Source organism: Phascolarctos cinereus, unplaced genomic scaffold (genome assembly GCF_003287225.1).
Source record: "Phascolarctos cinereus isolate Bilbo 61053 unplaced genomic scaffold, phaCin_HiC Scaffold_3;HRSCAF=262, whole genome shotgun sequence".
NCBI lineage: Eukaryota > Metazoa > Chordata > Mammalia > Diprotodontia > Phascolarctidae > Phascolarctos > Phascolarctos cinereus.
In genome coordinates, this window is record NW_027555736.1 from 161,808,779 (window position 1) to 161,869,726 (window position 60,948).

The window sequence follows — 60,948 nt, forward strand, 5'->3', positions numbered from 1 at the left end:
AAATGATGTTAAAAAGCATCAGTAAAACTTTTTGTAAGAAGAAAAAATATACCAGAAGAGATAAAATAATGTTTCTCCACAGACTTGGATTAATAGCTGCTAGTAATTTTTTACTGTGTTCAAAGTAGATTTGGAAAAATAAATGTATTCTTCAAAAATATCATCAGAGATATGGCTGTAAAATATTGTAAAGTAGATAGTTAGCCCTACTAAAAATATAGTCTCTATTTCCTTACTTGCTCTACCATTAACTAGCTATGGGATATTGAGCAAGTCGTGGTGTCTGAGGTATTCAAGGAGGGCTAGTACTTCTGGTGTGAGGGTTTGCTGAGCCCTTTTCAGGGCTGCTCAAGACTTGGCTCATGAGTTAATCCAATTTAAGTGAGGCAGAGTTACACATCTCCAAAAATAGAGAACAAAGAATAACAACCTTGAGCAAGTCACTTAATTTAGACAGGAGTATGCTGGAACCAGCTCTAACCAGCTATTAAATTTTCAGTATCAGCATGTACACCTCAGAAAGAGAAAATGCTACAAATCAGGGTTTGATTTATTGCTTTATTGTTTATCTGATAAAGTGGTGAACAAACTCAAATAGGAACTGGACCACTAATCTATGCAAAAAGATCCCTGCAGATCACATTTTGACTTAGTTTTAAAATGCAATGTTATCTACATTCTATTATATTTTTATTTATTTTGTTAACTATTTCCCGATTACATTTTAGTCTGGTTCAAGTTGGACTCTCATAGTGTCTAGACTTAAGATCGTGATGTAGAACATGATCATTTCACAGCTTAAACTTAGTAGTGTGTCCTGCTTAAAAAAAAAAATTCTGGAGAGCCAGTTACTAAACATTTATTAGCACACCCTTGCTTAGAGACCACTTATTACTCATCTTTACAGTAAGGCAAGATTAAATTAGATTAAATCTCTTCTAACTTTAACATTCTTTGAGGTTTTATAATCAGTTAGTTGTCAAGGGTGTGTCTTTTCAGTCGTTCTATAGGAAACTAACCATGAGTTCCTTCCTCTTGGTTCCCTGTTTCTAGAGTTTACTATGGAGGTGAGGATGGGAGTGGCTTTCTCAGTTTCTAGGGACACCATCCCCACCACTCCCCTCAGTTGCTATAGTCATCACTACAGCTCTTGCTACTTTCTTCATTTCCCCTCTACCAATTCCATGCAGGAAGAAGAAATTGTTCCCATCTACTGGTAATCTGGTCACCCTGTCCTCTAAGGCTCCCCTGTGACCCTCTTCCAGACTCTGGGAATCTGTCTTGTCTGCTCTGGGGATACTTCTGCTTAGTGAAGATCAATACCTGCTAGCGTCAGATGAATTCTGTGCACTCCTTCTTTCTACCCCTAGGAGGTTCCTGCTTCTGCCTGGGGACTCCAGCCAGCTATAGCCAGGTCAGAAAAAAAAAATCAACATTTTCTTTCTCTTTGACTCTTCTGACCACTTTGTTTTTCATGGTTCTGCTTGTAATATATGGTCCTAGTGCTCTGGCTGGTATGGAAAAGAAAGGCAAAAAAGTTAAAATTTTAAGTTGTTAAAGGATGTCATCAGTCCTTAAATTCTACCATTAGGCCTTAATAACAAACAACAGGATTGGGGAAAATGGTCTTGTTGGAAAGATGCTTTTTCAGTCAAGAAGATAAGACTGAAAATATTGTTTTGTACTTTTGCATTAAAGGAAGAATTTGATTTAAAGGAGCCCTTTGCAAGGTTTGCATTTTTTTAATTGTAATGGAGTTTGCATGGTTGTGGTAAGAGACTCCTGACACATATGATGGGCCAGCATTTCCTTTAAAAATTATTGAAACTATCCTCAAGACTTAATTAGCTCAGGAAACTAAGATTTTGGCCCTTGGTATAGCTTCCTGGTAGACCAAATACAAAAAAAGCCAGGGCATGAAGAGTATCCTGCTCTAGCCTCAGGCTTCTTGACTGGAAAATCAGCATGACTAACACAAAGTCAGGGAAACTATCTCCAACCCAATCAATGTGGTATCCTCTCTGAATATCCTATCTCTGCTCTGGCTAAGTAAATATCCTTTTGTAAACTTTATGTAAACTCATTTCATTCCAATTTTGACCGTGAACTATCAAACTGGTTTGAGTCAGCCCTGATCTTCTACAGTGGTAACCAGCCTGTGGTGGCTATTCCAGTGAACATGTACTTGAGCTTCCCCCTGGGAACTCGCAGAGACTCATGGACAAGTGTGGCACAATGCCAGAAAACTCATGTTTTCAAATGACCAACCAATCCTCTTGTGTCCATTTTACAGGAAGAGCCACTGACTTAGTGAATCTTTAAAAGGGAGTGACTCACCCTCTTCCACTTTCTTCTCTTCCTATCTATCTGAATCTTTCACTGGAGCATTTTAGGAGGGTTCTTGTGCCCTTACCCCATCCTGGCCACATGGCAGCTCTGAAGTTGTGGCTGCCAAAGCACATGTTCTGCCTGGGCAAGCCTGAGACTGGATCTCAGAGCCCTAGTTGCCTCTTCTGCTTTATGGTTTGGGTTTCTTTGCTTGCTCATCAGTGACCAAGCACCAATCCTGAGATGGCTTTTTTCTAACCTTAGAGGCCATCTTGTGAGTTGAAGAGGTCTGGAGATCCTGGGTCCTCAGTCTATAGGAGGTACCCTCTCTACATCTACTCTAGAACTTGGAGGAAAAGATAGCTTCTGACAGGAGGATGAGCACAAGCCCTGGCCATGTCAGAAGACATGGACATAGAGGGAACTGTTTAGACAGTGCAGAGTTGAGGTGAAATGTAAAATGCCTATTCAGCAGTCTCACAAACTGTATCATGTCTCATAATTTAAGTGCCATCCTCCTAGGAGAGTACAACAATAGTTATAAATTATTATTGCTGTTGCTTTTTTGTCAGTCTAGGGTTGTGAGTATTTTGCGTTTAGCATTTTTTGGTATAAAGGAAACAAATAGCTGTCCTACGAGTGATCTACATTGTACACTGAATACCTTTCCATTTCCACTCTGCCCTTTTTGGGAAAGACAATAAACATGGACCAAAATTAGCCTTCTAATAATTTTCCCAGGACTTTAGGGTAAGTGTAAAGAGCCCAACACAGCAAAACTAAAGAGCTGACCATCTTGTTAAGTTGGTTAGGCTCCTTTAGGCCATCACTTAATCTACAAGTTCTTGAGTCCAGAGCAGAGGGGCATCTTAGCGGAGAAGAAAGGGAAGGGCAGGCACTTGCGTGCGCGCATGCCCACACACACACACAACACACACACACACACACACACACACCAGCCAACAGTTGTCATCATTGTTACATAAGTAAATGTTGCTAAGTTTTTCAAATTAAGTTTTATCTTTTAGCATGGTGAATAAAGATAATATCCTTTAGGATAAAATATTCAATAAATGTTTATCTTTCAAAAAATAAAATTTCCTGGGCTCAGCCTCTAACGAAATTTTCCCTGAATACCTACAGTCAGAGCGAGGCTATGGGTCACCTCCTTCCTCACTGGGCACTCCCAAGGGCGAGAAGGAAGCAGACAGCTCAAGAAATCACTAATGTCTGACTTAGGACATTCATTAACTTTCTGTAGATGAAAGAATTCAATTTCCTAATCTGGAATACTAGTGCCTTTTTTCCAGACTGTAAGCCTTGCCTACCCCCTTATCCCTCCCACAACCAGGATTACAATAGCAACTTAAAACTGATAATGACCCCAGGAGCAGCCTCCTCAGCCTGAAGAAGTCCCTGGGAAGTTAAAAATGTTCCCATCTATAGGGAGTTTGAATATCAACTAGCTGCCAATTCTCTATGAATGTTTCACTCCTTCCCCCACCAATAGCATGAATCCTCAATCTTCAAGTCCACAAGTCCAGGCTCCTCACTCCCTTCCTCTATTGCCTGGTCCTGCTAGATCCACATAAGAAATGTGTAGACACATCACACCTATCAGATTGGCCAACATTACAAAACAGGAAAATGATAAATGTTGGAGAAGATGTGGGAAAACTGGAACACGAATGCATTGTTGGTGGAGTTGTGAAATGATCCAAACATTTTGGAGAGCAATTTGGAATTATGCTCAAAGGGCTGTAAAAATGTGCATACCCTTTGACCCAGCAATAGCACTTCTAGGGCTGTATCCCAAAAAGATCATACAACTGGGAAAAGGACTGACATGTACAAAAATATTTATAGCAGTTCTTTTTGTGGTGGCAAAGAATTGGAAATTGAGAGGATGCCCATCAACTGGGGAATGGCTGAACAAGTTGTTGTATATGAACGTAATGGAATAGTGTTGTGCTATAAGAAATGATGAACAGGCTGACTTCAGAAAAACCTGGAAAGACTTGTATGGTCTGATGCTGAGTGAAGTGAGCAGAACCAGGAGAATGTAACACAGTAACAGCCACATTGTACGATGACTAATACTGATAAACTTAACCCTTCTCAGCAATACAAGGATTTAAGACATCTCCAAAGGCCCCATGATTGAAAATGCTATCCATAAAGAAGAAAGAACTATGGAGTTTGAATGCAGATCCAAACATACTATTTGCAATTTTTTTTCTTCTGTTGTGTTTTGTTTCCTCTTTCTGGTGGTTCCTCCTATTGGTTCTAATTCTTACTTACAACATCACTAATGTGAAAATATGTCTAATAGGAATGTATATGTATAGCCTATATTGTGTGCCATCTTGGGGACGGCTGTGGGGAGGAAGGGGAGAAAAATTTTCAACTCAAAAGCATATGGAAGTGACTGTTGATATATCAAAATAAATTAATTTTAAAAAAAAAGAAATATGTAGAAACCCACAGGACTTTACAGGTTCAGAGTGCCCCATTGCCTCTGGGGCCCCAGTGGAGTGTACCCAACTCCACTTTGGAAGCCCAACGAGCCTAACCTGTTTCCATCATTCTCACTGATTGCCCTTCATATTGTAAAGGTGTCCCCTCGTATTCTAAGTACATCCTCTCAAAGCTATTTTTACTGTCTTGTATGCTCCATGTTTCTTAGTACTTGGCCCTAGATTTTCTAAACCTTCCTGAATCTGCATTAATGCAAAAGTGCTACGGAAATGTACACATACAAAACAATTTTTTCATAACAGTCTTGTAAAGTAGATAGTTTAAATATTATGCCTCCATTTTATAGATGAGAAAGCTGGCTCACAAGTTAAGTGACTTGGCCATGGCTAGTAAGAATTGAAGGGAGAACTCAGATCAGGTTTCCTGACCCGAATTCCAAGATTCTTTCCACCATACCTGGCTAGCCGCCCCTTAGCCCAGCCAAGTATTCTAGCCTGTCCTCCAGCTTGGTAGGACTGACTAGAGCTTACATTCTTTTGGTATGGCTTTTGAAAAACTCAGCTCATTTATTTCCATGCTAGGGTGAGGCATTGGTTAGGACATCGTCATCATGCTTTGAAATTTGCAAACTGCTTCCCAAATGTTCTCTCGACAGATCTTCAGAACAACCCTGTGAGGTAGGTGCCTTTATTACCACTGCATTCAATCTCAAGTCCTACAGGAAATTCATTCTGTTTTTTAAAAGGAGCCCTCAGGGAACGTGAACTATTTTGTGTATAGTCCCAAACCAGTTACTAATTGGAGAGTTAGAGTGGAAACAAGAATTCCCATAGAGGGATGAGCTGGCATCAATAAGATCTTTACTGGGTCATATAACAAAGGGGTCATCTGATTGTTTTCTTCTATGGTTCTTTTTCTTAACTAGGCTCAAGTGGCCTGGGCTAATTCCTTTCAAACTGTTTCTTTGTAGATCTCTCAATGTCCTTTTTACAAAAGTGGAGTCATCCTCAGCTTTGGTGAGAAGGTTGGAAGTTGGATCCTTTGAAGCTGGGGATGAATTGCAGACCAGAATGTAGGATTTTTACTACTGAATTGGAATCAACCCACTGTGGCCTCATCAAAAAGAGAATTCACATTAATTCTGGGGAGGTTTAGGCTACAAGGAGTAATTTGCTTTCTGGATCGTTTGTTCTTGCCAAAATGGGCCACTGATTGAAAAAGTTGGAAAATCCCTTTGCTTCTATGACCTTTGTAGGGCTAACAGAAAATTCTCTGAGTGTCACCAAAGTATGGTTTTTAAAGGAATTAGGGGTCATTCCTTGAACAAGACCATTTAAGTACAATGAGATAATTTAGAAACCTTCAGTTAAATCACCATGTATTTAGACCTGGAAGTACTTCAGAGGCCAACTCCTTCCTTGAGAAAACTGAGACTGAGTGAGGTTAAGTGACTTACCTCAAAGTCACACAGGTAATAATTGTTAGAGGCAGGTAGGAATCTATAATTCATCAGGGTCTTCAGATTTAAAAGTCAATTTTCTTTGCACTGTACCAAAGACTTGTCCTGTTGGGCTGCTCACTTAGTAATTAATTGCATTTTAACATTTCAGTTGTTGAAACAAACAGCAAAGAGAATATGGGATGCTAGAGATATGTAATCTGAAATAGGAAGAAAAAAAAAGAAGGAAGAGACATTGAGGGGAGATTTTTGACTGCAGAGATGTCAAAGGAATGTCTCAGAAACATTTTACAAAATGGCCAACATTTGGCTATTCCACAAGGGGGCAGCCTCTCCTCAAGGTCTGATGAGAACAATGCTATACAATTTAAGATGAAGTTATAATTCTTCGTTTGTCCTACAGAATCTCTCTGGCCATCCTAAAAATTCTTCTCCACACTACAAAGTTCACCCCAACAATGCAGGCTAAGAATTCTTTGCAAACAAAGTATTTAGAATGTGTTACTCTTTCTATCAATAAGTAAAGCTGGATGTAACTAACAGCACAAGATTCTCAGAGAGTCTACAGCTTGTGTGAGCATTTCCTGGGATGTCTAGAAGGATAAGATGTATGTAGTCCCTCACCACTGGGACCCTAAAATCTATTTGGAGAGAAAGACACATGAGACAATTATAGAACAGTAGGCTAGGGACAGAGTTGGGACTTAGGGTTTTATTAGTGGAAGAAACTCCTAGATGAAAAAACTATACTAATGCAGATTGGCACCTTCTCTGCAACTTTTAACAACTCAGTGAGCTTTCTATAGCACTATGAGGTTAAATGACTTTTCCAAGATCATACAGCAAGTATCTGTCAAAGGTAGGACTTCAACCCAGGTCCTTCTGGTTCCGAGCCTGGTTTTCTATTCACTACCCACACTGCCTCTCTACAGAACTATACCCTATTACTCACCCACCCCTAAATGCTATATTTTTAGCCACAGGGCAGAGTCTTTCTGGAATTTAGAGAAAGGAAAAATCAGTGTATGTTGGGCCAGATAGGGTAGACAAACTGGTCTTTGAAGGGTAGATAGAATACTGTTAAAAAGAGAGGAGGTGAGAAGAGGGGGAAATAGCATACTGTGGTTTTTTAAAAAAGGCCACTGTATTTAGAATTTTGCCAAGTATTAACTGTGTAACCTTGACTCAGTCAGTTAATTTGACATGCTATGAAAGACTGGGGTACATAGGGTAGAATGTGGATTTCTCATTTTACTAATTTGTTACTTCTATCCAGAAAAATCTGGGAACTTCATTATATGTATGACTATCAGATCCCCTTGCAAACACACAGTTCAATTTAACAAGTTGTAGAGAGATTAAAAAAAAAGTTGTTAGTAAAGTAAAAAAAAAACAACTCATGATGAACTTTTAGAAGATATCAACCTGACAATGAGCAGCCTTGAGTAAATCACTTAACCTCTCTTGGTCTCAGTTTCCTTATCTGTTAAAAAAAAATTGGGGGGGGTGGAGGGTTGGACAAGATTTCCTCTAAATTACCTTCCAGCCCTAGGGAATAGTCCTTAATCCTTATGAACCCTTCTTCTGAGATCTATATAGCTTCAGTCACTTACAATCATGAGCTAGGCAGGAATCCCAGAAGGCAATGAGTAGAAATACCAGACATGATCTGACACGCACCCTAGATTCTGGGAGAGAATATTTCAGGATAGGCAGTATCCCATGACCCACAATTCCACAAAAAGAGTAAGTCCAGGAGGCACAGAAGACTTATGTGAATAAAATTCTGATGACAGAGAAATAACACTGACGAGAAAAAAAGATGGAATTGTCTAAAGATCAAGATGAAACCACAGAGAACTTACAAGTTTAAAAATATATAGGAAAGATAGAGACGAGAGGATGGATGTAAAAGCATGGCACTGAGGCCTATAAAAATGGTGCCGGGAGGAAGTTCCAAATGAGGAGAGGCTAGTGAGGAAAGCTAAGGATAACAAAAAAGGCTTTTCTTTTAGCTATGTTAAATACAATAGCTAACATTTCTATATAACTTTAAAGTTTGCAAACTACTTCACATATTTAATCCTCACAAAAAACCTTGTGTAGTAAGTGCTGTTCTTACCTCCATCATTTTACAGTTGAGGAAACTGAGACAGAGGTAAGTGACTTGCCCAAGATCACGTGGCTAGTAAATGTCTGAGGTAGGATTTGGACTCATCTTTCCAACATCAAGTCTAATGTTCTATCCACTATGCCAAGGCAAAGTACCATTGTTCACGGTGAATATTCTAGTGATGGAGAGAAGACACAATTCTTTTTTTCTTTTGATTTTCTATTCCAAGGAGAATAATTTGCTACCTGAAAATAATGCGACAAATGTGCTTAATGGGGAATTCATAGAAATGGGAAAAAATTACCACAAAAAAAAAAAGAAACTAAATGCTTTAAGATGAGAACAAGCAAACCTGACCCCAAAGACCTCACCTCTGGCAGAGGTAAGGGGTTGTTATGTAAAGAACAGAGAAAGAGAATTGTTTATGAATGCATGAACTTTACATGTAGCTTGGGGTTTACTTCATGTATGTTAAATTTTATGCCATTGTACCAACATTGCCCAGCTTTTCTCTTTCCCCTTCCAAACTTCCTTCTGCTCCTTTATGTGTGTGTGCCTTCACTTAGATTTTTTATTTTCTTCTTTTTTTCAGCATTACCTTCCAACTTTCCCCACCAAAGTAAAAAACTCTCCCTGGCAGAACAACTGCCCATCTGAGGTTCACATATTTTCTCCTCACCAAGCAAATTACCTCTCTGAGGTTCTTCAGATGAACTACAGGCCATTCTCCCAAAAAGCTATTCACTGTGAGAGATATTATAGGTGGAACAGAGCAACAGTGAAGCAGATGTGACTAATGGATGGAGTAATTTAGATTTCAAATTCAGCATCACATCTATGATTCAGCCCAAACACTGTTACATAATGTAGTTGGTTCATTAACAAATTGATAGACATGAAAGCCTAACAGCACAGATCATCCCAGGATGGGCAATGGCTTATTCATATAACTTAGAATTAGTCATTCCCATCTCCCTCTCAAAAAATATTTTAAAGCAATATCTTTTTTTAATTTTATTTATTTTTAGTTTTTAACATTCACTTCCACAAGATTTCGAGTTTAAATTTTCTCCCCCTCCCTCTCCTCCCCCCTCCCAAAGATGATGTGCAATCTGATATAGGCTATACAAATCACCTTAAACATATTTCCACATTAGTCATGTTGTAAAGAAGAACTAGAACCAATGGGAAGAATCATAAAGCAATATTTCTTAGAAAATTGAATTTGTTCCTTAAGCATTGGCAGCTCATTGTACATCACTAGTACTAATGTGTTTTGTTAGTGTTGTTATTCTAGTTCTAATCTTAGCTCACCTTGGTGACACTCAAGCATGCTAAAAGAACTGTATTTATAATCTAGCAAAGAAGCATTTGGGCAAAAAGTATAAAAGTAAGAAAAATGAGAATTCTCATTGAAGTTGATTATAAAAGGAACTGCAGCCACCACTAGGAGAGAAATCATGGAGAAAGGGCCCACCTTCCTCATCACCAGCACCGACCAACTGCCAGTAACCGGCAGAGAGCTTGGGAAACCAATGGAAGTCATGGGAGAGGGAGCATGCCCCAAAACACAGGTCCTGCTTCCAGCCAACCTTCTCAGCCATCATTTGAGGGAGCAGCTCTGTAGAGATGGGCCAGCCGTCTCCCCCAGCTGCGGATCAATTGCCACCCGGCAGGTGGTCAAATCAGTCTAGCTGAAGCAGCAAAGCATCCTAAAGGAGAGACATGTGGCAGGCAACATGCAAATCAAACCACCGCCATCTCCCTTCAGACCCTGATGGAGACATCCTAGGACCCTGAATCTAAGAGCCATTGAAATAGCTATGCTTCCAGACCAGTGGGCACAATTATTATTCCGGGAGGTAACCCCTGTGGAAAGGCAACCTGGCTACTGTTCTTGCAGAGGCTATAGCCATGTCTATGGAAGACCCCCAAAGAAAGTTCTTGTCACCAAAGTCCTTGGCACTGTCAAATGGCTCAACAGAAAATGATAGGATTTTTTCCCATGGGAATGACATTAAAGCAGCATTACCATCTGATTTACCACTGCATCCCAAGGAACATGGGTCCCTCCCATATGACTTGCAGCTGAAACCTTCCCCGTTTCTCCTCTATTAGCATGTCAGCTCCTGGAGAACAGGAATCATCTTGTTTTTCTATTTTGTATCCTTGGCAGTTAATACAGTGTTCTGCATGTAGAAAGTGGTTAATAAATATTTTTATTCATTAAAAGAAACTGTAAAATTTCTGGATTGGATCTTGAAAGGAGATATATTTTATGTAGATTATTTTAAAGTACTTCATTTGTTCTTTCCTTCATGATATGGCTACAATTCAGAAAATGCCATTGTGTGAAAAATCAATACTACTCTACACATGACATTCTGTTTACACTTATACTGGAATTCGAGATTAATGAGAAACAGTATTGCCTAGCGTATAAAGAACTAGCCTTGGAATCAGGAAGACTTGAGGTCAGGGTCCACCTCTGACACATACACTGGCTGTGATATCCTGGGCTGTTACTGAAAGACTGCCTAGGCAACTTACTAGGATTGTAGAACTTAGAAATGTAGTAGAGCTGGAAAGGATCTCAGAGAATCTAGTTTAACCTCCTCATTTTACAGATGAAAAAAACTGATACCCACAGAGGTTAAGTGACTTGCCCAACATCATATATTATTTTCAAATTTTTCAAATTTATTACTTACTTATAACATTCTTTAAAACTTTTTATTCTTGGAATGATATTGCTGCTATTCTATACAACATTCTCTTGTTTCTGCTCATTTCACTCTTTATTATTTCATGCAACTCCTTCCGTGTTTTTCCAAAATCAACCTGCTCATAATTTCTTACAGCACAGTAGTATTCCATCATAATCATATACCACAACTTGTTTAACCATTCCTCAATTGATGGGCATTTGCTCAATTTCCAGTTCTTTGCCACCACAAAGAGAGCTGCTATAAATATTTTAGAAGATAATAGGTTCTTTTTCCTTTTTCCTGATCACCTTAGGAAGCAGACCTAATAGTAGTATTGCTAGGTCAAAGGGTATACACAGTTTTATAACTCTTTTGGGTATAATTTTATATTGCTTTCCGAAATAGTTGGATTAGTTCACATTTCCACCAACAATGTGTTAGTATCCCAATTTTTCTACATCTCCTCCAATACTGCCTTCATTCCCTTCTATCATTTTAGCCAAACTGATAAGTGTGAGATATCTCAAAATTGTTTTAATTTGCATTTCTCTAATTAATGAGTTAGAGCATTTTTCATATGACTATATATAGCTTTGATGTCTTTATCCAAAAACTACCTGTTCATATCCTTTGACCATTTATTTATCAATTGAAGAATTATACATATTCTTATTAATTTGACCAAGTTCTTTATATATTTGATATGAGACCTTTATCTGAGAAACTTTTCCCCCAATTTTCTGCTTTCCTTCTAAAATTGGCTACATTGGTTATATTTGTACAAAATCTTTTTTTAATTTAATGCAATCAAAATTATCCATTTCATACCTCACAATGCTATCTCTTATTTGTTCATAAATTCTTCTCCTATCTGATAGAAGTCTGATAGGCAATATGTTCTTTTAATTTACTTATGCTATCTCCCTTTATATCTGGGTCATATCTTGACTTTATCTTGGTAAATGGTGTAAGATATTCTGCCAGACTGCTTTCTAGTTTTCACAACTATTTTTTTTACCAAATACTGAATTCTTATCCCAAAAGCTTAAATCTTTATATTTGTCAAATACAAGGCAACTATAATCATTTACTACTGTGTACATACTGTGTATGTCTATTCTGTTCCACTGATCTTTCTTATTTCCACCTTTCTATTTCTTATCCAGTACCAGATAGTTTTGATAATTACTGCCTTTTAACTTAGTTTATAATCTGGTACTACTAAACTCCCTTCCTTTACATTTTTTCCATTAATTCCTTTGATATTCTTGACCTTTTGTTCTTTCAAATGAATGTTATCATTTTTTCTAGCTCCATAAAATTTTTTTTGGTAATTTAATTGGGGATGGCATTGAATAAGTAGACTAGTTTAGATAGAGTGATTTTTATTATATTGGCTCTACTCACCCATGAATAATATTTTTCCAATTATTTGAATCTGACTTTATTTGTATAAAGTGTTTTATAATTTTGTTCATGTAGTTCCTGGGTTTGTCTTAGCAGGTATACTCCTCATACACCACAACTCATTCAGTCATTCCCCAAATGATGGGCATCCTCTCAATTTCCAGTTCTTTACCAACACAAAAAGAGCTGCTATAAATATTTGTGTACATATAGGTCCTTTTTCTTTTTCTCTTATCTCTTTTGGATATAGACCTAGCAGTGGCATTGCTTGATCAAAGGGTATGCAGTTAGACTTTTTAGCGTAAGTCCAAATTGTTCTACAGAATATTTGGAACAGTTCACAACTCCACCAGTCCCCTCCAGCATTTGTCATTTTTCTTTTAGGTCATATTAGCCAATCTGATAGATGTGAGGTGATACCTCAGAATTGTTGTTTTAATTTGCATTTCTCTAATCAATAGTGATTTAGACCATTTTTTAATATGGCTATAGATAGCTTTGATTTCTTCTTCTGAAAACTGTTCATATTCATTGACTATTTATCAACTGGGGAATGGCTCTTATTTTTATAAATTTGATTAAGTTCTCTACATATTTGAGAAATGAGGCCTTTATCACAGAAACTTGTTACAAAAATTATTTCTCAGTTTCTTGCTTTCTTTCTAATCTTGGCAGCATTTGTTTTGTTTCTGCAAAAACTTTTTAATTTCACGTAATCAAAACTACCCACTATATTTTCCCATGATCTTCTCTATCTCTTGTTTGGTATAAATTTTTCCCTTATCTATACATCTGACAAGTAAGGTTCTCCATGCCCCCTAATTTGCTTATGATATCAGGCTTTATGTTTAAATCGTGTACCCATTTTGACTTTATCTTGGCATACAGTGTGAGATGTTGGTCTATGCCTAGTTTCTGCCAAACTGCAAAACATTTGATAAAAGTTTCTCATGTTTTTCTTGTAAAAAAAAATAGATGAAAAGAGGTGGGCTTACCACTAGATAAAATCAAAAGCAGCTAGGTGACACAGTGGATAGAGTGCCTGGCCTGGAGTCAGGAAGACCCACCTTCCTGAGCTCAAATCTGGCCTCAGATACTTCCTAGCTGCATGACCCTCAGAAAGTCACTTAACCCTGTTTGTCCCAGCCCAGTTTCCTCATCTGTAAAATGAGCTCGACAAGGAAATGGCAAATCACTCCAACATCTTTGCTAAGAAAACCCCAAATCAGGTCACAAAGAATCAGATGAGACTGAAAACAACTAAACAATAAGATGAATTTAAAATGAATTGAAGTAGGCATGGAGAACCTAAAGAGTAACCAGTGCTTAATGGTTTAATGTCACCTTGATAGGTCTTCAGTCTAGTGCTTTATGAATATATACTTGGTCCTGTGCTACTTGATATTTTTATCAATGACTTCATATGTAAATAATACAAATCTGTAGTAGTGGTGTAGTGGACTTTGGCCAGGTCCTGCTGTGACTCTCACTTAAGTCCCAACTGCCATATATGAAACTAAAATAAGATGGATGGACACAGTAAAAATTTAACTAAGTGAAAGCAGGAAAACAGGCGGGGTGTGGGGAAATTCCAGAAAAGTATGATTGTAAAATAGGAGAGGGGGAGTAGTGTCCAGAGAGATGTAGGTCCAAATCACTAATTTCGTTTTGACAACTGCCCAAGTGACCCTGGTATCTAGATGGCTCAGTGGATAGAGCACTGAGCCTGGAGTTAAGAAGACTTGAATTCAAATCTAGCCAGGGATACTTACTAGCTGTGTGACCCTGACCAAGTGACTTAATCTCAGTTTGCCTTAATCCACTGGAGAAGGAGATTGCAAATCACTCCAGTATCTTTGCCAGGAAAACCCCATGGACAGCACTGGTGTGCTATGGTCCATGAGGTTATGAAGAGTTGGGCATGACCGAATGAATAAGTGACTCTGGGGCTGGGGGGTCATATAGCTTTTGGCTATAAAAAGTAAGTACAATAGTGTACTAGTGTTTGTATGCATGCACAAGCATGCTAAGCAGAGAGTTGTTTCCATTCTGACTTGTTTAGACCCTCACCATTCCCAAGGGCTGCTACTGGGATCCAGGACGAATGTCTGTGAGACAATAAAGGAATTGGGAGACCACTATACAACATCAGACCACGACTGCCATCTGTCCATTCTCTTTCTATCCTGGATCCTTAATTCATAATGTTCTTACAGCCTTTGATGATCTTAGCAGAGGTATAATTAGTACTACTGGGTTCTGAGTGTTCATTCGTTACCAGATGGGAACCTGAGACCCTTCATGGAAAATTCAGATGATAACACTTTGGATGATAGATCAAAAGGTCTGTCAAGAGAGAAAGACTTGTAAGGCTGCAACAACAAGAAAAAGTTTTGAGTTTTAACCTTGTAAGTACAAAGTAGGGAAAAACATGGTTAGGCAGTAGTTTGGCGACAGAGAACAGCACCACAAGTAATAGGTGGAATATGCAGGGACAATTTGAGGCTCAATGTAAGGAAAAATTTGCTAGTAATTAGATCTATTCCCCCTTCTCTTTGACTTCATTATAGAAATGACAGCAATAGCAATAAATCAAGAGAAAAAAATTAAAAGTGTAAATACAGGCAAAGAGGAAACAAAACTATTACCACTTGTTGGTTTACTTAGAATATACTAGAGAATCAGCAAAGAAACTGATTGAGACAATACTTTCAGCAAAGTAGAATACACGCTAAATCTACAAAAATTAACAGCATTTCTGTAGAGCAATACAAAATCCAGGAGGAAATAATATAAAGGGAAATCCCATTAAAATAACTACAAGGCATACTTAAGACTTAAATAAACACAATTAAACATGATCCTTAAAGAAATTAAGATCAAATAACCGAAGGGATATTTAGTACTCATAGCTGGGCTGTTTCAATGTAATAAAAATTATATTACCTAAATTAATATAAATGCCAAACTACCAAGAGGATGCTTTGTGGAAGCAGATAAAATAATAAATTTCCTTTAGAGGAACAAAAGATGTAGAACCTCAAGGGAAATCACAAAAACAAGAATGAAGAGAGACTAGTAGTTCTAAGACCTCAAATTATAACACAAAATTAAAATAACATAAAATAAAAATTATAAATACTTATAAAATTATTTGGTATTGATTTTAAAACCTGAAAAGTAGAACAGTAGAACACACTAGATAAAGATCAGAAACAATTGGACTCCACTCAGTGTTCAATAAATCTAAGAACATAAGTTAGTTGGGGAAGTACTTCCTGTTTGATGAGAATAGTTAGGATAACCAGAAAGTCATTTGGCAGAAACTAGATTTAGACCAATGCTTTTCACCATAAACCATAATAAACTCAAAACATGTACATGACCTGAACATTAATGATCATACCATTAAAAAGTTTAGAAAGGTTCAGGCACCTTTCTCAGCCATGCCCCCAGGAAGAATTCTTAGCTAAAGAAGGGATAGAGATGATTATAAAAGATTCAAGTAGATAATTTTGATTACAGAAACTTTGAAAAGCTTTTCTAACTAGAAAATCAGTATCTCAGGGATAGTAGAAGCAGTCATCTACAAGGAAAAAACCTTTGCTTCAGATTATCTCTGATAAGCAGTAACCACAACAAATATTTAGAACAGCACTTTTTGAAGTATCAAAGAACTGGAAACAAAGTAGATGCCTATCAACTAGGAAATGGCTGAACAAATTGGGATACATGAATGTAATGTAATATTGCTATGCTGCAACAATGACTATGGTGAATACAGAGGAACCTAGTTAGACAAATAAACTGATGCTAAGTGAAATAAATGAACTAGGGGGGGAAAGTGTGTCACACAGACACAAAATGACCATATCTGTACAAATGGAAAGAATGACAATGAAACATTGGAAACTGAAGGTTGCAAAATTACAAAGACCCAGCTTAGTCCCAAATGAGAGATACGAGAAGGCTTCTTCCCCTTCCTCTTTTTAAAGAGTTGGAGGATGATAGGTGTGAGACACTGCATACAATGTCATACTTTTTCCTTGTATCAAATTAACTTTTTAAATTTTCTTTCATTCTCTGTTATAAAGAGAGTCTCTCTGAGAAGGGGAAAGGGAGAGTCATAGACAGGGAGGTATAGGTGTTAAAATAAAAGATATTTTTAAAAACAGATCAACCCAAAAGCCAAATTAGCTTCCTTAAGAAATAATGGTTTTCGGGGCAGTTAGGTGGTGCAGTGGATAGAGGACTGGCCCCGGAGTCAGGAGGACTTGAGTTCAAATCCTATCTCATACCAGACATTTGACACTTACTAGCTGTGTGACCTTGGGTAAGTCACTTAACACCATTGCCTAGCAAAAACAAACCAAAAAAAGAAAATTAATGGTTTTCTTCTCACTTGAGGTCTTCAAGCAAACACTGAACAACCATTTCCTGGTTGCCCAACTGAAACTACTTTCATGGTCCCATGTTCTCCAACTCTTTCCCATTTACTCTTACCACTTGGGCAACAGTAACACAGTGGATGGATGATAGCATTTTGGAAGCTAGTCTGGTGGCATATCTTCCCTAAGACTCTCCCTCAAGCTAACAAAACAAACCAAGAGGTTGTTGAGCTTTGCTCTGGGAACCTTATTGCTAAGGCATTCCAGAAAATAACTCTGGTCCTTCATGCCAGAAACAACTCTCACATAGGGCCTACAATCAGTTTTATGCAAAAATATTCCTCTTTCCAAAACAATAGCAAAACCTGAAGGTGGAAATTTAAATGAGCTCTTAAGCATCATAAATTTATTATGGACTTCCCAGTGTCATACAGTGGCTGTCTTTAACATGTATATATTTGTACTTAACTTAATGATTACCTGGGAAGATATGGTGGTCAAGCTAGTGGAATGGGACCTCCTAGCTAGGATAATTAGGCTGGGTGTTGATAACAGAGGACTAATTTGTGAAGAGATGATGGATTTTTTTTTAGTAAGAAAATTTATGAATAGACAGTGGAAAGCAAGAGAATGAATGCATGATGATATTCAGAATGAAGGAGCTGCCAAAAAAATCCATCACGTCTTAAGAACAAAGAGAGAAAATAAGTAGGAAAGCACTTGGAGGAATTATATGCCAGCACGTACTAACACATTCTAGGCTGAGAGGAAAGGCTTAGTGCAGGAAAACTGCATAAGTAGTAGACTTACTCATGCAGGACAAAGGCTAAGAAATTTCCTGTGGGCACAGTCTCACTAATACTACTACTTAGGGAGCTGGAGGCCAAGGCAGTAGATTTAACTTAAAGTCAAAGGGACCTGGGACCCTAAAAAGAAAAGGCCTTCTCTAGGAATTTAGTGAAGCTAGAAGAGCTTAACCCTAGATCTGGGGGTGGAAGTCTTGTGAAACATCACTTGACCATTTCCCCAAGGTAAGGAACATGTCTAAGAATCAGCAAGCCAGGTTACCAGGTACATTCAACAGAACCAGCATAGAAGTGCCATGAATGGGGGAACATTGGTAGAGAGGTATAAAAGGTTTTTTTTAATTGATTAGGCAATAAGGAGGCAATAGGCAATAATGTTTGGGGAAGATTTTTCTGGCAGCTGTGTGTAGATGGGTTAAATTGGAATGGGGACAGATAACAAGAATAGTCTATACCAGTGGTTCTTAACCTGGGGTCCCCAGGACCACAAAAGATTCATGGATAGATTTCAGGAGATCTACAAACTAAGAACCTTTAATATTTTGATAGGTATTTAGTATCACTGATTTCCTTGTAATCCTATGTATTTTATGCATTTCAACAAGAGTCCATAGGCTTTACCTGACTATCAAAGGGAGTCATGAGCCAAAAAAGTTTATAAGTTCTTTGGCAAAGGTGATTGTTATTCAAAAAGGGAGGAAATGGTTAATCAAGAGACACAGTAAACATTTATGAAGCATCTACTGTTGCCAGGCACTGTGCTAAGTGCTAGGGCTATAAAGGCAAAAGACAGTTCTGACTCTCAAGGAACTCAACAGTCTAATGGAAAAGAACATGAAAATAACTATGTACAAACAAAACATATACAGATAAACTAGAGATTAAACAAATTAGATCATCAATATAAATTAGAGATCATCAACAGAAGAAAGCACTAGCACTGGGAAAAGTTTCTTGTAGGCGGGATTTTGAAGAAGGCCAGGAGACAGATGAGGAAAGAGAGAATTCCAGACACAGCCAACAGTCAGTGAAAATGCCAGGGAGGGACTGGGAGTCATTAAACAGTGAGGAGACCAGTATCCCTAGATCACAGATTGTATGGGAATGAGGAATAAAAAGACTGGAAAGATAGAGGGGAGCCAGGTTATGAAGGACTTTGAATGCCAAAAAAAATGTCTTTACATTTGATCTGGGAGATGATAGGTAGACAGTGGAATTTACCGAATGTGGAGAGGTGGGTAACCAGGTCAGACCTGTACTTTATAGGAAGATTAATTTGACAGCTGTATAGAAGATAGATAGATTGGAGTGGGGAAGAGACTTGAAGCAGGGAGACAAACCAGGTTACCGTAATAATCCTGGTGTGAAGTGATGACGGCCTATACCAGAGTATTAGCAGTGTCAGATGAGAAAAAGTATACAGGACAAATACTGCAAAGGTAAAATCAATAGAACTTGCTAACAAATTGGACATAGGAGGTGAGTGAGGAACTGAAGGTAACACCTAGGTTGGAAGCCTGGGGGACCAGGAGGATGGTGATGTTTTCCCCAGTAATAGATAAGTTTGGAAGGTTTTGACCATGTTGAGTTTTAAGATACCTACAGTTCATCCAGTTTAAGATATCTGATAAGCAGTTGGAGATGTGTTTGGAGATTAGGTGAGTTTAGGGCTGAATAAGGAGATCTGAGAATCATCAGCATAGAGATAATTGAATCCCTGAGAGCTGATAAGATCACTCAGTGATATAGCACAGATGGAAAAGTGCAAGAGACAAGTATAGAAGTCTTGGTGAGCAAATGTGGGAAATAATAATGATGGTATTGCTCATGGTAATAAAGAAATTAGGAAGAAGTAAATGGGATCATAAGATCAGACAGAACCCTTAAGAGGTATGATTCATTCCCTTCACCGTACAAGTAAGAAGACCGAGGCCCAGAAAAAGGACTCACCTCAGGTCTTTCAGGAGGGTAAGTAGCAGAGCTGAGATTTAAACCCAGGTGCCTTAACACCAAATCCAAAGCTTTTTACTGCATCATGCTACAGTTTACCAATAAGAAATAATTCACTACATTAACAACTCAAAAGAGAACCATTTGAAGCCTAAATATTTGAATATTCTCATGGCTGAATTTTTTTTAATAGTGCTTCACTGCAATCCTACAACTGGTGCTTCATCACGGCATGGAGATGCTTCTGGGTTCTCATGGGCTAGATCAGACCACAATTTCAGTCAAGTCCTATACAAAGCTTAAAAGGCTTAAGAGCGTGGGCCCAGTGATAAGACAACCAGCCCAGACCAATTTGGGGAGACTTGTCACCAGGATCAGTCTGCAAAATTATGAACTTTTCAGGCACAGCAACTCTACTGTCAGTTATGGAGAAGGGGCAATCTACAAGAGTTTTATATGTATGTTTTACGTAATATGCACATTCGATCTAGTTTAAATTATGAATTTCAATAAACCATAACAATGTTCCTCAATTTTTTATGTGACAAAGCAAACTGACTTAAGTCAACATGTGACTTCTACTTGAGGTAAGACCATTTTTCCTTTAAATCTTTCATATCAAAAGAATTTAAAATCATCAGTTCAAAATTTTGGCCCTGTAAGTTGAAATAGATTCTGCTATACATTTTACTGCAACAGTCAATCACTTGTCTTAAGTAGTGAAACAGGAACCATTTTTTGATGGCCATGTTTTATTCATCCTTTTCTTTAAACAGCTTAACCAAAGATACAGACAGTATTCAATAAAATAAAATAGGTGAAATGAATTTTCAAGAGACTGAGATGCCACATGCTACATTTAACCTAATTTTATTCATGCTTGCTTTGGGATGGGGAATAGATCATTCAGTAAAAACATACAGTAAAAACAAAATATGTCTTGCCATATACAACTTTTAACCTACAATAATGATGTACCTTAATTACGTCCATGCACACAAGTCTAACATTACAATATTTTTAAAAAATAAACACAATTAAGACTTCTAGGAGCATTTTATAATAAAGTAATTCCTAATTTTTCTTTGTAGATAGATCAAGCACCTCCAAAATACAAATTCCTATACACAGTGAGCGCTTTACTTAAAATGAACACTTAAGTAAATTGAGTACGTGGACAGCCTCAGAACAAGCTGACATTATAACATTCAGCTAGGTAGGCAACAAACCATAGTGCCAAATGGAAAAACTTTATTTGCAAATAAATTTCAAAAAACTAAGTTAACTTTCTATAATTAAATACAGAAAATATACTGATTTGCTAAAATAAATAAGATGTGGTGTATTAACACTTCACTAGAAAGAATGCATACCAGAACACTTATAAACAGTGAATGATTCTTATTAAGAAGTTACTATAATAACGCTGGCTAAATAGAAGTGCATATTGTGAAGCACTATGGGTGGTACATGTTTTGCCACATACTTCTGTTACCTTGAGGTAGATAACACATGTGTACCAAATTCGGCATTCATTTTCAGTTGCTGCTGGTATCATGTGTTTTAAGAAATGTGTACAGTATGAAAAACTTGAAAATACTCATGAATGAAAAATGTTTCAGGAAAAAAATAGATATTTTCATGCAATTATGTACAGTCTCACTGTGTAAATTTCAAGGCAAGATTTTTTTTCCTGTAAAACAGATAACCGTTTTACTGAGAGAATGTTTTTACTTGGCTTAGTGCATTTCTTTTGTCTCCTCCTGCATTGCATTATTTTGCTCTATTTTTTAATTTTGTGTGCAAATGACATGCCAGTTTAAAATGAAAACTATTTCATGTATAGAAAGTAATTCTGGATTTTAAAAACCAAGAACTAATGAAATCCATACTAAAATGACACCGTCTGATTCAAGTAAAAAAATGACTTATACTAGTAATAAAAAAGACAAAACACATTTCATGAATACAAAAAGAACTGTCTGCTGAGTGTTTTAGTTCAGATGTTTCAGAATGCTGCTGTATGTTTTATGGGGAATCTGGGGGGGGGAAGATTTCATAGCAGAAGGTGTTAATGTGGCCTGTATTGATTTAAGTGGTGAACCAACTGGACTATGAAACTGTGGGATGCCTATAGACTCAAGCTGCTTGTTAAAGAGGAACTCCCCACTATTGTTAAGAAAACCCTCCTCACTTTCTCTTTCCCCAAACTTGCCATCCTCTACTGGCTCAGTTTCTAGCATTTCAGTATCTTCCTTCCTGCTAAAGAACTTGTCCAAGTAACTGGTATAAGTGTTTTCCTTCTCAATTTGTTCATCCTTTCTTACTTCACAACAAAACTGATCTATGAGAAAACAGTCCTCCCCACCACTTACAAACTGGCTATCCCAAGAAGACTGGTACAAAGCTTCTAACTGCGCCAAATTTGCCATTCCTTTCTCCTGTTTTTCCCGGCTTACTGACTTTGATATCAGACTTTTCAATTCTAGTTGGGACACTGAGCTATTTAAGTCATTTAATTTATCAACAACATCAGTAGACTCATGTTGTGAACTAAGTTGAATAGTTCCTGCAATAAAGGAATCAAAGTCAAATCCTTGATTCTTCTCCCTTTCTTTTTCAACCAGTTGCTGTGATGCTTCCTCAAGAGCTATTTGAGCTTTAACCAATCCATTCCTTTCACATTTTGACTTGCCTTTCTTATCAGATTTTTCTTTGCTTTGTTCTTTCCAATTAGAAAGATCTATAATAAGTTTGGGTTCATAGTAATGGTTAACTTCACTCTCTCTCCAAACTAAGTTATCTAGATATGATGACGACCTCATTTTGTAGTTACAAGTGTGGCTGCATTCCAGATCACAATACTTATTTTCATGATGATCTGGATACTGCCAACAAGGCTCAGTAGAGAAATGGGTATCAAAGGCAGGATCCTTCATATACTTTTCACGATCTCCATCCAAATATTTTCGAGGATCCACTTGTACTTCCTCTTCATCAGTGACATCAGAAAGAGCCCTTGGGTCACGCTGAACTTCTTCAATATCAAAATTATTGTGTATAGGCCAGTCATGGTCTGAAAACTGACAATCATGGTACCTGAAATAAATTAATGTCACAGTCAGCCTATATCTAGAGATCATTATCATTAAATATTTGAATGCATACTATATATTTTTTTAAATCCTATTTTAGACTCTCTAAAAGATACAAAAATCAGGATTTTCTATCCTCTAGGAATTTACAATATAGTTAGGGAGGTAAGACCTGCCATGTAGAAATAAATACAAGACAATACATGTCAAATGAATGTATAGTTTAACTAGAGGCATGCAGATTTGCATTTTTTAGTAATATCATTCACTAGTCATCATTTCCAGATAGGCTCTCCTTAACTAATCCCTCTCTGTTCTCAACCCACAAAATCTACTAGATGAAGAATGTACAATCAAATTCAGGCCAATAATTTTATTAATTTGTATGCTGTTCATCACAAATGGGACTATGTAAGATACAGCCAGAAGGGACTTTCAAGATGTTTTAGTACAGGGGCAGCTAGGTAGCACAGTAGATAGAGCACCGGCTCTGGAGTCAGGAGGACTTGAGTTCAAATCCAACCTCAGACACATGACACTTACTAGCTGTGTGACCTGGGCAAGTCACTTAACCCCAACTGCCTCAACAAAAAAACAAAGAAACAAACAAAAAGATTTAGGTATAATTCCACCATTCTATAGAAAGGGAAAATGGGACTCAAGAAAGTTAAGACATTTGCCCGAAGTCACGTAATTAATGGGGGAGCTAGAAAGAGAACCCTATAAATTTAGTGACATATACTGAAAAAAAAATGTTTTTAAAAAAATGATATAACTTCAACATATTAGTATATTTTCATTCTTAATGACTGGGGGAAAATATAAAAATCAGATGGCTGGAAGGAACTTTAAGGGTTTTTTGGCCACTATTCCCCTCTTTAGGCAGGACCATGACATGACCATGCCATAATCATTCCATAAATATCTCATAAATATAAGAATTTTAAAAGGGGATTCTATAATCTTTCATTTCTATTAGTCTGAAAATTCCCCTAATAATAAACTTAAATGGATTTAGTATTAAAAATGAGCAAAGCAGTCAAGAAAAAAATTTCTAGATACATAAAATTCTAATATTAAATTTATCTGGATATATACATATACATATATGTATATGCCACAGGAAAAATAATTCATCCCCTAAAACATAATTATATATATAATAATTGCCAAATGATTACGCTATGAGGCAGATGTTTGTCTTGTTCACCTAAAAGCATTATATATTAATTATATATATATATATATATTATATATAATTATAATTATATATAATATATTTGCTGTACTGTGGAATCTTTAAACTATTTGCATCCCTATGCTGCCTCCCCATGCCCCGCCACCCCCTCTGCCCAATTCTTCACTTTAAAAGGGCAAAAAGACCATTCAAAGGACTGTTAACAAAGCATGAAAAAATACTTTGAGAAAGCAGCAACCATTTAATTTTTTTCATCCTAAAAGGTTGTTTCAGAAAATATTTTAGTAAACATTACAAATGGTATATTATGGTATATAAATGGCATACACACACACACACACAATATACACACAGATATTTTTAAAAGGTATATTTAAAGAGAAATAATTTACTAGGAGGGTAAAATTAAAAAGAAACAGATAAAAAACATGGTACCTTTACTCATACAACTTTTGCATTGATATATCATACAAAAACTCATTAATAAAAATGCCATCATGTTGTGGTTCATATAAATAAAAGCCAATTATTAAATAGTTTACTATAAAATCAATTTTACCTCTCCCAATTATAAATGTGACTATGAGTTTCATCCATGAGCAAAATATCATCAACTTCATCTTCAATGTGAAAAGGATGGCTTGAAATTGGTTCATCCATTGGAAAGGAATAAATGCTCATATAAGGATGGGACAGAGCTTCTTCTGCTGTCAATCGATCCATGGGACTAAATGTCAAAATTTGCTCCAAGAAGTCCAGTGCTACAGAGATAAAGTAGGAAAATTTTAAGAAGTTCTTTTCTAAAAGAAAAACAAACTCAATGATTCAACAAACATGTATTAAGCATATGTACAAGATATGCTACGAAGATAAAAAAAAATGATAGTCCCTATCCTCAAGGAACTCACACCATTTATCTGGGTGTAGGAGAGACCTGAAAAGATATGACATGCATAACAAGGTAGGAAGGAAAGAAGAGGTCAAAACAAAATTCTCTAGGCACATTTCAGGAAAGAGGATACTTTCAATTCGGGGATTACAGAGGGTGACACCTAAGCTAAGCTTTCAAAGAGAAGAATTCTTTAATGTCAAAGTATATACCTGCGTATGATGCCAGTTAATTGTGATACCCTTTATTACTTCACGTTATACAACAGGAAGAGGGAACTTTCTTTTGCACACTGAGGACAACAAATTATAGGCAAAAGTAAAGAAGGATGCCATATAAAATAAAAATAAAGTTAACTTATTTTTGGTTTTGTTTTCTTTCTTTAAAAAAACTTACCAATTTTAATTTTTTTTAAATGATACAAAATTTTATTCAATAAAAACAAATACTTTAATGGCACCATCTTTCTTATCTGTCATTTCTCCCATTCCAATCATTGATTGGTTCAACTAAAGCTGTCTCAAGGCTACTCGGGTTGGACTACACAGTCATCTTAATACTGCCCTCTCTACTATCCTAATCCCTCTTACCCATATAACTTTCCACTGTGACTACGTTCCAAACCTAACATTTGCTTTCTCTCTTCTTAGGTCATGCGGTATTAACTATAGAAAAATGAATAATCATGAAGAAGTGGGTTGTGACAAATAAATACTGTGCCATTTCAATTACTGGTCCAAGCTCAGTAATCTTTTTATTAATTTCTTGCTGCTCCCTATAACATCTGTATAGCTAGACAGTGGCTTGTTTAAATGTAGCAAACAGATTTAGGACAAAGTTTCAGACGATAAAGTATTATGCTTATATCAAAAATACTTCATTATAAAAGGCCATTTGTCACAATTCTCCAGGTTCAAGCCCTGTTCTACAAATCTGAAATACATTTTACTGGAAAGCTTATTACTATCTAATGCAAATTGCCACATTTTTCCTCATCTCCACAACTTACCTCTAATCTGGGGAGAGAAGGTTATTATTCTTATCTAAAGCAAATCATCCCACCAGCACCCTAGAGCTCATTTTTTTTCTTAACTCCTGAGGAATCTTATTTTCATTCCTTCCTTTTTCTCACTAAGCTTTTTAACTCTGTGTGTGCAGAGGTCCCCTAAACTTTAAAATAACCTGTGCTTCAATTTCCTTCCCTTTATAACTATGGTTCTGGTTCCTTTACCTGCTTCCTTTCACTGCCAAATATTTCTGGATGTTAATGTTTCCTTTAGTTTTTGGAAGCAATTAGCAGACAACCAAACAACATGACAAAAGAAGCCCAAGTATACAAGAACAGAGTTTGGTAACAGCAAAAATAAATGAAAACATAATCTGATCTATGATATATATACAGATCCAGAGAGTCACACTCTAATGTTTCATCAAGGCACAAAGGCAACCCTGAGTTCTCAAAGACTGTATCAGCAGTCTGCAAACAACAGCAGGTTCTGCCACGTTGGAAAGGATTTGAGTATGGTTTCGGCAGTGGACTATGCCTAATTTCTAAGGATAAGCATAACTGAGCAGGAAGAGACTCATCATCAGTAGGGCGTCCACTTGATGACGAATTTTTTAGCAGTGACAACTATGAAATTAACAAAAACATAAAACAGTCTTTTGTCCAGATCCTGCACTCACCCTGCAGGGTGACTGAAAAAGAGCCAGAGAGTTCTAAGATGCATAGTTGGCATTCTGAATGTGAAATCCTTGTATAGTGACTAACCAGGAGACATAATTTTGGAGGTACTAATCATCTCAATCTTCACATTCTTGCTATATAGAAATAATGCTTAGTTGTTTCAGTCATGTCTGACTCTTTGTGACCCCCTTTGGGGGCTTTCTTGGCAAAGATACTGGAGTGGTTTGTCATTTCCTTCTTCAGCTCCTTTTACAGATGAGGAAACTGAGGCAGAGTCAAGTGACTTGCCCAGGGTCACAGAGCTAGTAGTGCTGGATTGGAACTCAGGTCTTCCTGACTTCAGGCCCATGGCTCTATCCAACTGTGACACCTAGTCAACCATATAGAAATGATAACAAAAAACAAAAGGAAGTTGTAACTAAATGGAAGGCTGGTACACAGATTCTTCCCTTGGAGAGGCAAATAAAGGGGCTGGCAGAATTGGTTTTATTGTGTTACCCAAAGCAACAAGAAATACCTTCACTCAAGATCATGACCATTACATGGTTATGATGAAGATATAAAAAAAAGACAACAGGGAAGAAAAATTGTATCGTATGTGCCAATATCTGTTTCAGAGTGGGACGTAGACAAACCCTAGGAAAACCTCAATGAGAAGCTCCAAATTAAATCAACATACACTTTAAGACTTGTTGACTTCAATGCAAAAGAAGGAATAGGGAAGACAGTGAAACATGTACTAAAAAATATTTAATTACAAAATGAGAGGGCTAAGGGTTTATAGACTATACAGAAGTTATGTATCTAAATATCACAAATAATTTAAGAGTCAGGTGGCAATGGACATGATGAGAATCATATAACAATTTTAAGAAAGGAAACTGATTATATCCTGATGGGAAATAACTGGTTTGAAGTAATTTTGAATCTTTTATATTTCATTTTGAAACAACTGTCTTGTGTAAGGTCAAATCATCAACTTGTTAGAGCAAAGACCAAATCAATAACAAATTAAAATAAGAAAAATGAGAAGATATTGTGTGTATTTAAGGCAACTTCAACCTGACCTGTGTAAACAAGTTGTTTGATGCTGAAAAAAAGAAAACAAAAGACAGACATTAACAGATATAACCACTTCCAAAGGAAGTTTGACAGATGTAAATCAATTGCCATAATAAGGAGACCAAAGGAACCCAGATGTTGCCTCAGCCAGAAAACCACTTGATCTCTTTGCCAAACAGAGAGTAATGGCAGCCAACAGCAATAGTGGTTCAGACTCTAACCTTATAAGGTCTCACTGAAGAGGACAGAGAAAGATTTTGAGCAATATCACTCCATAAAATAGTGGGAAACAATGGAAAGAAAAACAAGTTTACAGAAAGCTTGTTCAGAGACCCAGTTAAGGCAGATCATCCCAAGAGCACTTACAGATGAAACTGAAAGGACAAGCAGCATGAAAAATGGAAAAGATCTACAAAGATCTATATAACAAATTCTTTTCACCATCAAGGATAGTGGAGCCACCACAATTGGACTCTAACATCACAGTTCTGGAAGTGCTTGCTGAGGAAGTGGAAATGGCACTGAAGAAAACAAAGATGGAAAAAGAAGCTGGACTCATCCAAGGACACATAAAGGTGGTCCGTGCTGGAGGCGACACAAGTTTGTGGGTGTTGAGGTATCCATTCTCAAGGTATCTGAAAAAGGGGAAGATACCAAAGGTATCTCAGACCTTATTACCACCAAAAAAAGGTGACTTAGAACATACTGATACTACTGACCCATATGCCTAAGGAGAATAGTCATATGAATGATTTGGCTACCTTAATAACCTTTTCTCCCCTTTCCCATCTTCCCTTCCCCCCAACTTTTTTTAGGACTTTCATCAAGGAATGGGACAAAATACAGAGAGAACGGAAGAAAGTATATAAAGGGGTGCTGCTGCTTAACTTTGGGGGATCATGTGTCACCTTGAATTTTCCTAATTTAAGATGACGGAAACCATGCTGTATTTGGTACAGTGGAAAGAGCACTGGCTTTGGAGTCAGGACACAACTTCAAATCCTGACTCTGCTACTTATTACCTATATGACCTTAACCTTATATAAGTAAATCACTTAAGTTCTCTGGAACTCAGTTTCTTCATCTCTAAAATAAGGGGATTGGACTGGATGGCTTTTCCTTCCCACTTTAAATCTATGATACTAAGAGCCTTAGAAGTCAGAAAGATTGGAACTGATTTCTTAGCAATATGGACAGAGGACCAAAACCAACTATCCAGGTGAATCCTAACAGCTGAAAATGAGCCTGGGATGAGAAAAATGCAAAATAGGCATTCCCACCCAGTCAGCTGATTAGTGTTGTGGAAAGGAAGACCATCTTTATCTCAAGACAAGGATGCTCTGAATATGTACCCACATCAATGAGGCCACAGATCCATGGAAGCAACAAAGCATGACATGCATACTGGTTACAGTATATGTATGGTTACAGTATATTATCTTCTTCCCATGCTCTTCATCTCAAAACCTTTCGAACATCATCCACCACTCTTTCTCCTTTGCCCCAGTCTCTGATAGTGCACTAGTCCTTTTTGCCAAGGCCAACATATTGATCCCATCCCCTCCCACTTTCTCAAGCACATTGTATTCTCAATCATCAACCTGCCCATATCTTCAACTCCTCCCTATCTACTGGTTCCTTTTCTACTACTTTCAGACATGATAAAATCTCCCCCTCATCCTTAAAAAAAACTTACACTAGACTCTGCCATCCTCCACAAGCTTTCATACGTCCCTTTACACTGCAAATCCTCGAAAAGGCTGTCTATACTTCCTCTCTTTTCACTGCCTCCTCAATCGTTTTCATTATGGCTTCATTCAGTTGCAACTGCTCTCTTTAGTCACCAATGATCTCTTATTGGCAAACTTGATAGTCTTTTCTTAGTCCTCATCCTTCTCAACTATCTGCTGCAATGAACACTATTGATCACCCTTTCCTCTCTTGGAATACTCTCTTCTTTCTAGGGTTCTGTGACACTGCTCTCTCCTGGTTCTTCTCCTACCTCTCCGCTCCTTCTTAAATCTCCTTTGCTAACTCATTTTCCTTATCATGCCCCCTAACTATGTGTGGTCCCCAAAAGTCTGTCCTAGGCCCTCTTTCTCAGTAACTCACCAGCTCTCATAGGTTTATCACCTCTAATGTGGATGATTCACAGCATACAATGCCAATTTCTTCCCCTTTATCCATTACAACACCTAGCTGTTAAAGACAAGTTCTGAACAAAAATCCTGAGTTAATAATGTTAATCTGTTTTCAGCCTGCTTTAAAAACTGGCTTAAGAAAGTTGTCACATAAAAGGACAATTTAATGATACCATGTGGAGTTTTTTTGTTATCTGCTTAGTTGTTTTATTCCTAAGCTGTATGTGACCTTCTTTCCTAGGCTTCCTATTCAAAGGCAATATACATACCCCACACAAAAACATTTCTCTAACTTAAAAGATGAGTCAGAAACTGAGCTTACAAGCATACATTACTAGAGAGTGTTAAAAGAGACCAATGGATTCCTTACAAAGTATTATACCAATAAACTAGGAAACACTTTGGACTGTATATATTTGTATCTATTTTAAAAATATATACATATATGTATATGTGTGTATATGTACATATATGTGTATATATGTGTAATAGATGCAGAAAAAGCCTTTGATAAAATCCAATATTCATTCATATATTGCTATTCTACTTCTCTACTTTTGTTAATTATGTCCCAATAGTAGTTTAGTCTACCCTGAGCTTAGATTTCTAAAAGCTGAAGGATGCCCTCTCACTCTCCAACAATAACAAATCCAGAGATAATCATCTGGAACAATGGTGTCAAGCTCAAATATAAATGAGTGCCACTAAATTGTACAAAAGGATCCGTCCCTGTGACCCACATAATGATTTAGTTTTTAAATGTAAATTATTTTATGTCTTATTGTATTTTTACTTATTTTGTTAAATATTTCCCAATTACATTTTAATCTGGTTCAGGCTACACTTTAGAGTATTGTGGTCCATGTGTTTCTGACACTTCTGATCTGGAGGATTCTTCCTGCTTACTGCCTTGGGCCAGTTAGTCTCTTCAAATATGCCCAAGTAGAAATTTGGGAATGGAGCTAACAGATAAAAATTTGTCTCCCTCCCAAATAAAATGCTAGAAAGTCTAAAGGGAGTTCAGAAACTGGGGAAAACTATTAGGGATATCACAGCCAACATGGGGGAAATGGGGTTTCTCCATTATATAAGGGAGTGTCAGAAGCAATCTTCACATACTTCTTTGCTCCTAGAACTGTGTCCTAGAGGTATTTACATCAGTGACCATGTAGGCCTTGAAGAAAACATCCAAATAAAAGCCTCTAGGGGCCTCAACAATCAGTAGCTTTGGTCCTGAACCTCAGGATCAGACAGAGGGTCTTATCAAATATAACCCAAAATTTCATTCCAATAAACATGGCTTAACATATATTATGTTTTGTGGACTGTCATTCATCTTTCTGGCTAGCCAATGCCTAACTATAAAAATCAGACATTTAGAAATATCTGGTACTAAATGGTAGGGAAAATGGAAAAGATATCACTTCTGATCTGCTTCCAATGAACTCCTTTACCATCCCCCCCTCCCAAATCTCCCAATATATTTGCTTTTTTCTGAACTTTCAGTTACATATTTCACAGAACCTCTTAATTTTAAACTAGCTTTCTTTTTTGCATTGAACGTTACTTTCCTACAAGCACCACATTGATGGGTTTTATTCTTGATCCATTCATCTTTATTTGTAAGTAATACATTTAATTTTTGTCATTTTCTTATTGTTCTTGCTGTCTAGAGGCAGTGAAGTCTGTCGATCTTCTTTAAATATTTCAATTATCAAAACTATTACATAAAACACACTAAATCCCCCTTCCCCCTCTAAACCTCTGTTCACTCTCATTTTTGGGCCCACTAATACTAAATGATTCTTTTGCCTTCAAAGATTTCTCAGTAAAATCAACTGCTACTTTTTTACAAGATGAGGAACCATAAACAACTCTGTCAGTTAACTAAAGCTGCCCAACCTCATCATGCTGGTTTTGAAAGCTCCTCTGTCCAAATACCCTCACTGATGAAACTCCCTCACTCCCTGAGCTTCACAAATCATCTTTAAAGGGTCTCTGACCACAAGCATTCCACTGGGCTTGCTAGAAAGATCATCCTTCTAAAAGAATCAGAGCCATAAGAAACTGAATGGGTCTTCAACAAAGATGGGCCATCAAAAAAAAAAAACCCGTTGCTAGCTCAAGAAATTGAGTGGCAGGCACACCTTTGGAAATGGCATTTATACACCCATCCCTGAAAGGGTGATTCACTGCTTACTGCACTAACTCCCAGTGCCCACTTTGTTGACTCATGAGAATAATAAGAAACCTCAGAACACAGCTAAATATTAAATGAATAATCTGTAACTTGACTGTGCATGTCTGGGTGATTTGCTTAGGCAATGACCATAGTTAATTGCTTTAACTAGACTTCCAAACAGACTCCCTTCCCCTGAGACACCCCTGAAAACTGTAGCACAATGTTTTAGGCCTATCATAAAACACCCCTAACAGACCTAACCCTTGCCAAATACCCTTCAGCAGACTATTAATAACTGATACCTTCTCCTTGATGGTATGTTCTTGAACTCAGTGCATCTAACTGGTCTTACTGAAAGTCCTCCACATTATTAGCCTTTTAGAACAAAGGGTAACAAGTTCTCCCCTTAAAAGCCTTCAAAGATAACTTGACAAAAGGTCCACAGCCGACTAGATAAAAGAACACCTACATTTGTTTCTTTTCCACCTCCAGAAACTCATCACTAGGATCAGACCACTATACTATGCAAAATTGGATAAGACTTCCTGAACCACACAGTTTTGAACCAGAAAACTGGTTTTAAGGATGGATGGATCAGAAAGAATGAAACCAAAAGTATATCTCCATTACAGGAAATCTACAAGTTACTCTGGTCCTACCAGAGGCATCCCTTCCAAATAAATGATTACCCAGTAAACATACAGCCATGAATTTTAAGGTCACAGAATCACAGACTCATGCACTTAGAGCTAGAAGGGACCTTAAAGGTCTTTGAGTCCACCCTCTGATCCATTTTAGAGATGAGAAAACTGAGTCCTGAAGAGGGCTACGTGGCTAGTGCCTCAGGGAGAATTTTAACTCAGGTCTTTCTGACTCCAAGTCTACCACCCTAACCCCTACATTTTATAACCTCTCATCTCCCTTCTACACTGCATCTAGGAATGAACTTATATTTTCACCCCTCCGTCTCCTAAAATGTGCAGATGAGGCCATTTAGACTTCAGGATTCTTTAAAAATCTGACTCCCAACCATGAGTCAGATTCCAGTGCTTCTAGTCACTATTCCAGGGCTTCTTATATTACACTAAGCTTTAAATAAAGGCCAAAACTCTAGTATGTGACCTCTAATCAATCAAAGCTTAAAAAGACAAATCTTTTTTTAGGCATCCTAACTTTACTCCCCAAATGATACCCAATCCCCACCAACTAAAGAAAGCTCCAATAGGAAACCTCTAGTCCTAGCACTATATTGTGACAAGCATGAAAAGATACTATCAAGCACTTAGTGTAAGACTAATAAGATGATAACAGATCATTATATATTATAAATTTTTTTTCTTTTCTTTTTCACATTGCTTCACTAAAACATGTATCACTGGTGATGTTAAACATTTATTTTTTAAAATGCTTGGTAGGCCAGTAGGCACATACCTCAAGGGGGTCAAAAATAGAAAATAAGGTCCCATATACACCAAAATATTCATAATAATACTGTTTACAGAAACAAAGCTGATATTCATTAATTGTGGAATGGCTAAACAAATTGTAGTACATGAATGTAATGGAATATTAATGTAAGAAAAAATATAATTACAGAAAAATAAAGGAAGATGTATATGAACTGATGTAAAGAAAGAACCAGGGAAAAAATATACACAATGACAATCCAAACAGAAACCGACAATCTGTAATCATAATAACAAAGCTGGTCTGAGGGAAACATGAGATTAATGTGTCTTTCTCCCTTCTTTTCAGAGATAGTAGGCTCTGTGAGAGGAAAACTACATATATTAGGCTCAGTTACTGTATTGATTTGTTTACTGCCCCCTCCTTCCTTTTTTCCTTTGTTACAGAGGATAGTTCTCTGGGTAGCTGACTGGGAGAGACACATGTTGTCAAAAATGAAGATAACATCAAGGTTACCTTGATTTGGACAGAGAAGCTTTCAATATGAAGGTAACAATATTTTTTTTTTTGGCGAGGCAATGGGGTGAAGTGACTTGCCTAGGGTCACACAGCTAGTAAGTGTCAAGTGTCTGAGGCCACATTTGAACTCAGGTCCTCTGAATCCAGGGCGAGTGCTCTATCTGCTGCACCTTCTAGCTACCCCCAAATAAAAGTTTTTTAAAAGAAAATGTAAGTGCTTAGGTTTTCCCTTTTTTTGTTTTTGTTTTACAAGCAGAAATATAGGCACTAATAAACAAGCTTACTTATTCAGTACCTATATGTACACATTTCCTTATACCCATACTATTAAGATAATTTATTTCTAAAAACTTTTCTATGACTATCTTTAACATAAACTTTAACACAAACAACTATCTTTAATACAAAGCCTGGAGTAAATGCATTGGAACTGTTCCCTGGCAAAATCAATTTCTCTCAAGGTGAGAGTGTAGTCATTTAGTCATTTAGTGTAGTCATGCTAAAGAACAGAAAAGGGGTAAAAAGCTTTTATAACACTTAAATATCAAAATCTAAGTCTGCATTACATCAAATGAACCGTAGATACATGTATTCATTTGACGTTTATGGATGGGAATGGAGAAGGGAACTCGACATTACAACTGCAATATTGTTTCTTTGCAATATTTCACAATATTGTTGCTGCTACCACGGTCAACTTCTCCATGTTCAGATGTGAAGCTATAGATATTGAAATTAGAATTGATCAGCAGCTTCTGTGAGTCACAGCTTAATTACTAGAGATTTCTGATAAGCTGCAGATGGATGTTCCTGCCATCTTAATGTTCTGGAGAGCCAAGGCTATGAACTTTCAAATCAGCCAATATATCAGTGTCTCTGTCACACTTTCTATGCTAAATTTGGCATCCCCCTTTTTCCAGCACTTCTTCCTATTATCTTAGAGGAGTAGTCTCCTTTTAAATTGTAATTTCAGAAGACTTTAGAAAACGGATATCTAACTTGATGAGAACAAGCATGCTCTACATTTGAAATGCAGAAATATATGCTAACACAAAAGCAGCAGCTTCTGTCAGGGTACTTACACCCCTGGCTTCTTTATAGGCCCAGATTTCTACAATCCTTGATGTTAGGTTAAATCATATCTCAAGTTCCAAGCATTCTACAACAGATACAAGTATTTTCATTCAGTTGTCTTAATGGGATATATCTACTGACAGGTACTTGAATTTTGTTTATTCAATCTTTGACACCTGACAGGTCCCTGGACAAGGGAGAAAAACAGGCCTCTTGTGAATCCTCCTTGAGAATCACCAGCATTTACATAGCACTTACTATGTACCAGGCAATAGATTAAGGGCTTTACTAATACTGTCATTTGGTCTTCACAACAACCCTGGGAGGTAAGCATTATCCCATTTTACAGCTGAGGAAACTTGAGGCAAACAAAGGTAAGTGACTTGCTCACAGTCACACAGATAGTAAGTTTCTGAGGCCAGATTTTGAACTCGGATCTTTCTGACTCCAGGCCTAGGGCTCTAAGCACTGGGGCCACTAGTTGCCTCAATATCCACATAGCTACCATTTTCATGCCTTGACCTTTCCCCACTGGAGATCTTTTGACCAATATTTAAATGTCCATTTGTCACCCTTGCAGGAGACTCTAGTGAGGCATCTCCAAACTTCATCATGCTCTGTTTCTACCAATCACTCCTCACTGAGGACCTATTCTTCCCTTTCTGCTCTCCCATATGGACAAAAAAGTAACTAAATAGCTTCATTATCTTAACACAGTAACATACAAAAACTAACTTTCATTCATTCAAGTAGAATTATAGACTCATAAAAGAGTCAGTGGCTATTATGCAAGAAATAAAAACCTAAATGCAAATCCTACATAAATATAACAATAGTATTTTCATTCCTTTTTGACTGACAAAATCAATCCCAATTATCCTTGGAAAACAAGGATTACCTTAACATCCATTATCACTTTGCCACACAGTATTTCTTGGAATGGCAGTAAAACGTAACTTTTTCTGACCCACATACAATTTAACTTCCAGAATTTTGCTGAAATGGAGATATTATTTACAACCAGTAAAGAGAAGTTTATATTGGGGTGGGGGTGTGAAGAGGGAAATAGTGGATATCTCTAACTTTCCAAATTGGCATAAGAAATGACAACTCTAAAAAAGAAAACAAAACACTTGGTGCCACTGTCAGACTGAACACTAGAATGAATGGCCACATGATGAGTATAATCCTTGATGGATATAAATGAATTTTTAAGAATATAAGTCAAAAATAACTTTCATTACTAGTATTTGCCCCTTATAAAAATTTCAACATTACAATTAATGCTGGATTACTACTATAGTTAAAGTCCTTGTATTTTGTTTACATTAACACAGATCCAAAAAGTGACATATATCCTGATATTAAATTAAAAACGGCTTCAGTAGTCAACTAAAGGTTTGTATCTCCTTACTTTTTTCTCTCATCATTCATATTTATGCATACTGTTTTCAGTTACACTTCTTTGTATGAGTTGGTATCTAATACATATAACACGCTCAACACTTGTACATTCTTTATACACATTCATAGTCACTAGTTCTATTAAAGTCTTGTTCTACCTTCCCTGTCTTCACCATCCCTCCCGACCTCCAGCTGTTAAGGCATCTCCCTGCCCTAAAGTCTCACTCCATGCTGTTGACTTAGTCATCCTCTCTCCCCCTTCTCTCTTTTCATTCACAGCCACACCTTCATATTTATTCAGACAAACATGGAGTCATCCTACTCTTGGTATGACTCCCTAGAAACTTGGATACTTAATGACAATAGCCATCTCTCCTCTATTATTACCAATGGCACCAAAGACTAGAGAGGCTACAGAAGAGACAGGGTTAGAGCCAGAAAGTGACCTCAGACAGGCAAAGGGAGACAAGGGTAAGTGAAATATGAAAAACAGAATACTAAAAGTTGGGATCTAGATGCCCTTAGAAACTTGAAAAAAATGTATCATGCATATGCACAAAAAAAAAAAAGATCAGACTTTCCTTAGTTTGTCAAAGAAAATAACATGGTTAATCTCAATCCAGATTACCTTCACGACTAATTCCTGGAAGCAGCTGAATTAAGGGTTTGTGTGGCTCAGTCATATCATTTCTTATGTAAACTGGGATTACACTGAGAAGCTCCTGACGATCTTCCTCATGTACAACAGGAATAGATTCTAAAATCAGCTGCATCTGTTCAAGTTCATGTGCACCTGAATAAGAAATATCAAGTAAAACATACATATAAAAACAATGACTCAAGTAGCCCCCCAAATGGCAGAAAATTGTGATCGCTCCCTTCAAATTACTTTGTATCATATATTTATCTGTATACATACTTAATTTTCAAAAGAATAATAGCTCCTTGAATGCAGAGACTGTCAAAAGAGTAGTAGATTTTAAACTGGAAGGAACCTTTAAGATCATCATCTAATCTACCTCCTCCTCCCAACTCCCCCCTCGGTCACATACTAAGTAACAGAGTCAGAATTCAAACTGAAGAGCTCAGACTCCAGATGCCAGCCTCTACAATACCATACTTCTTTGCTATTTCAGTTTTTGCTTTTGTATCTCCAGAACCCAACACACTCTCCCTTGTACAAAACCTTTGAAAATGTTTAACTGAACACACATTACCTATTATAATTTCCATTATATTTTGTAACTTTTACCAAATAACATTTATAGTTAGCTGAAATGCACATTTTATTAGGCTTACAGACAATTTCTCCTTTTTCACCACCCAGAATGTCATTAATCCTCTCAACCGCTGGTCTCCAAAAAATCTTTCTTAATTTTTTTTGCCCATACCTTGTCTTAGTTGATTCATTAGCTGGGACACCATGCCAAGGCAACATGGTATAATATAAATAACAATGAGACTGAAATTAAGAGACCTGAGTCATAATCTAGTCCTTGCTTAGCTACTAACCGGTTGTACACTTTCAGCCAATTAACTTAACATCTCTGGACCAGTTTCTACATAAACAAAATGATAAAACCAATCCTGGTGATTTCCAAGGTCCCTTCCAGCTCTAAAATTGCCTGTTTCTAAACCCCAGTACTTCTACTAGGAAAAACAATAACTGAGTGCTATGTACTAACTCTTTTTTAAAAAGAACCCATTTCCCATCATTCTGTTTTCTAATATAGCTCCTAAGATAGCACTGCAGTAAATATTAGAAAGGGCCTATACATTGAAATGTTGGTTAGAGATCATAATGCTAAACAATTTTCAGCTTCCAGATAGTACTCTTACTAACTGAATGACCAAGGCAAGTCACATTCTCTCAAAGATCTGTTTCCACATCTATAAATGAGGAAATTAGACCAAATGATCCCTGACATTCTTTACAAATAGCTTTCTATAAAGCTAAGAGAGAACAAGTATGAAAGCACTTTGTATTCTACAAAAACCACAACACAAATGAAAGCTATAACTGGCAGCCCCCAACTTTTGATGGTTCACATTCCATTCAAGAGTGCCTAATATCCAATATAAGTCAACTTCCTACCCCCTTTCTAGGATCGTTTACTGAGGCACTGGTATGGCATCTAATAGGAAAAGAGGGGAACTATGAGTTTTTCTCAAAAGAGCAGATCCTCAGAACTCAACTCAAAGGAATAATTTTGAATGCCTCAGTTTGCTATAGGAAGAAAGGGGGAGGAAGCCAAGATCATACATCCCCAGAAATATTTTTCCAAAGTGAACTGAGCCATATATATCATATCAATAAAGACCTTATAAAATGTGAATAAATTAGATGTTTATTATAGCTAGCATCAGTTTTAGGTTAAATCTTTGATACCTCTAATATGTATATATGTATGATATAATGTATATAGTCCACTACATCTACTTTATAGGACTTGGACCAAAATTTTACTGTTTAAATTTTAGATGTTTATAGCCACCATCTTTACTTTATGACAGTGTGGGTCTCAGCATGTTAGAGCTGAAAGAGATGTCACAGTCCCGTCTACTCCAATATACCCATCTTACAGATGATGAAACTGGAGCCCTCAAAGGTGAGGTGATTCATACCATCAGGAGTAAGAGGGCCTGAACTAGAATCTTACAACCTGACTCCCAGGCCAGAATTCTTCCCTGAGCCTCACCACTTCTTATAAATAATGATTTGATTCTAAGTCCTCAGTCAGAAACATTCTCCCAAATAGAATATTCATTCCTACAAGGAAAGAGAATATGCTTTAACTCTCCACTTTGTGATGTGAGTCGCAGAAATGCTTTGTGATGAGAAATGGGCTCTGCCTGTAATTTGGCTCCATTTCTTGGGAGTCCTAATTTTTTTCTAAATTGAAATTTCCTATCATGATCACATTTTATAGCTGAATCTTGAGATATACATCAGGAAAAACCTTATACACAAATCTGAAAATTCCATATAAACAGATATTTGTAACGAGTACTAATGCTAAAAATTACTTTAACATAATGCAATGACTAATATTGTTAAACGAACCCTTCTCAGCATTACAAGGATCTAAGATATCTCCAGAGGCCTCGGGATGGAAAATGCTGTCTACATCCAAAAAAAGAACTATGGAAGTCAAATCGCTATCACTTATTTTTACCTTCTGTTGAGTTTTGTTTCATCTTTCTGATGGTTCCTCCTATTGGTTTTAATTTTTACTTACAGTTTCACTAACGTGAAAATATGTTTAATGGGTATGTAAATGTAAAGCCTATATCAGATTGTGCGCCGTCTTGGGGAGGGTGGTGGGGAGAGAGGGGGAGAAAAATTTTCAACTCAAAAGCACATGGAAGTGATTGTTCACAAATCATAATAAATTAATAAAAAAATTTTTTAAATTACTTTAACATAGATTATGCTTATGCTTTCCTTAACACTCACTCTATCTCATCAAAAGCTAAAATTTTCTCTAAAACTGATTTCTTCCCATTTATTTACTAACCTCCTCACAACAGGGTTGAAAATAATAGAGGTCTACTCTAAAGATCATCATATCATTTCCCTCTTCAAAAACTTTGCAAGACTCCCTATTATCTACTTTATCAAACCTAAACTCTTCACTGGTTTCCAACCTATCCAAATTTTATTTTTCATGAATCTCCAACATGAATTTCAAAGCTTCAATGTGGATGTTTTTCTGATTGTTACATAAAACACACTGTGTTCATTCTTGCTTCATATTACTTGTCCTACCTATTTTTTTCCACCTTTACCTATCTAAATGCCACTCAGTCTACATGCCCAAAGCTGTAATCCTACTCATCCATAAAGCCTTCTCTGACTACTCTAACCATCACTGATCTCTCTTATGAACAATTCTACTACATATACAATTCAAAACCACAACATTTAGCACCTACTTATACTCTGCCTTGGGCAGAATCTGATGTTTCCTGTATTAGCCTTATCTTTACAAATAAAGTATTTGTTGACAGGGACTACACTATCTTCTACTTCTTTATCTATATTGTGCCTAGCACTGTGGTCTTACAGGTGAGCTGGCCTTGATTAAAATCTTTGAGGTCACCATCATTTTTGCCAGAAGTTTCCACCAAGCATAATGCCAGGATGTAGCAGGTACTCCGTAAATATTTGTTCTAAATTTCTGAAGATTACAACAGCCACTAAATTGTAGTAGTTCAAGTGGCAAAGACTATGGGAAGACAAAGAAAAAAATAGCTGGACTTTCAGCAGTTGGAGCACAGCAAAGACCAAAAAGTGATAAAGCTGCACAGCACAGGTGACAGATGGCACAATAATAACATAGGACCTTACAGGCTTCAAAAATGAACTGCATTTTTTGGGCAACAATCAGCAGACATAATACATAAAAGGATACTGTAGAGTTACATAAGTTCAAGTAAACAGAGGGTTTGCATGATATTACAAATATACATATGCTATTTAACCTTCTACTTTTAAAAAAACTGCTAAAAAACACTATTCACCTTTGAATTTTGAAATCCTTCATTCCATAGTAAATTACTTGATTTGATATAGATCACTTTTACTCAATAAGTGAAAAAAGTACTTCTGTATGGGATTAATTTCTACATTGCGTATGTGTGTACATGTATATAAGAAGAAATTCGAACCTGCAAAGAGGGTTTTCCCAGTCAGCATTTCAGCAAAGATGCATCCTGCAGCCCACATATCAATGGCTTTAGTATAGTTATTAGGAGAAAGTAAAAGTCGTGGAGATCTGTACCATTTAGTAACCAATCCTTCAGAAAGATGACCCTAAAAAAATAAAAAGCTTACTTTTACAATGTTACTTTAACAAAAGACAGCAAATAAATAAATCTGACCTAACAAATGTCTAAATTTTAAAAAAACTGTGAAATGTTAAAACTTTTTTTGGAGGGCAATGGCTATTTTGGGTATCAATTCTCTTAAGAAGATCTCTCTTACTTCCATTTTCATAGCAGAATAGACCTCACTACAATATGTATGCAAAAATACAGATTTCATTTGGTATTTATAGGTCAAAAATGTTAGAGAAATCAGGTGTATTAACTAAGTCAGTAATTCTAAAATGTTTAAATCCTCAAATCCTTACAGAACAAGCCACATCCTAGATTCTGACCTACCTTTTTAGAAACAAAAGGATACAATGTAATCAATAAATGTAATTTCTTGACTGCTATGCTTAAACGTGGCTCTATGGCACAAAAAGGTTAAGATGTCCTTCACATGTTTACAGTTATACATATGAGTATAATTCACTTCATGCATCAATCATGTGTCCAAAATCACATGCACTGGAATTGAAGCATTTTAAACGCAACAGGGGAACTTAGATTTAAAGGAATCCTGTTTGAGAATTTAATTTCTGTATAAATTAATATTCCACACTGTATCATGCTTGCCAAAAGTTAGGTGGACCTATATATTAAAGCATTACAAAGAAAGAAGACATCACAAGCTTTCAAGTAAGCAATCAATCACCTTATGCTTTCAGGTAAAACCACGCTTATCAAACCAAATACATGAATTAGTAACTTGCTGAAATTAGTAATATCCCCTACTACTGAATTTTTTTTAACATAAATGACTCAAATCAAAGACCAAAACAGTTAAAAATAGGTCCTACAAAAAGGTGATGATCAATCTTTTAACAAAGGGGATGCTGAATGCTTCTTTATGCTTCCACAGGCATGAAGAAACTGGCATTAAAGAAAATACTTCAGGGGCATCTAGGTGGTGTAGTGAATAGAACTCTGGCCTTGGAGTCAGGAGGACCTGAGGGTCAAATCCAGTCTCAGATACTTAACACTTACTAGCTGTGTGACCCTGGGCAAGTCACTTAACCCCAATCACCTCACCAAAAAGAAAAAAGAAAGAAAAACTTCAACTGGATAAAAAGGAAGAACTTATTGATCACCAGGATGATAAACACTGTGGGAAAATAAGTTACTGTGAGATTCTGGGGTGTCTCTAGGGTTGAAGACCTTCAAGGGTACACAACTCTATCTCCTAGAATATCATTTAGTTATTCACATGCTTTAAATAGAGGGTACCGGGCTTGATGCTGCTTGAGATTTTTCTAAGCCCTCTGATTCTATATTGAGAAGCAATGCTGACAGACAGAAAGCCTTCATATCTAGAAGAACTGGATTGAAGTTCTGCCATTGATGAACACTGGCTGTATAACTCTAAACAAATCAATCTCTCAATGCCTCAGGCAACTTTTTAAGACTAACAGTTATACATGGCTAATAAGGAAATATGTTTTGCATGATTGTACATGTATAATCTATAATAAATTATTTGCCTTCTCAAGGAGAGGGAAGGGAAGGGAGATACTTCGGAATTCAAAAGTTTAAAAACTGAATGTTAAAAATTGTTTTGGAGCAGCTAGGTGGTGCAGTGGATAGAGTACCAGCCCTGGATTCAGGAGGACCTGAGTTCAAATCTAGTCTCTGACACATAACACTTACAAGCTGTGTGACCCTGGGCAAGTCACTTAGCCCCACTGCCTAGCCAAAAAAAAAAAATTGTATTTACATGTAATTGAGGAAAAAAAAATTTTTAAAGGACTAGCAGGTGTTGATCTGTGTTGCTAAAGGGAGTTCCTTATTAGGAGTTCTCTATAGTAATGAAATCACAGAAGAGTAAAAAGAATGCTTCTGTATTACATCTGAAGTCCCTTTTCCTCTTTGTTCTGTTCAATGGAACAGAACTGGTGATTAAATAGATTTATTTTAGTGTCATTTATACCCATAAAATTTGACTGACACTATTCATTTTCAATTCTCCTCAACTGTTTTAAATAAATGAAAAATTACTTCTGGACGTGATTAATTTCTATATTTTATGTGTGCATGTGTATATAAAAAGAAATTCAAACCTGCAAAGAGGGTTTTTTCCCAGTCAGCATTTCAGCAAAGATGTATCCTGCAGTCCAAGTCAAAGTAAACGAGGGATAGGGATATCACACACAAATATAAGCGCCCAAATCTTATTTTTACAACCTTCTCCACCACCACAACAAAATTAATAAAGTAATAGACAGATAGCAGGAATTTCAATTTTGTTTAATTTCCTCTTTTTATCCTTTAGTGAAGCTATTAAAGCAATGAATAAAATGACCAAAATGCTAGTATCTATAAAGAGAAGCAAAAGGTCAAGATAAGCTACCTAACTACACTTGGGATGAAATCAAAAGTTGCCTTGAGTCTGTAAAACTCGCAATGCAATTTCCAATGTAGATAGCCTTCATTTCCATTTCCCTACCCAAAAAATTAGTATGCCTTCTCACCTACCTACCCAACAGGGTTGTATCATGAATAAAAAAATCTACAGAAGTTGTTTTAAGTTTGTTAGAAAAGAGAAAGCACACAGAGAACACAAACGTTCTCTCCTCAGATCCATAAGAATCCTTGGAAAGATTACCACACACAGACAGACAGACACACACACACACACACACACGCGTGAGCACGCACATGTGCACCCCTACAAGCTTTTCTTTCACATACCTTATGGGAGTAATGGGGATCCATGATCCGGGCAAGACCGAAGTCACCTATCTTCAGCACCAAGTCTTCGGTATTAATGAAGAGATTAGCTGGTTTGAGATCTCTGTGCAGTACGTTTGCAGAATGAATATACTTGAGCCCACGTAGCAGCTGATACATGAAAAGCCTGGCATGCTCCTCCAGTAAAGGGCCCTGCTCTAGCAGATTAGCCAAGTCTGTCTCCATGTACTCCTGAACAATGTAAACACTGTTCAGTTCTGTCAGAGAGCCCACATCATCTGTTAACTGGCTTCCACTGGGACCAAGAATTTCAAATACTTTCACAATGTTATCATGGTCGAGTCTTCTAATAATTTTGATTTCGCGTAAAGCATGTTTAACACTCTGGGGATCTGTGAGAACAATTTTCTTGACAGCCACTCTTTTGTCACAGTCATTATCGACAGCAGAAAAAACTAAGCCATTGCCACCACAACCTAGCGGTTTTAAGTCCATATACCGAGAGCCCAGATCAAAACCATGAATGTTCATGAGACTTTCAAACTTTTCTGCCATTTTGAAACACTTAATATTATTTTTCCTTTCAAACTGATGAACTTGTGTAAACACGGAAGGAAACTGGCATCAAAAAAAAAGATCTTTCAAAAAGGGAGAAAAATAATTCTGCTTCCACTGCAAGATGGTTTCTTGATACTCATCGCATGTGCCAACCAGGCCTGGTGAGTTCCCTTTAAACTTACAGCTTGTAAGCTCTAACTCATACTGAGAATTAGAAAGATTGCAGTATCCATAGCTCAAGATAGGAGCAGCAATTCTGCAGACATTTAAAGAAAACACTCAAGAAACTCAAACGGAATGAAATGACATACTATGCACTCAGCTTTACTGTGCTAAACGAGTTAACATTTAACAAAAAAGTGAATAAATATGCACACAATAGGCTTCTCTGAACATTCTCCTCACAGTGCAGATACATTCAGTGTTGGACTGGTCCTGAGCAGCATCATTTCTAGGGTGCCAGTAAGCACTATGTTAGTTTTGTTTCTTTTCCTCCTTTGTTAACTGTTTATTTGACTAGGAAGCTCTGGCAGCTGTTGGTTTACACAAGATGTCTTTTGTTAGTGATCAGGTGGCTCCAGCTCACCACAATCACAATCAAAGCTACCATCCATCTTATTCTGTGACAACCTGGAAAAGAAAGGGAAAAAAAAAAGAAAGAAATCAGTAAAATTATACGGCAGGCTATATTGTTTCTATTCTACTGCAGCCACAGAATACTCATATCAAAACTGCTGATTTATACACTTAAAACTGAAAAAAATTTCTCTATTAAAGGTTGTTTCAAACAATAAGGTGCTCACAGAAGTTTGACTACCCAATAATGTCACAGTATAATGTAGTGGATATCTAATGCTGTTTCTGGCAGTCTCAATATGGCGGAGGGTACTTTTGACCCTGTCTACCAGACTAAGACTAAGGAACAAACACACAGCCCACCATATCACCTTTGTCCTTGTGACATTTCACTTTTAGCCTTCACGAAGACTATACAGAGGCCCAAGGAATGAAACTTCTTCCCAGGCTGATAAACTCATCTAAAGCAAATGACACCACCAGAAGAACATGGTGATGGCTGAGCTTCAGCCAGAGGTCCTGAGCAGAACCCATTATTTTACAGGTCAACTACTCTCACATCAGCCATCTCCATGATTCCCCTATTACACAATCATCTGTGTCTAAAGCTGAGAACTTAGCATGGCAAGGCCCATAACTCCCTCACTCATTTGTATCTCCCAGAAGAGGTGAGGAAAAGCAAAAATCAGCTTGAAATCAATTGGTACTCTCCCTGAACTCCATACACTTTATAATTCTCTGCATAGAAATGAATGTTTGATTCTGCACCCCCGCCCCTCACATGTACAGCACCAAAGACTACAATGATATTTTTGGGGTTGCCTAGAAAGAGATTTGAAGATAGGGGCTAGACTAGAAAGAGGTAATTACAGGAACTGGGTTGGCTTGATTCAGTCTGCTTCTCTAGACCTGACATTGGCTGCTTTTCCTACCATCACCCAGACCTCCTCCTCTTCCTCCCCCCATCCCCCCCAAGCAAAGTGCTCTACCTCAGTTCTAACTGGGGGCCCTGGTAAAGGCCTTACAGTTCATGCAACTGATGTGGCTAGGGCAGAAATGAAAAAAAAAGTAACCCAATTTGCTTATTCCAAAGGAACTAGGTCTGTCTCCTCGCTTCACTTCCCCCCCCCCAACTTAACTCAGACTTTTGGTCAAGAAAAGTATAGCTTCAATTAACATGATTCCAGTGACAGTCTTAGATAGCAAACCGTTTACTTTGGTGGAATCCCCTCCCATCTCCTCTCCACTGATTCAACCAGCTATGTTATATTAATACTTGTCATCTGACCTCACTCAGAAAGAAAGATGACTGTCCTCTTCCTTCTATATCCCCAGTCCTCCTCCACAGCAACCCAAGCCCCAACTTGGCCATCCAGTTACCAAATATACAAGGAGCACAAAAGGGCAAAAAATTCAGCAAACTTCTGTTCCCATGATGAGCACTGATAGGGACTGGAGGAATCAACAGCGCCCATCTGAACACGAAGGCCAGATTATAACTGTATAAATCCTGGGTACTGGGCACCTGTTTACTTGCCACAGCACCTCATCTCAATCCCCTGAGTACCTAGAGCTACAGTAGTTCAGGGAGACACTTATTCATGCCTCATACCCACATAGAAATCTCTGATTGAAACTGATCAGTCCCCATAGCAGGAGCTACTGAAGCAAGGTTACAAAAGCCTAGATGCTTGACCACACCTACACTCTGGTTTTAAATGTTGGCTAGAAGACAGCAAGTGTCTATTGTTCAGCGCCCTAGAGTTACTGATGAACTAAACGTCTAAGTCTCAGAAAGAATCAACAATCACCAAATTCAAGAACCTAATTGGGGAGACTCAAAGAGCATGTGAGCCCACTAGGTGGTGCCCAAGTAGTGTTCAGGAACATCATTATAACAACAACTTCCATTTACATAGTAATTTAAGTGAGGTGCATTATCTCATTTGACCCTCAAAACAACCCTGTGAGACAGGTACTATTATCTCTACTTATAAGACAAGAAAATTGAGGCTGAGAGAGGTTAAGTGATTTGCTCATAGTCACTGCTAGTGTGTATCAGAGGCAGGATTTGCATCTAGGTCTCTCCACATTCTTAAATCCATTATTCTGCTCTTTCCACCACATTAGAAATTGCCTCTCAGTCTTAGAGATAATGCTTATTTTTTCTAAATCCCCTCCACTCCAATCCCTGCTGGAATACTATTTATTGTCTAAATGCTTTTGTAAATGCTAGGTGGTATTCGTCATCCACAATAGATAAAAATATGTTGGTAGGCCTGCTATTTATTACTAAATACCCAGTTATTCTGTATCCATATCCATCTTGAATGTAAACATAAGAACCTTGGATTGACTAGATAACCTTGATGTTGAATAAATAAGAGGGTACTTATTAAATTTTTAAAATAATGATAATGGCAGCTTACACACAACAAAATTCATTCATTCATTCAACATTCATTAAGCAGCTACTCTTTGCCATATACTGGGCTAGGCCATGGGGATGCAAAGAAAAAAGGAAAATAAGAAGTTTGCAAGGGAAGAGGGGGAAGGAAAGAGTAAGCAAACACAAAGATAAGTAAATATAAAATACAGATCAAACAATAAGTATTTATTCAGAACCTACTATTTACAGGCATTGAGCACTAAGCCCTAAGGATAAAAAGACAGAGCTTAAATTCTAACAGGGAGGGAGATACACTGGTTCAGATGTATAGGTATACATACACAAGACACACAAAGTAGACCACAATAACCTTGGAGGGAGAACACAGCCAATGCAAAGGCCTTATGTATGAGGGATATGAAGTAGGGAACTAGTTGGTCAGAGTGCCAACACCTTAAGAGGCAGAAAACTGAAAGAGTAAGGAAAAAGCCAAGTTATGGCAAGACCTTCTATTTGATCCTAGAAGTAATAATAGTCGCTGGAATTTATTGAGTAGTAGATGTAACATGGCCAGACCTATAGTTTGGTGGCAGTACGGAACATGGACTGGAGTAGTGGAGAGGCCTAAATCAGAGAAATCAAATTAGGAAGTTTTTGCAATAGTTCATGTGAAGGGTAATGATGGCCTGAACCAGGGTAGTGGGACATCTGTGAGAGATATTGCAAGATCTGACAACTGATTGCATATGTGGGATGAGAGATCAAAGATGACACCAAGGCCACAAATGTAGCTAACTGGAAGAAGGCAATCCCTTGCTTTATAAGAGAGGTGGTTTTAGGTGAATACATGAGTTTTGTATTGGACATGTGTTTGGAATGCCTACTAAAAGGACAGGTGCTGAAGATGTATGACGAGAGCTGAGGAGAGAGATTATGGTTGGATAAATACATATAGCAGTCAACTGCAGTGATATAATAACTGAACTCCACAGGAGTTGATGATATCACCAAGTGAAAAAGTATAGAGGGAAAAAAGAAAGAGTGCCCAGAACAGAGCCTTGGGGTGCACTGGCAAGGGATAGGGGTGGGAGGGATTAGAGAGGAGGAAAGTGGAGATTGGGATATGCCTTATTTAAAAGGTGGCACTTGAGCTAAGCCTTGAAGGAAGCTAGGGAGTCTACAGACAGAAGTGAGGAGTACATTCCAGGCATGACAGTCTATACAAAGGCAGGGAGAAGAGAGAAGGAATGATGTATACAGGAGCCAAAAAGCACCAAAGAAAGTAATGTGCAATGATTTTAGAAAGGTAGGATGGAGATAAACAGAGGACTTTGTATTTTACTGTAAGTTTCCTGATGGCAGAGATTGTCTTGCATATACATATTATATACATATGTGTATATATATGCATATATGCATGCGTATATGTGTATATGCATGTGTGTATGTATAAGTGTGTATATATGTATGTATAAGTATGTGTGTATGTATGTATGTAGTATGTCCTCAATGCCTAGAATCCAGTAGGTGCTTAATACACACGTGACTGACGGACTGATCCTAGAGGTAACTAGGTTTCACTGGAACTGAGTAGGGAACTGACATTGTCAAACCTGTGCTTTAAGATTATCAATGGCAGGGGCAGCTAGGTGGCACAGTGGATAGAGCACCGGCCCTGAAGTCAGGAAGACCTGAGTTCAAACCCAGCCTCAGACCAAACACCTGACAGTTACTAACTGTGTGACCCTGGGCAAGTCACTTAACCCCAACTGCCTAAAAAAAAAAAAAAAGAAAAAAAGATTATCAATGGCAGCTATATGGAAGACAGATGGAAAGGGGGAAAGAACAGAGGCAAGGAGCACAGTCAGCAGGCTATTACAATAATCCAGGCTAGATGTAATGAGGGCTTCAAGTAGGGTGGTTGTGGTGGGAGTGGAGAAGAGACTGATGAACAATACTGTGGGGAGAATCAGCACAAGAGCTGACAAGTGACTGGATACCATCTGAAAGCACACAGTAAGAAATGTTATTTTTTTCTTTATCACCCCACTCCTTGTGCTCTGCCACTAAGCTCTCATTTCTAAGCATGCCTCGCCTAACCTTAAAGAGACACTGGATCCAAGGGACAGGAAAAGAAAGGACATACAGCAGTCTCTTTTCCCAATCTCTACTGAATATCTGGGCATCTCTAGGAGTGCAGCTAGTCTATAAATCGATTCTTTCTTTTCCCATTCATACGTGATTCAATTCATTTAGAGTTGTTCTCACTCCTTTATTTCTAGTCTCCTCTCGTGGCTTCACATTCTTAACTTCCTCATCTCTGCCCTCCAATCCACGTATTCATTTCTCCTATATCCTGCCCCTCCCTACTCCCATTTTCTAAATGTTATCCTTCCTCTCCTTCTAATGGCAGCTCTGCTATTTGAGGAGATTTGGTAACATTTGGAAATAATAGAACACTTTATGTAAGGACAGAAGAGGAATTATCAGAAAAGACACAGAACTCGCCCTCAAGCTGCTTATACTTTAACCATGCTCTTATCCATCACTGGAAGAAGACAATAAAACAACTACTGGCAACTAACAGAAATACAAGACAAGAAGCCATCCCCCAATAATGGTCATCGGTTATGAACAAATAGTTCTTTTAAAAATCACAAATTATAGGGCAGCTGGGGGGGCGCAGTGGATAGAGCACAGGCCCTGGATTCAGGAGGACCTGAGTTCAAATCTGCCCTCAGACACATAACACTAGCTGTGTGACCCTGGACAAGTCACTTAACCCCATTGCCTAGCCCCCCCAAATCACAAATTATTGATAACTATGAAATACTATCAAAATCACTAAGAGAAATAAAGCAATCTTTACATTTCCCTGCATACCCAACAAATTGATAAAGATAGCAAAATATAGGAATAATCAATGTTGCAGGGTTATGGAAAGATGGGTGAAGTTACTCATAAAGTTGTGAACTGGTCCTATCATTCTGAAAAACAATTTGGAATTATGAAAATACTAAAATGTCCAATATCTTTTGATCCAGAGTTTCCACTGTTAGGCTTATACTCCAAAGAGGTCAATGATTTTTTTTTAAAGCCCCACATACAACAAATATTTACATTAAAGTTTTACATAGTAGCAACTAGCTGAGAACAAAGTAGAGGATTATTAACTGGGGAAAAGCTAAGCAAAGTTGTTAATACATGAATGAAACAGAATATTGCTACTGTAAAAAACATGTAATATGATAAAAACAGAGTAAAGCATAGGAAAGACATGAAATAATGCAAAGTAAAGCTGGCAGAATCAGGAAAACATAATGACAATAATGTAAACAGAAAGGGCAACAACAACAACAAATCAACATAATTCTGGGAAATTCTATTAGGCAAACTCTGCCCCAAAGAAGTTATAAGAAGCCATCTCCCTACTTTTTTGGAGTAGGAGCATGTAACAATACATGTCACACTTTTTCCACGTGTTGGTTCATTTTGCTGAATTCTTTTTTCCACTTTTTTTTATTCTTTGTTATAGATGGTCTGGAAAGGGGGGAGGGGGAGAATAAATTGTAAAATGTACATGATATAAAAACAAAAGATATCAATAAAATTTCTTAAAGCAATTATGTATCACTGCATCGCTCTATGCTTTCCCTAGCACTCCAGACAAACTTTTCACTTCAGAAAGTTTTAAGACTAAAGAGTAACTTGGCTTTGCCTTGGATATGAGTGCATTTGGTCACATCCAGTATGATGAACAATCAGATACAATGTAGCCTTACTATAACTTAGTCTTGGAGTCCATGCAACAAGCCTCAGTCATGAATGAAAGAGTGATATTAAGGAAGCTTTATATAACAAACATTCTAAAAGCTCAAAATCAAGATAACAAGCTTAAAAATTAGAGAGCTACCAACAGGATCTTTCCGTTACTGACCACTACTACCAACAGCCTACCCCAACAGAATGTAACAGCTTGTGCAACCTTCACAACTTTCAAGCTTAAACATCAAAGCTTACATAACTACATTAGTTTGCTGAGCTACACAAGGTGAGAGGGACAGCAAAGTCATGCTGAGCAAGTCTGTACAGAACAGTATCTCTGGACTCTCACCCAACAGGTCCTAACACAGCAGTCATTCATTAGCTCCAACTCTGAGAACAGCACAGACTTCCCTAGAGCTTCTTCTTCCCAGCATATCTGGCCTTGCTAAATCCATAATAATCCCTAAATCCATAATTTTCCCTAAAGGGAAAACATAAAAAAAAAATAGAAGCAGGATGGAATAACAGCCAAAGGCAACCGTATAAGCTGACAATGCTAATCAAACAGTTCATGTTCCCTCTCCCCTTTCTAGGTTACTAAATGCCCACTGTTAGTTACATAAAATTAGGAGAAAAAAAGCTTAATTCAACAATATCACAATTTCACTATTAATAGCAGTAAGGCTTTATACATATGGGAGAAAGAGAAAAGATATTCCAATAATTATAGTCCTCAAAAGGTGTGCTATTTTTAAATAATCCACAAAAGTGTTGGGGATTCTGTCCACATACTTTCTCCCCATTTTGCTACTTGGTAGCCTACCCAAAGAATTATATCATTTAAGGAAATGAAATTCAAATTCACCAATTCAGATGTGGCAAATACGTAGTGAAAAATGCAAAAATAGTAGGGACTACCCACTCCTTTATAAATAAAGCAAAGTGCTATGAGATCAAGCATTATGGACTACCTGATTCATAAACAAAGGACCTGAGTTTGAATCTTAATTCTGCTGCATGACCTTGAACAAGTCACCTTACCTCTGTCTTACCATCAGTTTCCTCATACAGAAGTGAGAAGTTGGTATAATTATTTCTAAGGTATCTTCCAGCTCTAGATCTTATAATCTCTTCCAAGTGAAGAGGGAGGGGACAAAAGAACAAGGAAGGCTTCTGGGTATTAAAGGGATGAGTAGGCTGTCTAAATATGAGAGGAAGGGGAAGGGACATTCCAGGCACAGAATATAGGCTATGGTCTTTTGTCCAAAAAAGTAATGAAAGAATCAGGAGGGGTTTTGTGTTAATGTCCTCACCTGAATCCTTTGAAAGGAAGACCTCTTTGGAGTATAAGCCTAACAGTGGAAACTCTGGATCAAAAGATATTGGACATTTCAGTATTTTCATAATTCCAAACTGTTTTCCAGAATGATTAGGACCAATTCACAACTTCACCAGTAACTTCACCCATTTTTCCATAACCCCTCCAACACTCCTATCTTTTGCTATCTTTCCCAATTTGTTAGTTATGTGGGGAAACTTAAAGGTTGCTTTCTTTCTCTTAGTGATTTGGACAAGTGTTTCATACAGTTTTTAATATATACTATTATACTATACATACTATTAAACTGTGACACTGACTTAAAACTGGTGACCAAACAGCCTCCAAGCAACAGAGGTCCCCTTTTCAAGGAAGAGAAGGGACTGTAAAACCTAGGGCAGTTTTAGTGGTTTGTGAAGAAATTCATTCTTCAGAGTTAGAATAATGTTAAAATAAAGTTTGTTTGAGTTTCTTTTGGAAGCTTTCTAAGGGAAGTTCTGTTTAAAACAAAACAAAATTACCTCCATTATACTCCATAATGAATATTTATCTAATATATGTTCTGTGTTATTAATGAACTAATGAATTCTGGCTAGATACAGCTACATGAGTAGTAAGGTCTCCTGAAAATCAAACACAGGTACAATATCACCTTCAAATCCTACACATTAAGAATTCCTAGGAAGTAGGAGTAAATTGTATAGTGTATTTTAAATGAGGTGGATGACTTTTCAACAAGCATATTAATATATTACTGATGGAGTTGTGAATTTATTTAGCCCTTCTTCAAAGCAATTTGGAACTATGAGTAAAAAATTACATATCTGTGCACCTTTTTGACTTAGTGATACTATTATGGGCTCATGCCCCAAAGAGATCAACAAAAAATGAAAAGGATCCATATCCACATAAATATTTGTAGCATCTCTTTTTGTTATAGCAAAGAACTGGAAACTAAGGGAATGCCCATCATTGGAGAACAGATGAATAAATAATCATATACATACACACACACACATATACACACACACGTGTGTGTGTGTGTGTGTGTATATATATATATATATATGTGTGTGTGTGTGTGTGTGTGTATATAGTGAAATATTATAAGAGAGGGTTTCAGAGAAACCTGGGAAGACTTACATGAACTAATGTCAAGTGAAGTGAGCAGAACCAGGAAAATAATACATAAAATAAAAATATTCTAAAGAATAACTTTTAAAGATTTAAAAATTGTGATTAACACAACAATCAACATTATTCCAGAGGCCCAATGATGAAGCATGATATTCACCTTCTGAAAGAGGTGATAGATTCAAGATGCAGAATAAGATATATATTTCTGGACATGGCCATTGCATGAATTTGTTTTGCTTGACCATATGTATTTGTTACAAAGGTTTTGGTATATATGAAAACATAAGACAGGTTCTGGATCCTGTCAGTCAAAAAAAAAAATGAAAAGAACACTCCAGGCAGAGGGAACAATCTGAGGAAAATCATGGCCCAGCACATCTATGAGAGCTGAAGAGGGTGGAGTAAAATGCAAAATTTTGAAAATTCAGTTGAGTTATAACAATTTTAGAAGTGTATCCCTATAAGAGATTGTTGCTGCTCAGTTGTTTCAGTCCTGTCTGACTCTTTGTGACCCCACTTAGGGTGTTCTTGCCAAAGATACTGGAGTGGTTTGCTATTTCATTCTCCAGCTCATTTTACAGATGAGGAACTGAGGTAAATAGGGTTAAGTAACTTACCCAGGGTCATAGAGCTAGTTAAGTGTCTGAGGCCAGATTTGAAGTCAAGAAGAGGAGGCTTCTTGACTCCAGACCTGGCATGCTATCCACTGTGCCACCTAGCTGCTCCTGGAATAGCCAGATGGAGGTGGGTGATTAGCCATCCACCCAACCACTAGTATCGCCTCCAGTTGTATAAAAAAGGACTAGTCAGTCCTATAAGAAGTTCCCCTTAAAAGTATCATTAACTAAGTAATAATATTCTAAGATCTTTACAGAGCTCAGAGTAATAAAACAGCTTCAGAACCTCACTTCCAGGTTTTCCTGTTAGGTTTAGCAAGACAGCATCACAAGAAGATTTTGAAAGAGAACTTGTAACACTGTTATAGCAGAAGCCACTCACTCACCTTTCAAGGAAACTAGCTGAACAACACTAACAGAAACAGCTGATTGTCCAAGAGTTAAAGGTGCTAAGATCTTTCCAAAAATAACATGTATTATGACATAGAAAGAACCTGAAGATCTAATCAATTTTGTGTATGTTGATTAGTCCTATACTGTACTCACCTATAACAAAGAAATATTGTAAATATTGCTACAAAAACTGCAAAAGCAAAAAGCTTATGTGTGTAATACAGATTTTATACATAAAAATTTAATTCAAGTTCTAAAAAGTCCATCTGCCAAATCATTCAGAAAAATCACACCCAAAAAAAGTCCAGAAATTTAATTCCTATTGCAATATTTTAATACTCACAAGGAATAACAATAAATCCATTTTTAAAACTCTTTAATACATAAAACAAAGGGGAAAGGAGACCCAAAAAAAATCCGCCTTAAATCCTATTGCCAATCTTATTTTAAGCCAACTTGCTAAACACTGTGGGTTTTCAAGTCAGTCAAAGCTGTATCTTATTACCTAACTCCAATCTAAGCCCTAATTTTGGAACAGTGTGCTCAACAGCCTATCATGAAATCCTGACAGACGAAAAAGTAATGAGTGGCTGATCTATCATGCTGATCTATTTAAAATACTATTCATTATATAAGAAAATAAAAAGCCTACAAATATCTGTCAAATTATTGTATTTAGCATTATTGTAATAGACTTCCATTAAACTGAAAACCTAATGTTTACAGCTATATTTTTGATTAGTTGTTGGCACCTTTAAAATGATTACTTAATTTATTTCCAGGCAAATATTATTATAAAAGATACATAAGCAGTTAATACATTAATAAAGTCAGTTTCCATCAGTACATGATAGAAATTTAGTATTTCTAACAAATATCTCAAAATACTACTGACTGAACTAATTAACCTCACCAGGGAACCTTTAAAAAAAATCTCTTTTAGAAAGTATGTCAAAATTTCACATCTGAGCATTTAGTACTTAGAAACAAAAATACACTGACTTATTTTAAGATAACAAAGATTCAAAAACCCATCAAAAATACAAAATCACTCCTCGGACAAAACATTAACTTTCTCTCTTTAGAAAAGACAACATCACCTGAAATGATATGCATCCTGAACAATTTTAGCCCAACTAAATAAAATACAGTATACTTGGAAAGGGGGAGGAAAAGAAAAAAAAAGAGCCACGTTGCAGTCAGTAGCCAGGCTGAGTCATCATGGAACTCATAAAAACTTGCTGTTCTTCTAAATTCCCTCCCATACTAACCCTCATAATAAAAAAAAAGTACACTAATTGAGACAGCAAATGCTACTTTATCAGCCTACGAAAATTCTGAGAATTAGTGCATATGTAAAAACAATACAAAACTTTTTAAGGCTGACAGGATCCAGAACCTGTTAAATTCATAAAATAAAAATCAATATTTCTTCCACTCCAAAAGAAAATTGTCTCTTGGTGTTTTGATTGGATTGTTTGGAGGTTTTGGGAGAGGAAGAGAAGGGACAATTTTATTTATTTATTTGCAGGAGTTTAATGATCAGAAAAAGAAAACAATCTATTTCCGTTTTGAAGAAAGGGGTAGATTGGTAAGCTCCAGGAGGGGAAAGAAATGATCTTTCTCATTACATCTTTCTTATCTATTATCTTTCACAAAACAGAATTCTGCATATAGCTTATGATTAATAAATGGATGTTCAATTGAAATACAAATTCTAGTCTTCAACACTTCTGCAAGTGTTGAACTTCTGAAATCAACAAACAGTATTATATAAAGCTTTTACTTATAAATATTTCCATTTTGTAAAGTTTTTCTTTACAGTAACATAAAGACAACAAAACCTATCATTCTCAAATCTGTCATATTTTCTAGCTTACTTTAAGACCAGCCCACGAAAAAAGTGAATTCAGAAAAGTAAATCAAGAAATATTATAGTACTGTATATTCTAATCAAAGTTTTTTACAACCTCTTACTAAACAAATAAGTATATATAAGTTTTTTTTGTTTTTTGGTTTGTTTTTTTTTTCAGATTGAAGAGGGAAAGAAAGCACAAGCAAGTCTGAGAAGTTTCCTTCAAGTGCTCTGCTCTAGATCCTTGATTCTTCTAGTCAGAAAATTCTATCAAAGAATCCCATTGTGAAAATTACACTTGTGATTAATAAACTCAAAAAAAAAGATGAAACAATTCAGAATTTGTTCAAAATAAACAGGACAGAAAGACTAGCCAAACAATTTGATAAGTTGTTTGATATTGCAATCTGGTCCAAACGTCTGATGCTACTCCATTCCCCATTAACTTCTCCCCTCCAAAGAAACTTCTCTCCTACAGATCACACCAAAGCTGAAAATGAACTTTTAAAATAGAATCATTTTTAGCAGTTACACAATACCCTAAGAAACTATCAGTCCAGCTACTATTACCGTGTTCCTAAATAGAGCTCACTGTTCCCCTCATTGAACCTTTCCAAAGGATGGGCAAAAGGGGGGAAAAAATCATTTCTTTTCTTTTTACATAGACTAAACAATCCTTACCAATTGGAATTAAATGAAGTAAAAACTCCAGTACTTTTCAATGCATCTTGGGGAAATCATGGGTCAGAGGGTTCAAAAATAAGGTGAGGACACACTAACTCTGCAGTGAATTTCACAGAATTGACAGACCTAATTTTTAAAAATTCTGGTCTCTTTACAAGCTACCACCCTACACAGCTATGGAAATAAAAGTGACTTTGAAATACACAAGGAAATTGGCCAACAAATACAAAATCGCCTTTTCTGTACCCCAGGCTAGCCTAGATTAGTAACTGGGGGGGGGATTTCAGACAACTCGTAATGTGGCAACTGATAAGTAGTTTACCAAGTTAAGTCCTCGGGTGCCTTAGCCTCAGAAGTCAGCTGAGGCAGAGTCCCTCGGGGGGGGAAGCCGGAGGGAGGGAGGAAGAGGAGATCCGGGAAACTCTATTTCGACCAGCAAAATGCCAGGAAGGCGTGAGAGTACCCGTCACTCTCTTTCACCCGGCACCACAAACCGCTCCTGGGATTTCCCCCTCCTCCAGGGGCCCACCTACAAGCCCCAAGCTATTCAAATCTCTTGCCCTTAAGGAACGAGGGGTAAAAACAAGAGATCGAACGCCCACCTCTCCTAAAAAAAGCAAAAGTGATGGAAAAGCTGAGGCCTAAGAAGAAAGGAGAGGATGTGGGCGGCGCTGAGTCCCCTGGGTAGTCGAGGGGGATCTGAGTCCCTAGGGCAGTAGGATGGACCTTAAGTGCCCACCCAGCTCAGGGGGAGGATAAGTTCTTGGGTGGGTAGGGGGGAGTGTTAGAGTCCCTGGGGCAAGGGAGGACCATAAGTAGTTCCCAGGTCAGGGGGGCTCTAAGCCCCCGGGTAGGAGCACACAAGTTTCCGGAGCAGTGGAAGACTAAGTCTGCGGGGAAGCCTAATCCTGGGGCAGTAGAGGGCTCAGGGTACCAGGAGCAGGGGGAGAGCATAACTTCCCAGGTCGGGGGCGGGGCTCTTGGTCTAGGGAGCAGTAGGGGCGAGGGGGGTGGAGAAGGACCATAAGTTCCCGGGACAGTGGGAGAATGTAAATCCCTGGGACTGGGGTGACAAGTCCTTGGGGTACAGGAGAGGCCTCCCCCCGCTATGAGGCCACCAAGGAGGAGTCAGGGCACCCCTGCCCCCCCCAGGAAAAAGAGGACAAGGGGCGTACCACACCCCCCTGCCCCAAGCCGGCAGCCGCCTCCCCCCAATCCCGCCCCCCCTGGGGCGGTGGGAGGGGCGGGTATCCGCTTCCCCAGCCCCGCTGGAGGGGCGTGGGGGAGAAGCCGGACCGCCGCAAGCGGACGCTCCCCCCCCCCCGGGCCCAGGCCGGTCCACACCGGTCCGGCTCTGGGGGAGGAAAGGACCTGGCCCAGCTAGAGAGGCCAGGCCGGGCCGGGCACGGGAGAGAGCTGGAGGAGGGGCGGCGGAAAGGAGGCGAAACAAAAGCGCCTTTGTTAAGCGGCCGCCGCCGCCGGCGGAGGGAGGGTCACACACAAAGGAGGAGGAGGAGGAGGAGGGAAGGAGAGAAGAGGGGGCCGAGCCGGCCCCAAGGCCGCCACCGCCGGGCCCTCCCGGACTCGGTGTCCCGTTCCCCCCGCCCCCGCCGCCGCCGCCGGCCGCCCGTTTCCACCCCCCCCCCTGCAGCGGCCCTCAGCCCCCACCGGCACACCGAACCCACTCACGGGACTTCTCCGACTCATCGAGGCAGTGCAGGGCCCGCGGACAGCCCCTAAGGTCGGCTCCGGTCTCCGGCGGTGTTGGCGGCAGCGGCGTCTCCAAGGCTCTCGCTTTGCCGCAGTCGCCGCCATGTAACCCCGACCCGAGAGAGAGGGCGAGGGAGGGAGGGAGAGGGGGAGGGGAGGTATAGGGGAGGGGTCTCTGCGGGCCACGCCCCCTAGGGCTACGTCACAGGCTCCCTAGCCGGGTTCCCAGCCCCAGACCATCCACCCCACCCACGCCCCAATCCCAGGCCTGCTTCCCTTTTTCCCCTTGGCTGCGTGCCACCGACACGCGCAGGAATTTCAAACGCCGGGGACTGAGGCCTTCGCGCGGCGATGGGTGAGGGCAGGGAAAGGCTGAGGGATCGTGCGCCTCGTGGTGCTCTAGCTGTACCGGGAGAGGCGGGGTAGACGGGGAGTAAAGAGGATGCTCGCGAACCTCTTGTGCCCTGCTAGCTCACAGGGCTCCCGTACTCTGGCAAAAACACGTCGAGTAGTTAAAAAAAAAAAAGTGTTACTATTCTGCATACAACTGTGGACGTGAGTCCAAGGGGCCCTGATGCAGGTCTGTGAAATCCGAAATTGGAGAAACGGCAACGGCGCATTTTTGAACCAATCAATTTAGGCAGAAGACAGAAGGACCCGAAGCAGGCATGGGAAAGACTCATCTATCTGAGAAGGCTTGTAAAGACTAACCTTCTAGTTAGGCAATAAACCTTTATTAAGCGTCTTCTGTGAGCCAGGTACTGTGCAAAGTGCTGAGGATACGAAGAAAGGTATGAAAGACCTGCTCTCAAAGAGCTCCTAGTGTAATGGGGATGACAAAACATGCAAGCAATTATTTACTAATAAGCTATGCATGGGATAAACTAGAAACAATCACCAGAGGGAAGGCACTAAAATTAAAGGGGATAAGGAAAGGCTTCCTGTAGAAAATGGGATTTTAGCTGGGATTTGAAGGAAGCCAGGGAAGCAAAGGAGATGGAGATGAGGAGGGAGAAGATGTTGGCTGAAGTTCCATGGCAAAAGATTCATGTATTAGGGGTTCTTAATCTGGATCCCTTGAACTTTTTTTTCAAAATATTTTGACAAATGTATTTCAATATACTTGATTTCTTTTGTAATCCTAAGTATTATTTGCATTCAAAAATGTTACTCAGCAAAGGGGCCAAAAGCTATACCCCAGTTTAAATATTATTATATTTTAGCCCCCAGCTCTACTATTTGCTATCCTTGTGACTTGCCCTAGTCATTTCCTGGGATCTTAGGTTCCTCCTCTATAAAATGATATCTTTTTCTCATATCACACCCCTCTCCCCCATCACCACCAAGCAGCAGCCAGCCAAAGGGGTCCGTGGCAAAAGAAAAAAAGTTAAGAACTCTTAAGAGCCTAAACAAACATCTGTACTATATCCCTTGGGAGCATAATCTACTAGGCCACATTCTCTCTCTCCTAGCCGGGTTCTTATAAGGTATTTTTTGCTTTTCTTTGTACTCCCAGTGCTTAATAAATGCTTATTGACTGATTCATAAAGCTTTGAACCCAGACTGACAACCTCTACAATGTAACCAAATGTTTGAAAGGTTGTTCACATGAAAGAAGGAAGAACTTATTTTGATCTGCAGAGCAAACTTGAACCAATGTGTGTTAATTATAGAGGCCAATTTTGGTTCAATCTAAAGAATTTTCTTTTAATCAAAGTTAACCCACAGTGGAGTGGAATGCCTTGTTTGTAATAGCACCTTACAGAAGCATTAAGAGCACTGAATTTTGAGTCAGAGGTCCTGGTTTCAAACCCCAGCTTTACAATATTTGCTGTCTTTGTGACCTGGATATGTCATTATATCATTAGGTTCCTCCTCTATAAAAAGATGTCTTCTTTTTCTCATACTTTATACCACTGAATGAAAGACCTTACCAAGCTTCAGGTACCCAAAATTCTAAAGTAGAGTAAGCTCAAAGCCTTCCTGTTGGTGGCCAAGCATATTTGCATGAGAAAGGCAGGAACTTGGAACAAAGGATTAGAGGTGAAAGATGTTGGCTTTCAGAGGACTTTCCCACCCTTTTTGTATTTAGCA

General features: G+C 37.9%; 1 protein-coding gene across 2 annotated transcripts; it reads right to left on the bottom strand.

Annotated features, from left to right (window-relative positions):
• Positions 1-20,369: 20,369 nt before the first annotated feature.
• MAPK6 (mitogen-activated protein kinase 6) lies at positions 20,370-59,005 on the bottom strand. 2 transcript variants are annotated; one of them, XM_020980938.2, is made up of 6 exons: positions 58,834-59,000; positions 43,853-45,040; positions 40,967-41,111; positions 36,924-37,088; positions 24,490-24,691; positions 20,370-22,736 (listed from the first exon to the last, which is right to left on the bottom strand). In XM_020980938.2, the coding sequence occupies exons 2-6, from the start codon at positions 44,405-44,407 to the stop codon at positions 21,632-21,634; spliced, it is 2,172 nt and encodes a 723-aa protein (XP_020836597.1). In that variant the 5' UTR covers positions 44,408-45,040; positions 58,834-59,000; the 3' UTR covers positions 20,370-21,631. The 2 variants fall into 2 exon arrangements, 1 of the variants encoding a protein (XP_020836597.1); XR_002323431.2 differs by lacking the exon at positions 20,370-22,736 and adding an exon at positions 28,010-28,203 and having other exon boundaries at positions 24,605-24,691; positions 58,834-59,005.
• Positions 59,006-60,948: the final 1,943 nt, after the last annotated feature.

Bases quoted from the DNA above. Each gene is read 5' to 3' on its own strand.
- MAPK6 (XM_020980938.2), bottom strand. From the start codon at position 44,407: ATGGCAGAAAAGTTTGAAAGTCTCATGAACATTCATGGTTTTGATCTG. The intron at 37,089-40,966 runs GTTCGAATTTCT...TTTCTTATTCAG, and splicing joins TGGGAAAACCCTCTTTGCAG to GTGCACATGAACTTGAACAG. The intron at 24,692-36,923 runs GTAATCTGGATT...TTATCTCTGTAG, and splicing joins TCCAGGAATTAGTCGTGAAG to CACTGGACTTCTTGGAGCAA.